Source organism: Theropithecus gelada, chromosome X, assembly GCF_003255815.1.
Source record: "Theropithecus gelada isolate Dixy chromosome X, Tgel_1.0, whole genome shotgun sequence".
Taxonomy (NCBI): Eukaryota; Metazoa; Chordata; class Mammalia; order Primates; family Cercopithecidae; genus Theropithecus; species Theropithecus gelada.
The window spans coordinates 147,144,782-147,215,423 of record NC_037689.1 but is presented as its reverse complement, the minus strand read 5'-3'; the positions used below and the strand labels follow the sequence as shown (position 1 = coordinate 147,215,423).

The 70,642-nt window shown below is 45.9% G+C and overlaps 4 protein-coding genes across 7 annotated transcripts; 3 read left to right on the top strand and 1 right to left on the bottom strand.

Moving 5' to 3' along the window:
• Positions 1-27,763: 27,763 nt before the first annotated feature.
• Positions 27,764-33,256, bottom strand: MAGEA11 (MAGE family member A11). 2 transcript variants are annotated; one of them, XM_025372854.1, is made up of 5 exons: positions 33,172-33,256; positions 32,868-33,005; positions 30,433-31,879; positions 29,335-29,405; positions 27,764-29,259 (listed from the first exon to the last, which is right to left on the bottom strand). In XM_025372854.1, exons 3-5 carry the CDS (start codon positions 30,517-30,519, stop codon positions 28,233-28,235), a joined length of 1,185 nt encoding a protein of 394 aa, XP_025228639.1. In that variant the 5' UTR covers positions 30,520-31,879; positions 32,868-33,005; positions 33,172-33,256; the 3' UTR covers positions 27,764-28,232. The 2 variants fall into 2 exon arrangements, with proteins under 2 accessions (XP_025228639.1, XP_025228638.1); XM_025372853.1 differs by lacking the exon at positions 33,172-33,256 and having other exon boundaries at positions 30,433-30,528; positions 31,767-31,879; positions 32,868-32,970.
• Positions 33,257-34,395: 1,139 nt separating this feature from the next.
• Positions 34,396-42,934, top strand: LOC112615621 (transmembrane protein 185A). The gene is made up of 4 exons (XM_025372432.1): positions 34,396-34,402; positions 39,021-39,221; positions 39,842-39,965; positions 41,239-42,934. The coding sequence occupies exons 2-4, from the start codon at positions 39,072-39,074 to the stop codon at positions 41,481-41,483; spliced, it is 519 nt and encodes a 172-aa protein (XP_025228217.1). The 5' UTR covers positions 34,396-34,402; positions 39,021-39,071; the 3' UTR covers positions 41,484-42,934.
• Positions 42,935-44,229: 1,295 nt separating this feature from the next.
• On the top strand, positions 44,230-46,898 carry LOC112615952 (heat shock transcription factor, X-linked-like). The gene is given in 3 exon segments (XM_025372890.1): positions 44,230-45,356; positions 46,192-46,861; positions 46,864-46,898. Coding segments are annotated over 3 exon segments (1,269 nt in total). The 5' UTR covers positions 44,230-44,792.
• A 5,410-nt stretch (positions 46,899-52,308) lies between these two features.
• On the top strand, positions 52,309-58,131 carry LOC112615731 (melanoma-associated antigen 9). 3 transcript variants are annotated; one of them, XM_025372592.1, is made up of 4 exons: positions 52,309-52,392; positions 56,152-56,238; positions 56,397-56,467; positions 56,543-58,131. In XM_025372592.1, the coding sequence occupies exon 4, from the start codon at positions 56,608-56,610 to the stop codon at positions 57,550-57,552; it is 945 nt and encodes a 314-aa protein (XP_025228377.1). In that variant the 5' UTR covers positions 52,309-52,392; positions 56,152-56,238; positions 56,397-56,467; positions 56,543-56,607; the 3' UTR covers positions 57,553-58,131. The 3 variants fall into 3 exon arrangements, with proteins under 3 accessions (XP_025228377.1, XP_025228379.1, XP_025228378.1); XM_025372593.1 differs by lacking the exon at positions 52,309-52,392 and adding an exon at positions 52,855-52,935; XM_025372594.1 differs by lacking the exon at positions 56,152-56,238 and having other exon boundaries at positions 52,320-52,392.
• Positions 58,132-70,642: the final 12,511 nt, after the last annotated feature.

Below are 70,642 nucleotides of genomic sequence, written 5' to 3'. Positions count from 1 at the left end.
AGACCAAATCTACGTCTGATTGGGGTGCCTGAAAGTGAGGGGGAAAATGGAACCAAGTTGGAAAACACTCTTCAGGATATCATCCAGGAGAACTTCCCCAACCTAGCAGGGCAGGCCAACATTCAAATCCAGGAAATACAGAGAACGCCACAAAGATACTCCTCGAGAAGAGCAACTCCAAGACACATAATTGCCAGATTCACCAAAGTTGAAATGAAGGAAAAAATCTTAAGGGCAGCCAGAGAGAAAGGTCGGGTTACCCACAAAGGGAAGCCCATCAGACTCACAGCAGATCTCTCGGCAGAAACTCTCCAAGCCAGAAGAGAGTGGGGGCCAATATTCAACATTCTTAAAGAAAAGAATTTTAAACCCAGAATTTCATATCCAGCCAAACTAAGTTTCATAAGTGAAGGAGAAATAAAATCCTTTACAGATAAGCAAATGCTTAGAGATTTTGTCACCACTAGGCCTGCCTTACAAGAGACCCTGAAGGAAGCACTCAACATGGAAAGGAACAACCGGTACCAGCCATTGCAAAAACATGCCAAAATGTAAAGACCATCGAGGCTAGGAAGAAACTGCATCAACTAACGAGCAAAATAACCAGTTAATATCATAATGGCAGGATCAAGTTCACACATAACAATCTTAACCTTAAATGTAAATGGACTAAATGCTCCAATTAAAAGACACAGACTGGCAAACTGGATAAAGAGTCAAGACCCATCAGTCTGCTGTATTCAGGAGACCCATCTCACACGCAGAGACATACATAGGCTCAAAATAAAGGGATGGAGGAAGATTTACCAAGCAAATGGAGAACAAAAAAAAGCAGGGGTTGCAATCCTAGTCTCTGATAAAACAGACTTTAAACCATCAAAGATCAAAAGAGACAAAGAAGGCCATTACATAATGGTAAAGGGATCAATTCAACAGGAAGAGCTAACTATCCTAAATATATATGCACCCAATACAGGAGCACCCAGATTCATAAAGCAAGTCCTTAGAGACTTACAAAGAGACTTAGACTCCCATACAATAATAATGGGAGACTTCAACACTCCATTGTCAACATTAGACAGATCAACGAGACAGAAAGTTAACAAGGATATCCAGGAATTGAACTCATCTCTGCAGCAAGCAGACCTAATAGACATCTATAGAACTCTCCACCCCAAATCAACAGAATATACATTCTTCTCAGCACCACATCGTACTTATTCCAAAATTGACCACGTAATTGGAAGTAAAGCACTCCTCAGCAAATGTACAAGAACAGAAATTATAACAAACTGTCTCTCAGACCACAGTGCAATCAAACTAGAACTCAGGACTAAGAAACTCAATCAAAACCGCTCAACTACATGGAAACTGAACAACCTGCTCCTGAATGACTACTGGGTACATAACGAAATGAAGGCAGAAATAAAGATGTTCTTTGAAACCAATGAGAACAAAGATACAACATACCAGAATCTCTGGGACACATTTAAAGCAGTGTGTAGAGGGAAATTTATAGCACTAAATGCCCACAAGAGAAAGCTGAAAAGATCTAAAATTGACACTCTAACATCACAATTAAAAGAACTAGAGAAGCAAGAGCAAACACATTCAAAAGCTAGCAGAAGGCAAGAAATAACTAAGATCAGAGCAGAACTGAAGAAGATAGAGACACAAAAAACCCTCCAAAAAATCCATGAATCCAGGAGTTGGTTTTTTGAAAAGATCAACAAAATTGATAGACCACTAGCAAGACTAATAAAGAAGAAAAGAGAGAAGAATCAAATAGATGCAATAAAAAATGATAAAGGGGATATCACCACCGACCCCACAGAAATACAAACTACCATCAGAGACTACTATAAACACCTCTACGCAAATGAACTAGAAAATCTAGAAGAAATGGATAAATTCCTGGACACTTACACTCTCCCAAGACTAAACCAGGAAGAAGTTGAATCCCTGAATAGACCAATAGCAGGCTCTGAAATTGAGGCAATAATTAATAGCCTACCAACCAAAAAAAGTCCAGGACCAGATGGATTCACAGCTGAATTCTACCAGAGGTACAAGGAGGAGCTGGTACCATTCCTTCTGAAATTATTCCAATTAATAGAAAAAGAGGGAATCCTCCCTAACTCATTTTATAAGGCCAACGTCATCCTGATACCAAAGCCTGGCAGAGACACAACAAAAAAAGAGAATTTTAGATGAATATCCCTGAAGAACATCGATGCAAAAATCCTCAATAAAATACTGGCAAACCAAATCCAGCAGCACATCAAAAAGCTTATCCACCATGATCAAGTGGGCTTCATCCCTGGGATGCAAGATTGGTTCAACATATGCAAATCAATAAACATAATCCAGCATATAAACAGAACCAAAGACAAAAACCACATGATTATCTCAATAGATGCAGAAAAGGCCTTTGACAAAATTCAACAGCCCTTCATGCTAAAAACTCTCAATAAATTCGGTGTTGAGGGAACGTATCTCAAATAATAAGAGCTATTTATGACAAACCCACAGCCAATATCATACAGAATGGGCAAAAACTGGAAACATTCCCTTTGAAAACTGGCACAAGACAGGGATGCCCTCTCTCACCACTCCTATTCAACATAGTGTTGGAAGTTCTGGCTAGGGCAATCAGGCAAGAGAAAGAAATAAAGGGTATTCAGTTAGGAAAAGAAGAAGTTAAATTGTCCCTGTTTGCAGATGACATGATTGTATATTTAGAAAACCCCATCATCTCAGCCCAAAATCTCCTTAAGCTGATAAATAATTTCAGCAAAGTCTCAGGATACAAAATTAATGTGCAAAAATCACAAGCAAAATGTGCAAAAATCTTATACACCAGTAACAGACAAACAGAGAGCCAAATCATGAATGAACTTCCATTCACAATTGCTTCAAAGAGAATAAAATACCTAGGAATCCAACTTACAAGGGATATAAAGGACATCTTCAAGGAGAACTACAAACCACTGCTCAGTGAAATAAAAGAGGACACAAACAAATGGAAGAACATATCATGCTCATAGATACGAAGAATCAATATCGTGAAAATGGCCATACTGCCCAAGGTAATTTGTAGATTCAATGCCATCCCCATCAAGCTACCAATGACTTTCTTCACAGAATTGGAAAAAACTGCTTTAAAGTTCATATGGAACCAAAAAGGAGCCCACATTGCCAAGACAATCCTAAGTCAAAAGAACAAAGGTGGAAGCATCACGCTACCTGACTTCAAACTATACTACAAGGCTACAGTAACCAAAANAGCACTTGGACAGGGTTGCATGAGGGGAGAGAATCATCTTGGGAAGATGAATAAGGCAAGTAACCTTCCAGGAAAGAAGAAATTGATGAGGTGGTTTACATGTCTAGGAAATGTTACTCAATAGCAAGATTGGAATCTCTGGGTAAGAGGAGAGTTACAAAGGACAACAGCAGCTTGGAGGTCTTTTACAGCTGCGGATTTTCTATGGTTAGCAGATAGTGGTGCATTTTTGTGGGGTATGCAAAATAGATAGGTTCCAAATTGTTAAAATATTTTTATCTGGACTATATTGAAAGCAATTGGATGCATAAGAATTTGAGTTTAGCACTAGTGGGCTTTGGGCTAATGACCTTAACTTGCTGTGAAGAACTAAATGCCATGGGGGTTATTTTAGGGCAAAACGCAGGGGCCACCTTTGGCTCATTTATGTAGTAGCCAACAATTACTTAGATGCAATGAAAATGCACAATCTAGTAATAGAAAATGAATAACTGGAATAATCTTGATAAGGTAGGTGTTTTCCTGGGAAGTACAGGAATCCTCCGTTCTTGTCTAAAAACACAACAACATGTGTATACCTATGTAAGAAACCTGCACATTCTGCCCATATATCCCATAACTTAAAGTATAATAAATTAAAAAAAAAGACAACAAAAGTTGCAGGGGTTACACTATTTAATTTTAAGTCTTATTATAATGTCACAATAATCACAAGGGTATAGTATTGTCATAACAATAGAAATGTGTCAATGGAACTAAAGAGAGAGTCTAGAAATATGCTCACACATATATGTGTTTATACAGAATTCATTATTGATTTGAATAGACCGTTCTCAAAAGAAGACATACATATAGCAAACAAGCATGTAACAGGTGCTCTGCCTGTTTGATCATCAGAGAAATGCAAATCAAAGCTACAATGAGATATCATCTCACCCCAGTTAGAATGGCTTAAATCCAAAAGACAGCAACAACAGATGCTTGCAAGGATGTAGAGAACAGAGAACTCCCATACACTGTTGGTGGGAAGTAAATTAGTATAACTACTATGAAGAACAGTTTGAACGGTCTTCCAAAAAGTAAAAATAGAGCTGCCATGTGATGCAGCAATCCCACTGCTGATCATATACTCAAAAGAAAGGAAATCAATATATCAAAGAGATATCTGTATTCCCATGTTTGTTCCAGCACTATTCAAAACAGCCAGATTCGGAAGCAACCTAAATTTCCATCAACAGATGAATGGTTAAATAAAATATGGTACATATACACAGTGGAGTGCTACTCAGCCATCAAAAAGAATGAGATTCTATCATTTGCAACATGTTAAGTGAAATAAGCCAGGCACAGAAAGACAAACATCGCATCTTCTCACTTATATGTGGGATCTTCACATCAAAACAATTGAACGAGTGGACATAGAGAGTTGAAAGGTGGTTCCCAGAGCCTGAGAAGGGTAGTAGGGTTGGGGGTGAGTGGGCGGTGGGGGTGGTTAATGGGTCTCCAGGAAGGAGACAAAAATAGTCAGAAAGTATGTATAAGATCTACTGTTTTATAGCACAACAGGGTGACTATGGTCAATAGTTTTTAGTTATTTTAAAATAACTAAAAGAACATAATTGGATTGTTTGTAACACAAAGAGTAAATGCTTGAGGGGATGGGTACCCCATTTCCCATGATGTGATTATTACACATTTCATGCCTGTATCAAAACATCTCATGTACTTATGAGATGTACATCTACTATGTACCCACAAAAAGTAAGAATTATTTAAAAATGACACATAAAATGCTTTAAAAATGCTATTCCCACAACTGATTTTGCTTGTCAAGTATTAATTGTACCCATTTTAGTCTAAACATCCTTGATAAAAGAAAAAACGTAGGAAGACTCACACTTCCTGATTTCAAAACTTATGACAAAGCAACTGTAGTCAAGAGAGTAGTGGTACAAGGATAGAAGTATAGATCGATGAAATAGAATTGAGAGTGCAGAAATAAACTCATGTCTCTGGGGACAACTGATTTTAGTAAGGGTGCCAAGACAACCCAATGGGGAAAAGAATAATCTTTTCAACAAATGGTGCTGGGGCAGCTGGATAAGCACATACAAAAGAATGAAGTTTGACCTTACCTCACACTATGCAAAAATTAAGTCAAAATGAATAATAGACCTAAATATAAGAGCTATTACTATAAAATTTGCAGAAAACAACATAGGGGTATATCTTCATTACCTTAGATTAGGCAAATAATTCCTAGATAGGACATCAAAAGCATGAACAGAAAAAAAAATAGATAAATTGGACTTCAGAAAAATTTTAAATTTCTGGGCTTCAAAGGACACCATCACGACACTGAAATGCCAACCCAGCTGATGATTATTATTCCCAGATTTCTCAAAACTACTCCTGTACGTTGTCCTATGCTCCCTCCTCCTCTGGCTCCTTTCCCCTGGGTTCCGGGGTCCCTGCCCCCACTGGGCTGAACTCTGGATTCAGAGCTCTGAGTGCCAGCCTGCCTGGGGCTCTGTAGACTTGGTTTTGCATGTGGTCTCACTCATGCACTCTGACAATTGCCCTCCCCTGGATCCACCCAATGCTCCTCACGGGCTGAGCATGTCCTGTCTGCTCTCCTTCCCTGCCTCCTGGTCAGTCTGACTGAATCTTTCCTCCTCAAATGAAAAACATATGTTGACATTTCAAAATTTTAAATCATGCCCAGAGGAATAGTCTTACTTAGAACACGGCATAAATCCAGCTTCATATGGGTAAGAAATTAACTTAGTGTTCTAATTAACCTAACTAGAGAATGCAGAGACACAAATTAAAGTAACATTGAGAAAATATTTTTCACTCATGTTTTTGATCAAAATTTTAAAATTAATATAGTACAATGTTCACAAGAGTATAAAATATTCACATACATTAATTCCAGGTCTGACTGGCAGACCCTGACCAAGCAATGGATGAAAAAATGTACTCAGACACAGGCATCCAGTGAAAGAGAGAGCTAGGGGACCAGACCACTCACAGAAAGAGTTGTAGCAGCCTCCCGCCCCAACAAGCCAGCACTGTGGGTTAATATTCAGTATGGATTTAATGACAAAGGCTTTGAGTCAACACATCTTGTAGGTAATTAACATGGTCGCCCCCCAGAGACAGCAGTCCTGCACACAGATGATTAAAGGCCAGGTTTCCGGCCTAAGTAAACTAACTTATCTAGATCAATTCCTTTACACTTCCTTGTTATCTACCTTTTACTCTCTGGCTTTGGATAAGAGACTTTGGCTGCCTTCAGCCAAATTATGTTTTGAAGCCTTTGCAATACCTCCCGGCTTCCAAGAAGGTTTGTGTTTTTCCTATAATTCCTTCTTATAATTTCTCCCACCACCCTGACTGATCTCTTACATCTCCCCCTTTTCTGTTTTTTGCATCAGGTTTTGTTGATTGAAGAGCATAGATGTGTGCAGCAACAGGTTTGTCTGGCACAATGGTTATAACTCATATTCTGGCTTTGAATCCTAGAATTAGTAAATAACATAAGACAAACATGAGTATAATTATCAACGCTCTTTTCCAATCAAGGAGTGACCCCCAGGAGTGGGGATCTATCCAGGAGAGATGTTCTTGCACACCCTTCTGTGTGGCTATTTGTTGGGCTTGTAGATCTATGGCATTTAGGGATTCTAGAATTTTAGTTTCAAGTTACTTTACGTCTGCTGTTAAATTATCATGAAAGGTTCCCCAGAGGTGTTGTTGCACCTCATTCCAACTATGTATTGATTGATTCCAAGGTAGAGAGGTAACACAGATGTGCCTAAGCTACCAGTCACAGTTTAATTGCTGTTTGAATGCAGGTGCCTCTTGTCGCTCCCCTATATATTCCAATTCAGCCTCAAGGGCTTGTAGATGTGCAAGAATCTTTTGCTCTATACCCTGCTTAAGTACATTAGACGCATTTCTGGCCAAATTATCTACAAAAGTAGCTGTCTGTACTGATTCAGTAATAGATGCTACAGCAACACTAGCAGTTGCTAGGATGAGTATGGCTGAGACCGTAAAGGCTATAAGTGTAACTATAAATCTTTTGCGTCTGACCTGGGACAGGGCACATTCTAAGGTGGCAAGGGCAGAGGAACCTTGCCAATCACGTGTTAAATTGACTGGTAGGAAGGCCTCAGATTGTCTCCTCAATACCATGACACTAGCAATATTTAAATTAGATGCATTATAATTAGTGATACAAGAGACGAACCAAGCCTGTCCCTGCATTCGAGTTACAAACGTGGAGTTTTGGGGTGTAATAGAAATATCGGTTCCCATAAGGAAAACATATGGATGGGTAGTACAAATCAGGCACTGATCAGTGTGATTATGAAAAAAGGTCATAGTATAATTGTGACCGGAATTATGACAGGTCCCATGCCAGGTGTTAAGGGAGTGCTAAGATGTCCCAGGCGCCATAAAGTGTCTTTGGGTGGCATGGACTCTACTTGGGGTCTGGGATATCCCTCCCCCCATCGGCCCAAATTATAGGGGAACAGGATGTGGCTACAAAAATGCCATTGATACCAAGATAGACGTGGACATCAGTACGATCGCCCTGCAAATGGCTGTGGGGGCTCCAGTCTAAGATGTTATAATTGCCTAACTGGAGGCTACAGGCCTGTCCCCAGTGACAGACTTCCTAGCTGAAATGGAATCCATTACTTTCCTGGCTTCGTTCTTTAGCACAGGGAGGAATGTTTGGGAAAATGGCATTGATTGCGTTGCTGCGTTTTAGGCTACCTGCTACTAAGACTGTTAAGGCATTTCCTTTGCCACAATGTGGCTAAAATTGTGTTTGGGCAGGTACACAGTAAGGGTCAGAACTTTTATAACTTACACACAGTGGGAGGATAGTGAAGTGATATGTAGTGTTACCTGGCACCTTAGTCCACTGTGTGCCATTAATGAGGGACCCCACTAGGCGTAAATCTATCTCTCCCAGCCAAGCAGTTATGTTACTAGAGGCTGGGAAGGGGGTGTCTGCCCAGGTGACAGGGCAGAAGAAGAGCAGATCTAAGCAATGAGCCCACTGGAGTGTAGCAGGTACAGATTGCAGACAAAGGGAGAGCATTAAAAGGATCAATGCCCTATGAGAGTTGAAATGTACAACAGAGAGCATAGCAAGGAACAAATTATCTGGAGTGAATGGTGTCTGTGTCCGGAGCAGGATTCGCTCAGCCTCCTGAGTTGTCTTCTTCAGCATCCCCCAGGTAATGTCCCGGGCTTGTGTCATCCGAGGAAGCAGCATTGTCTAGGGCTGCGGGTCCTGCTGGGTCATTTTCTTCATTTCTGGTATTAGGTTGGATCCTAGCCATGCCATGGTTTGCTTTGATGCATCCTGCTGGAATCCAAAGAGGATCTGGGGGGGGGGGTGTGAACACAAGCATATCCTCTCCCCCATGTTAGCAATTCATTTGGACCACACCATGCATTACTGCTTACATCTTTCCATGAAACAGCAGGTTTCATGTCTTGAGAGGTTTGGGCAAAGTGCTTTTCTACAGCTGATTGAAATGTATCATTTAAATTAAAAAAATTAAGAGTAAATAAAGCTTGTGCCAATAGTGTTGCAGGGTCCTTACTCATATTCCCCCCCCCCTTTTTTTAGCATATTTTTAAGGGTGGATGGCCATGTTCTACTATGGCCTGTCCTTGGGGGGTTATACGGGATGCCTGTGAAATGTTGAATGCTCCACATGTGACAAAACTGTTGAAATTGTGAGCTGGCATAAGCCAGACCATTATCAGTTTTATGTTTTGTGGGCCGCCCCATAAATGCAAAAGTTAAAAGAAGACGTTTAATGACACATCGGGTGGACTCTCCAGGAAAGGCATGAGCACTAATTAAGTGAGAATTGGTATCAACAGACACATGTACACATCTTAGATTTCCAAATTCAGGGATGTGTGTAACATCCATTTGCCATAACTGATTAGGTTCTAGTCCTCTAGGGTTAACACCTGTAGAAGAAGGGGACGTGCCTGTGAGCTGGCAATATGGGCATTGCAGGATAATTTGTCTAGCTACTCGCTGGGTCAGTTGAAATTGTTTAGATAAATTTCTCCAATTTTGGTGGAAAAATTGATGCTATTGGGTGGCTTGGTTAAGCAGCGATGTCATAACTTGTAGGTCTGCTCGTTCATTGCCATAAGCCAATGGGCCAGGCAGTGAGCTGTGAGCTTGAATATATGTGATAAAAATAGGATGTGTACGTTCATCTAGCAATTGCTGAAGTCGAGCAAAAAGTGCACACAGCGTGGGCTCCGGAGTGGACTTAATGAGGGTTGTTTCAAGGTTCTGCAGTAAATAAATAGAGTAAGCAGGGTCACTAACAATACTGATGGGCTAAGCGAAAAAATTCTCCAAGGCCAGTATTAAGGCTCTAACTTCAGTTCTCTGAGTGCTAGGAAATCCAGAACGAGTGAGGGAATTATGCAGTCTCCACCAAATAGCCACTTTTTCATGTTCACCAGAGCCATCGGTAAATAGTGCTAAAGTGTTAGGTATGGGCGAGTGGACTATTTTTGTAGGCAAAACCACAGAAGTATGAGGTAAAAACTGAAGTAGTTTATCAGCAGGAAGGGCATGCTCTATATGGCCTGTATAATCAGAGAGTGCTATTTGCAGGTCTAAAGATAAAGGCAATACTGCTTCAAATGGCTTTTTACTCAAAGGAATTCTGATGACATCAGGGTCATAACTTAGCAACTGATTGCCTTGTGTGCACCCTGAATGGACGACTTAACTAACTAGCTGGATATATAGAGAGAGTGTTTTAGTCCTGTTATGTGAGCAAAAAACCCATTCTAGAAAGTGCAGCCCTGGGGCCATCTGGCCTATTAATCCTCTTGGGGAATGTTTAGTGGGAAAAACAAACAACTGAACTGAATATTGTGGACCTATGTGATCTAGTTGCCTGTGAGAAATAGCTTACTCTACTCCCTCAATTTCCCTTTATGCTGCAGGAATTAAGTGCCTAGAAGAGTCTAGGGCAGCATTGCCTCTTAAGATAGAAAACAGGTTTTGTAACTTATTAGTAGTTATGCCTAAGGTGGGGCGAAGCCAGTTAATATGGCCTAGTAATTTCTGATCATTATTTAAGGTGTGTAAGTTGCTAGTATTTAATTTAAACTTTTGAGGTTTTACTGCCCGGGAAGTTAGTATGTACCCAAGATATTTCCAAGGAGAGGACATTTGTACTTTTTCAGGTGCTATGATTAGACCTCTTAACTGCGTGTTCTTTACAACAGAGGCATATAAACTTAAAAGTACTGGCTCTGTTGGGGCTGCCGCTAAAATATTATCCACAAAATGAATAATCTTGCAATTAGGAAATTATTTTCTACTGGCAAGCAAAGCTTGATTTACATGATACTGACACATGGTAGGACTGTTCAGCATTCCTTGAGGAAGCACTTTCCAATAAAATCCGCGAGCTGGCCTTTCATTATTGATAGCTGGTATTGTAAACGCAAATTTTTCTCTGCCTTGTTTTGCAAGGGGAATAGCACAAAAGCACTCTTTTAAATCCGTAACAACTATAGGCCAATCTTGAGGAATCACCGCGGGGGAAGGGAGCCCCTGTTGAAGGGGCCCCATAGGTTGCAAATTAACATTAATACCACATAAGCCATGCAAAAGTCTCCATTTACCAGACTTTTTGGGAATGACAGAAATGGGTGAATTCCAAGGGCTATTTGATGGTTCTATATGGCCGGCTTTTAATTGCTCCTCAACTAATTCACGGGCTTTTTGTAATTTCTCTCCTTTTAAAGGCCACTGTTCTACCCAAATTGGATCTAGAGAGAGCCACATCAGGGGTAGGGGAGGAATTACAACAGTGGCCATTATTAGAAAGGGGTCTGTAGAGTGACCCCCACATTGGGCTAATAGATCCCACCCCCAAAGATTAACAGGGATGGACATGATTAGAGGTTGTATACCTGCTTTCCTTCCCTCCAAATTGCAACATATTAGTGGATGTGTGCTCTGCTTGGCTGTGTGCGCTTCCCCAATGCCGACAATTTTTTGTTTCTGAGTGACCCAAGGACAAGTTTCTGGACAGTTTCATCACTCATGATTGAAATATCTGCCTCTGTGTCCAATAAGCTAGTAACATCTTATTTCCAATTTTTAAGGTAATCATGGGTCTCTGATAAGTGATTAATTGGTTCCAATATACTCCTGTGGCTCCTGTGCTTCCAAAACTTCCCTTTCCCCTTCCTTCTCCCTTGGCATTGGGGACCCAGTATGGTAAGAGTATTAACTGGACTACCTTTGATCTAGGGAGAAGAATATGCAGACCTTTACATTCCATCATAACTAATATCTCACCTTGATAATCACTATCAATTACTCAAGTGAGCACATTAATTCCTTTACTGGATAGGCTTGATTGCCCTAGAACTAATCCCACTGTTCCTGGAGGCAGTGGGCCCCAGATCCTGGTTGCAACCCTTTTAGAGTCTTCTCCTTCTTTTAGCACTAATTCGCTGGGGCAGAGTAAATCCAGTCCTGCACTTCCAGTGGTGGCTGCTCTGAGAGAGAAGACTGTGGGCTTTCCATCTGACTGAAGAAAGCTGCTGGCATTGCCCCTGTTTGGAACAGGGCCTGGGGCTGGCCCCTCATGAAGTTTCCCACCTGGTTACTTAGGGGGTTGCCGTTTTTATCAAATTTGAACTCGCACTTATTTGCCCAATGTTTCCTCTTTTTACATCAGGGGCATATAGAAGGGGGTTCTTTTCCTGAGTTACCTTGGTCTCTATTATTGGGGCATTCCCGCTTCATATGGCCTGGCTCGCCGCATAGAAAACAATTTGGGTTTCTCTCCTTTTTCGCTTTAGGAGGCCTTAATGCCATAGCCAATATTTTTGCTTTGTGTGTTTCAGTCCCCACCAGTTGATATGCTCGTATAAATTCCCCAACTATGGCTGCATTTCCTCTGATTGCCTACATTGCTTGCTGGCAGTTGATGTTAGCATTTTCATAGGCCAATTGCAACAATAAGATATCAGTGGCCTGAGCATGACTAATTTGTCTCTTAATTGCCTGGGTTAACTGATTGATAAATTCAACAAATGGCTCCTGAGGCCCTTGTCAAACATTTATAAAAGATCCCTGTTGAACTCTGCTCTGGGGAATTCAGTCCCAAGCCCTGAGAGTGCACAAAGACACTTGTGCATAGACCTGGGGATCAAAATTTAGTTGTCATTGTACATCAGCATGGGGACCCCTCGCCTGGAGCATAGCAGCTGTTATGTTTTGCCCAGCCAATTGATTCTGACTGGCTTGTTGTTTGCATAACTCATCATAGTCTGCCCTTCAGAGGTATTGGCTGGGCTCCAAAGTTATTTTAGCTAGCACTGACCAGTCCCATGGGGTCATACAGAAGTTGTCTGACATGGCTTCAATTATTCCTTTTGTAATGGGCTAGCGGCTCTGTTTTCTTTAATTCTTTTTCTTATCTCTTTATAAGCATTAAAAGAAATGGGTTCATATACCCGATCGCCTTGTCAATTTTGCATTACCGGGCAGGCCAAGAGCTCCCCTATGAATGCCACTTACCTAAGACAGGGTCCCATAGCTGTAGTGTATCCCTTGTCTTTTTTTCCAATTTATTGGAATTTATTGGAGGAGCAGGCTTTGACAAAACCTCCATTTCCTCTTTGATATATTTGCCCAGAAACAGGGGGCTGAGGGAGATAGATGTGGTGAGGTAGGTGATGGTTCCTCCTCTCTCCCCTTTTTAGGCTCTTCTGTGTATAGCGGGACCAAAGCAACCCTAACTAAAGAACATAACGTTAGAGATATTGTTGGGACCCGCTGCCCTTGTACATGATGTTAAGATTTCTCCCAACTTGTTCCCAGAGCTCTACATGTAGTATACCTTCTCCCAGGAACCATGGGTTATGGGAAGCAACAGTTTGCATTAGGTCCCTTAATTGAGGCTGTGAAACTGAGGCTCTGCTAGTTTTAAGCAGCTGTTTCAATACTTTTATATACTCTTTTATATACTTTTATATACACTGATGCCTGTTGTTTGATGATGAAACCCTAGCCTGAACAATTCCCTCGATCTTGGAAATCCCGAGTGGGCACCTATGACTTACTGACTTACTGACTGCACAGTCTCTTCGCCTTCATTTTTGAGGGTTCCATTGTGATCCGCTGCAGCGTTCCTCACATGGGGCACCACCTGCCAGGTCTGACTGGCAAACCCTGACCAAGCGATGGATGAAAAAATGTACTCACACACAGGTATCTCGTGAAAGAGATGGCTAGGAGACTGTGCTGTTCACAGGAAGAGTTTTAGCAGCCTCAGCCCCAACAACAAGCCAGCGCTGCGGGCAAATATTCAGTACAGATTTAATGACAAAGGCTTTGAGTCAACACGTCTTGTGGGTAACTAATATGGTCGCCCTCCCCCCGCCCCCCCGCCCCCAGAGACAGCAGTCCTGTGCACGGATGATTACAGACCAGGTTCTGGGGCCTAAGTAAACTAACTTATTTAGATCAATTTCTTTACACTTCCTTGTTATCTACCTTTTGCTCTCAGGCTCTGGATAAGAGACTTTGGCTGCCTTCAGCCCAATTATCTTTCAAAGCTTTTGCAGAACCTCCTGGCATTCCAAGAAGGTTTGTGTTTTTCCTATAATTCCTTCTTATAATTTCTCCCACCACCCTGACTGATCTACACATTAATCTGTGAGAACATGAATTGCTACAGATTTTGGATTGAAATGTCTGCAATATTTATAAAACTGTAAACTGTTTCCACCCTTTCCACTTTAACCTAATGTTCACATTGTTATGTATTTCTTAGTAAAAAATATGCACATTTGCACAATAATTCACATTCAATGATGTTGATTTTAGTTCTATTAATCATAACAACAAGTAGAGAACAATTTATTTATCTGTCAGGTATAGAATGGTTTAATTAATTATGACATATTAATGCTTTAAGATTCTAGAGAGTGGTTACAAAATCGAGGGAGATATATACGTACTGTCATGGTAAGATTCTGTATCCATTTTATTAAGTGGCAAAGGCAAGTAGCATATCAATATATACATAATTATCAAAATGACCAATATGCTAGTATTTTCATAGCACATCTGTATATAAGAAGCCTAAAATCAGCTTTAAAATAATACATATCAGATTAGTAATTATGGTGAACTCTGTGATGGGGTTTAAATTGTGCAAGGACTTTGAAAAGGAAGAAATTATAATATATGTGTATATTTAGATTGTTTGCAACAAGAATACATATACACACTGCTATTTTTGTGATGAGACTCTTTAAATAAGAAAAACAGCAAAAATAGTAGCTGTGTATTAGTCAGTAAAAATAACCACTAGTTGATGCAACAGACAAACCCTAAAATTTAAATGGCTTGACACAAGAAAAGTTTCTTTTATGTGCCCATAAGTTCTGATGCAGTTTGGCAGGGGCTCTCTACTCTCACGTGACCCAGGGATCCAGGCTGCTTCCACCTTCTGAATCCATCATCTCAAATGAAGCTGCCGTGCTTACTATTGGATGGAGGAAGAAAACTTGGAAATGGCACACTGGTTCTCAAGTGCCTGGATGTGACACACAACACTTCTGCTCATGTCTCAGTGGTAACAAGTGGTCACATGACCCTTCCAAATTGCAAGTGGGCTGTACTGTTCCCATGTGTCCGAGAAGGAGACAAAGATAAAATGTGAGTGAGTGGTATAGTCTCCTCCATAAACTGTTGTGTAGGAGGTGCTCAAAAAAAGCAATTATGATAATTTGGTATTAAACAACCCTTCTCATTGCTGGGAGTTTCTGAGAAGCCCACATTTGCCTTGAAGTTCTCTAACTTTTTCAAGTGCCTGCTACGTGACTGATGCTTTGAAATGTAGGATCAAAACTGTCCAAGAACCTTGAAAGTCTCAGCAGGAAGGCTCATCAGGGAATCTTCCCTTTATAATACCCATTAAACAATTAGTAGGCTTAGAACTTTTCCTCCATTGGATTCCTGGTCAAAATTTTAACCTGTGAGTTTCTGCCACCCTCCACATGCCTAAACACCTGTCAGGTGCCTTTAGACACAATGAAAGCCCATATTTTCCTGTGGGGCAAGTACTAGACAAGAGAAAGTAGAAACTTGGTTAATTATTCTACTAAAATTTGAGCTAGTACTCCCACCAAGGCAGCATTTTTCACCTCCTGGGAGACTCTGGGGTTTTAGGACTTCAGCCTTAGTAGATGTTGACTCCACAGTGATTCCCATGTTCTCCAGCTTATGCGGGAGACTTTAGATTTTCACCACCAAGGTAACGTCATTCATCCTTGTATGTGTTCAGTGACCAGTTTCAAATAAAACACCCCATTAAATTCCTATTACAAATAACAAGGTGGTTTAAAAAAACTCTCTCTGTATAACTTCATATCTCAAGAATAGTATTATCATGTGCTAATCACATTCCACTCACCATCTATTTAGAAAAGTTTGAGAGTGTATTTAGACACACAGTTGGGGTGACAGGATGTGTAAAGGGGAGGGCAGGTGATTTCACTTAGCCTTCACAGCAAGCAGCAGGGAGGAGCAGGCAGCAGGCCAGATTCCAATTGGAAGAGAGGGCACATAGGGGAGACCAAGACAAGGCCTCTATGATGAGGGAAAGTGTTAGGGCTGGACAGAAATTCCTGCACCTGGGTAGAGTCAGCTCTCAGGAACCCTAGGGCTCAGGCAGGAGGACCCTAGGTTAATAAAGCCCACAGACTATCCCCAGATTATGTTTCATTCTCATTGTCACCTTCCTTTCGTAGGCCTGCTTTCAGTACCATCTCCACAGGGTCCTTCTTTTGGCCACTTAAGAGACATTATGCAGTACTGAGAAAACAAAGGAATTAAAGGACAGAGGTATACTTCAGGCTGGAAAGAGTGAGAATAGAATGGGCTATAGATGAATTCAGACCAACCTTGTGGTTTACCAGTGATAAGATCTTGGGAAAGTTACTGAGCACCATGAGACTCAGGTTCATCCAGAAAATGGGTTTGATAGACCATTTTTTAGGACTGTTATAATGTAGCAAATGTATTAAAACACCGGGGACAATGCCTGGAATATATTGAATATTTAATGATTGACAGCCATTTCTAGTATTACTTTGACCCCAGGTGCTACCACTCTCTACTTTGGAATATTTCTTATTGTCCAGGACATCTCAGAGAATCTGCAACTCAATAAGAAACTGCATTTCCTTCGTGAATATGTATGTGGTGGTGGTGGGGGGGGGGTGTACGTGTGTGTGTGTGTCTGTTTGTGTGTGTACTTTCATAGAACAACAGATGAACATGGATAAGAATTAATGACCTTCTCCTTTTATTTCTGTTTCACAACACCAGTTCAACTTTATTGCTAAGTTCTTACATTCTCCAAGAAAATACCTATTGCAAATCACAGCAAGATGGAAGATTTCCCAAAATGTTTTACAAAATGGCAAACTCTTGCACTTGAAATGGATAAGCAAAACTACATGTGTGGTCAGCATCATCCACATACATAGATGTTGAAGCTAACTAAAACTTTTATTAAAGGAACACTATTTGAAAATTACCAAAAGGACACAAAAAGAAATCTCCAAGTCACCGTATGGAAGAGAAACCTAAAAGCGGTATACAATGTGTTCCCTTCCATTCACTGTGCCTTCTACTACTGATAACACTGACTTCTCCATAAAACACAGAGGGAAGAATGGGACTGATTTCACACAGGGCAGGGAAACTGCTGGGTGTGTCCCTGAAGCATGCATTGGCCCGTTTCCCTGCCCACTGGCCCTGGTTGCATCTCATGCTCAGACTCCCTCTTCCTCCTCTCTCAAAGCATCTTCATACAGGGATGAGTAAGNGGCAATGTTGTTGCGGTAGCCACACACCTCCCATCACTGCCACCTCATGGGACTTAGAGTCAGAGACTTTGTCTGAGGGGAGCAGAGAATGGGGGTCCAGGCTCTGTCAGGCATCAAGGTCAGGACCCTGGGGGATGCCTGAGAGTCCTCCATCCCCATTCCCAAACCCACCACCACCAAGACCTAAGCCCCCCCGGTGTCCCACCCCAATCCCTCCCCCTACCACCCCCAATTCCTCCCCCAAACCCCCGCACCCCACATCTTAACAACCGCCCCCACCCAAATCCAGGCAGAACCCACTTCCGCCCATGCTGTCAACCCAGGGAAGCCCCAGGTTGGGGCTTCTAAGGTTATTCTTCACCTTAGAAGAAAGTCTTGACAGGCCCCACACCATTGGACCCCTAGAAATTTTACTGAGATAGAAGGTCCCTGAATTTGAGTCAGATTTATTTCCCATCCTCTGGCACGCAAATGTCTCACCAGTAAGTCCAGTATGTTTTCTACTTCTTGCTCACTGGATCCAATTAGCATAATGTCACCAATGTAATGGACTAGTGTGATATCTTGCAGAAGCAAAAAGTCATCAAGTTCTCTCTGAATAAGATTATGACACAAACCTGGAGAGTTGATATACCCCTGAGATAGGACAGTAAAGGTATATTGCTGGCCTTGCCAGCTGAAGGCAAATTGCTTCTAGTGGGCCTTATGGACAGGAACAGGGAAAAAGGCATTTAGCAAGTCAACGGCTGCATAGCAGGTACCAGGAGATGTGTTAATTTCTCGAGCAATGAAACCACATGTGGTACAGCAGCTGCAATTAGAGTCACCACTTGGTTAAGCTTATGATAATCCGCTGTCATTCTCCAAGATCCATCTGTCTTCTGCACAGGCCAAATGGGAGAGTTGAATGGGGATGTGGTGGGAATCACCACCCCTGCATGTTTCAAGTCCTTGATGGTGGCACTAATATCCACAAGCCCTCCAGGTTTGCAATATTGTTTTTGATTTACTATTTTTCTAGGTAGAGACAGCTCTAATGTCTTCCATTTGGTCTGTCCCACCATAAGAGCCCTCACCCTACCAGTCAGGGAGCCAATGTGGGGGTTCTGCCAGCTGCTAAATATGTCTATGCCAATTATGCATTCTGGCACTGGTAAAGTGTCCACAGGATGAGTCTGGGTACCCACTGGGCCCACTGTAGGTCAGACCTGAGCTAAAACTTCATTAATTGCCTGACCTCCATAAGCCCCTACTTTAACTGGAGGATCACAATGATATTTTGGGTTCAATTTTAGCAGTTCTCCCAGAGTTGTCCAGGCCCTTGAGGCTATCTAGCAAAAGCAACAGGATATTGCTGTCCTTAAGGTTGTCAACCTTAAGGTTTCTTACACAAACTGGTTGTCAACCTTAAGGTTTCTTACTACTGAGTAAAAATTTCCAGACAGACAAGGAGAGGAGGCTATAATGATCTCTGTGATAGTGGATTTGAGTTAGAGATATTAGGAAGAACTCACTGTTGACTTAATATTCATGCAAATCATTGCATCTAGAGATGTTTATAGATATATTAATATAAACAGGTTACTATACACACATATAATTTCTTGCTCTGTCAGCAGACACCACAGACACCCCAGTAGGAATGAGCAAACCTAATATACAGATCTAGATTTCTAATACCATTCTCCAATTTTAAAAAATGGGCTCAGTGGAGAAATTGCTGATGGTTGAAGCGGATCAGGAAATATGCAGGCTAATCCTGGAACATCTTATTGTGCGTGACAGTAAAGAAATGCTAAAAATAATTTTAAACACATTGACAAATGTACAAGAAAGACATTGTACAAAGAGAACTAAGAGAAAGTGCTCCCAATGGCCAAACATGGAGCAATTTTAACAGCAAAACGTATAAAATTGTATTGGATTTTAAACAAAGTGTAAAATTAGTATCTGTAAGTCCACACTGAGATAAATAAATTATTACTTAAATGCAAAAATGAGGGTGAACTAACAAATTTCTCATGGGAAAAAGTTCCAAACAATTTATGCAGATACTCTCACTCTCACAAGAAAGCAGAATGTGATTCCCCACTGCTCATAGTGTGGGCTACACAGAGTAACTTTCTTCCAAAGATGACACTGTGAAATAGGGGAATAAAAGAGAAACTTTACAGTAACCATACTTAGCGAGCACTACTTCAGCCAGGTGTTCAAGGTAAACATCATTAGTAATAAGTCATGCTGATAGTATGTAGCCTTGATGTGAAGTGATGAGAATGGCATTTCTCCTCTATTGTCTTCTTCCCCAAAACCCATAACCCCAGCCTAATCATGAGACAAGTACCAGACAAACCACAACTGAGGGTCATTCTACAAAATACCTGACAAGTTAGGTCCGCTTGGTGCAGAGGTGAGTTAAATAACTGGATATCCTTGTGGAGTTTCTGTCTCGTTGATCTGTCTAATGTTGACAGTGGGGTGTTAAAGTCTCCCATTATTATTGTATGTGAGTCTAAGTCTCTTTGTAAGTCTCTAAGGACTTGTTTTATGAATCTGGGTGCTCCTGCATTGGGTGCATATATATTTAGGATAGTTAACTCTTCCTGATGAATTGATCACTTTACCATTATGTAATGGCCTTCTTTGTCTCTTTTGCTCTTTGAAGGGTTAAAGTCTGTTTTATCAGAGACTAGGATTGCAACCCCTGCTCTTTTTTGTTTACCATTTGCTTGGTAGATCTTCCTCCATCCCTTTATTTTGAGCCTATGTGTGTCTCTGCATGTGAGATGGGTCTCCTGAATACAGCAAACTGATGGGTCTTCCTCTTTATACAATTACCAGTCTGTGTCTTTTAATTGGACCATTTAGTCCATTTACATTTAAGGTTAATATTGTTATGTGTGACATCTACAGAACTCTGCACCCCAAATCAACAGAATATACATTCTTCTCAGCACCACATCGCACTTATTCCAAAATTGACCACATAGTTGGAAGTAAAGCAGTCCTCAGCAAATGTAAAAGAACAGAAATTATAACAAACTCTCTCTCAGACCACAGTGCAATCAAACTAGAACTCAGGACTAAGAAACTCAATCAAAACTGCTCAACTACATGGAAACTGAGCAACCTGCTCCTGAATAACTACTGGGTACATAATGAAAGGAAGGCAGAAATAAAGATGTTCTTTGAAACCAATGAGAACAAAAATACAACATACCAGAATCTCTGGGACACATTTAAAGCAGTGTGTAGAGGGAAAGTTATAGCACTAAATGCCCACAAGAGAAAGCAGGAAATACCTAAAATTGACACCCTAGCATCACAATTAAAAGAACTAGAGAAGCAAGAGCAAACACATTCAAAAGCTAGTAGAAGGCAAAAAATAACTAAGATAAGAGCAGAACTGAAGGAGATAGAGACACAAAAAACCCTCCAAAAAATCAATGAATCCAGGAGCTGGTTTTTTGAAAAGATCAACAAAATTGATAGACCACTAGCAAGACTAATAAAGAAGAAAAGAGAGAAGAATCAAATAGACGCAATAAGAAATGATAAAGGGGATATCACCACCGACCCCACAGAAATACAAACTACCATCAGAGAATACTATAAACACCTCTATGCAAATAAACTAGAAAACCTAGAAGAAATGGATAATTTCCTGGACACTTACACTCTCCCAAGACTTAACCAGGAAGAAGTTGAATCCCTGAATAGACCAATAACAGGCTCTGAAATTCAGGCAATAATTAATAGCCTACCAACCAAAAAAAGGCCAGGACCAGACGGATTCACAGCTGAATTCTACCAGAGGTACAAGGAGGATCTGGTACCATTCCTTCTGAAACTATTCCAATCAATAGAAAAAGAAGGAATCCTCCCTAAATCATTTTATGAGGCCAACATCATCCTGATACCAAAGCCTGGCAGAGACACAACAGAAAAAGGGAATTTTAGACCAACCAATATCCCTGATGAACATCAATGCAAATATCCTCAATAAAATACTGGCAAACCGGATTCAGCAGCACATCAAAAAGCTTATCCACCATGATTAAGTGGACTTCATCCCTGGGATACAAGGCTGGTTCAACATACGCAAATCAATAAATGTAATCCAGCATATAAACAGAAGCAAAGACAAAAACCACATGATAATCTCAATAGATGCAGAAAAGACTTTTGACAAAATTCAACAGCCCTTCATGCTAAAAACTCTCAATAAATTCGGTACTGAGGGAACGTATCCTAAAATAATAAGAGCTATTTATGACAAACCCACAGCCAATATCATACTGAATGGGAAAAAACTGGAAGCATTCCCTTTGAAAACTGGCACAAGACAGGGATGCCCTCTCTCACCACTCCTATTCAACATAGTGTTGGAAGTTCTGGCTAGGGCAATCAGGCAAGAGAAAGGAATAAAGGGTATTCAGTTAGGAAAAGAAGAAGTCAAATTGTCCCTGTTTGCAGATGACATGACTGTATATTTAGAAAACCCCATTGTCTCAGCCCAAAATCTCCTTAAGCTGATAAGCAACTTCAGCAAAGTCTCAGGACACAAAATCAATGTGCAAAAATCACAAGCATTCTCATACACCAGTAACAGACAAACAGAGAGCCAAATCATGAATGAACTCCCATTCACAATAGCTTCAAAGAGAATAAAATACCTAGGAATCCAACTTACAAGGGATGTAAAGGACCTCTTCAAGGAGAACTACAAACCACTGCTCAGTGAAATAAAAGAGGACACAACCAAATGGAAGAACATACCATGCTCATGGATATGAAGAATCAATATTGTGAAAACGGCCATACTGCCCAAGGTAATTTATGGATTCAATGCCATCACCATTAAGCTACCAATGACTTGCTTCACAGAATTGGAAAAAACTGCTTTAAAGTTCATATGGAACCAAAAAAGACCCCACATTGCAAAGACAATCTTAAGCCAAAAGAACAAAGCTGGAGGCATCACGGTACCTGACTTCAAACTATACTACAAGGCTACAGTAATCAAAACAGCATGGTACTGGTACCAAAACAGAGATATAGACCAATGGAACAGAACAGAGTCCTCAGAAATAATACCACACATCTACAGCCATCTGATCTTTGAGAAAAGCAAGAAATGGGGAAAGGATTCCCTATTTAATAAATGGTGCTGAGAAATTTGGCTAGCCATAAGTAGAAAGCTGAAATTGGATCCTTTCCTTACTCCTTATATGAAAATTAATTCAAGATGGATTAGAAACTTAAATGTTAGACCTAAAGCCATAAAAAACCCTAGAAGAAAACCTAGGTAATACCATTCGGGACATAGGCATGGGCAAGGACTTCATGTCTAAAACACCAAAAGCAATGGCAACAAAAGCCAAAACTGACAAATGGGATCTAATTAAACTAAAGAGCTTCTGCACAGCAAAAGAGACTACCATCAGAGTGAACAGGCAACCTACAGAGTGGGAGAAAATTTTTGCAATCTACTCATCTGACAAAGGGCTAATATCCAGAACCTATAAAGAACTCAATCAAATTTACAAGAAAAAAGCAAACAACCCCATCAAAAAGTGGGCAAAGGATATGAACAGACACTTCTCAAAAGAAGACATTCATACAGCCAACGGACACATGAAAAGATGCTCATCATCACTGGCCATCAGAGAAATGCAAATCAAAACCACAATGAGATACCATCTCACACCAGTTAGAATGGCAATCATTAAAAAATCAGGAAACAACAGGTGCTGGAGAGGATGTGGATAAATAGAAACACTTTTACACGTTGGTGGGACTGTAAACTAGTTCAACCATTGTGGAAAACAGTGTGGCGATTCCTCAAGGATCTAGAACTAGAAATACCGTTTGACCCAGCCATCCCATTACTGGGGATATACCCAAAGGGTTATAGGTCATGCTGCTATAAAGACACATGCACACATATGTTTATTGCAGCATGATTCACAATAGCAAAGACTTGGAATCAACCCAAATGTCCATCAGTGACAGACTGGATTAAGAAAATGTGGCACATATACACCATGGAATACTATGCAGCCATAAAAAAGGATGAGTTCATGTCCTTTGTAAGGACATGGATGCAGCTGGAAACCATCATTCTCAGCAAACTATTGCAAGAACAGAAAACCAAATACAGCATGTTCTCACTCAGAGGTGGGAATTGAACAAGGAGATCACTTGGACTCTGGAAGGGGAACATCACACACTGGGTCCTATTGTGGGGAAGAGGTAGCGGGGAGGGATAGCATTAGGAGATATACTTAATGTAAATGATGAGTTAATGGGTGCAGCACACCAACATGGCACATGTATACATATGTAAGAAACCTGCACGTTGTGCACATGTACCCTAGAAGTTAAAGTATAATAATAAAAAAGAAAAAAAGAAAAAAAAATACCTGACTCAAATACTCAAATACTCCTCAAAACTATCAAGATCATCCAAAACAAGGAAAGTATCACACCCAACAGGAATCTAAAGGGACCTTATGACTAAATATAATGTGGCATCCTGGATGGGATCATGGAAGACCAAAAGAACACTAGGTAAAAATGAAATAAATCTCAATAAAGAATGAGTTAGTAAGACATAATGCAACATTGTAGCAAATGTACCACACTCATGTAGGATGTTAACAATAGGGGAACCTGAAACTGAAGGAGGGGGCATATGGAAACTCTGTACTATCTTTGAAAATTGTTTTCAAGTATAAAATACCTCAAAATAAATAAAGTCTATGAAATTTTAAAAATGGATATAACAAAAGGAAACTTTGCAGAGTGATGAATTTAATTTTTTTAAAAAAGAAACCATACACAAGCACAGAGAACTAGGAAGTGTGAAACCAATCATTTCTGAGTTGTCATCAGACCTTTCCTCCCCTGCAGCCTCTAAGATGGACTCGCCCACAAGCCCAGCCTCTTCCCCCTGTGCGATATCTCGGAAATCCATCCCTCATCTCCAGCCTTTCAACCACTGCCCTAATTTGGCCTCATAGTTCCTCTCACTTGGACTGTGGCAGGAGCCCCCTAATAAGGCTAGATGCTCTGGGACTCCATACTTGCTCAAGAAGGGCTGCAGAACACTTACCAGGGGTAATTGTCACAGAGAAGGGCTGGCAAGATCCAGGAGGGAGATCAGCCCCTTGTCAAGGAGGCTGGAGTTCAGAGTAGGGGGTTTAGCCATGGCTGGTGGAACAGGGAGGTTTCTCAGGGAAGTGAGACCATGACTGAGAGTCCTCTCACCAGCCCCTCAGGGGGCAGGCTTGAGGCACCTGGAAACCCTCTAGACCTATCCACGGATGGGCACAGGGACGCTCCCATCTGCTCTGCTCTGCCATGTTCAGAATTGTCCCAGTGCTGTGTGATGTGTGTCCATATAGAAGGCTGCTGTGGAGGATGCTGGACCCTGAAATGCCTGCAGGAGAGGATGTGGGGTGCGTGGAACGTCCTAGCTGCTGCAGCCCTGCAGTCATTAGGAAACACAGGTGAGCATTCTCCATAATCCTTTGCTCTGTCCAATAAGCGACATGTGGTGTTGCTGTTTCCACCAATGTCCTTGCTTCCGTCCTGGAGTGCCACACAAGAGTCTGCCCCTGGCCATTCCCAGGAGCACCCAGCTCATGACGTAGTCCAGGGTTCCAGCTCACCTCAGCCTCCTTCTGCTCCCATGTCCCTCTCCCCACAGCCAGCCCAGGGCAGGACAGCTGGATCTGGCAGGCACTCTTCCTCACACTTGTCCTGGGGTGGCTGGTCTTCAGCACAGCCTAATACCTCAGGACCCCAAAGCTCTCTCACACCCAGCTTTTTCCAAATCCTAATGTGGATTTGGGGGCATTCCAGAGACTGTGGAGTGTCCTGATGCTCACTGTCCCCATCATCTGCTAGAGCCTTTAGTTTTAACTGCCTGTCTCAGGGATACCACGACCCTAGCTGTCTCTGCTAGGACACCCCAGTCCCACCTCTCTGGATCAACCTTAGAAAGCAAAACCTCATAGTCACCCCATTAAGGTGATCCATTAACCAAAAGCCAGGCATTACATGGGGAACTATTTGAATAGTATCCCCTAATCATAGCGATTTGTCACTCATCACATCACAGTGGTTATTACTTACCAACCACTAGGAGACTTGCCAAAAGGCTTCATCATCTCCTCCCATTTTACCCAAATCACAACTATCTTGGAAGGAAATTCCTAACTGGGGAATTTCAAACAGAGATATTTGTGGTTAAATTCATTACCAGTTCCTAACTTAGGCTGCGCGGTTGTGTGAGTAGAGACAGCAAGGATAAAACCCCAAGCTGGACTGACTCAGGAAAGGTACAAGAGAGTGTTGACGAGGTGCTAAACAACAAGGCTGATGGGGAATCCATGTCACAGTTCTCAGCAAATTGATGGGTGTGCCTCAAGGGCACGAAGGCTGCAGATAGCAAGAAGGAATTCCTGTAGTTGGTATCCTGTGTTTGAGCACCTCTTTTGAAGATATCCACTGCTTCTCAGGGCACAAAGCACAAAATATGGTTTTTCAAATCTGAGGAAACAAAGGTGTGTATAACTTAAGTCCTTGAGTGTAGAAATGGAGTGGTCAGTGTTCTGTATAGCCATGGCTTGAGAAGCAATCCATAGCTCCTGAGGCATTTTCTATAGAAATGGCTGACAATAATATGTCTGCTCATGTTTCAGTGGGAAAGTGACGTCACATGGCCCTTCCTAATGACTAGGGGGCTGGCAATGTATTGTCCCCCTTTGATCAAGATGGAGAAAAGGACAAGATGTGGATGAGGAGTTGCAGTCTCTCCCGTAAGCCATTACATAGTAGATGCTCTACTAAAAGCAAATATATTTATTAGAACAAGAGTCCTCCTCCTCGTCTGTTGGAGGAGTTTCTGAACAAAGCCTAATTTGCGTGGAAATTGTCCACCTTTTTCAAGTGCCTCCTGTGTGACAGGTGCTTTCAAATGCAGGATGACACTTAATTTTCAAAGGGTATTGTAAACCTCAGCAGAAAGGGTCCCTTTTCTTCACTCAATATCACTTTTCTGCACTGCACTTTGAAATAACCTCTAAAATCTTTATAGGTGTAAAATTTTTCCTCCATTGGATTCCTGGTCAAAATCTTAACCTGTGAGTTTCTGCTACCCTCCACACACCTGAACACCTGTCGATGTCTTTAGGCACACTGAAAGCCCATATTTTCCTGTGGGGCAAGCACTAGACAAGAAAAAGTAGAAGCTTGTTTAATTGTTCTTTATAAATTCAAACTAGTGTGCCCACCAAGGAAGCATTTTTCACCTCCTGGGAAACTCTGGGGTTTTAGGAGTTCAGCCTTAGTAGATGTTGACTCCACAGTGATTTCCATGTTCTTTCCTCATCTCCAGCTTATGAGGGAGACCTTGGTTTTTGACCACCAAGATAAGCTCATTCATCTTTGTATGTATTCAGTGACCAGTTTCAAATAAAATATCCCATTAAATTCCCATTGCAAATATCAAGGTAGTTTCAAAAAGTCTCTCTCTAACTTTATATCTAAGAATAGTAGATCATGTGCTAGATCACATTCCACTCACCCCCTATTTAGAAAAGTTTGAGAGTGCATTTAGACACACAGACCGGATGACGGCAAGTGTAAATGGGAGAGAAGGTGTTTCTGCTCAGCCTCCACAGCAAGCAGGGAGGAGCAGGCAGCAGTTCATATTCCAATCGGAAGGGAAAGCACATGGGGGTGAACAAGGGAAGGCCCCTATGATGTGCGAAAGTGCAAGGGCTGGACAGAAATTCCTGAACCTGGGTGGAGTCAGCTCTCAGGAACCCTAGGGCTCAGGCAGGAGGACTCTAGGTTAATAAAGCCCACAGACTATCCCCAGATTGTGTTTCATTCTCATTGTCACCTTCCTTTTATAGGCCTGCTTTCAGTACCATGTCCACAGGGTCCTTCTTTTGGCCACTTGAGAGATATTATGCAGTACTGAGAAGACAAATGAATTAAGGGACAGAGGTGTACTTCAGGCTGGGAAGAGTGAGAATAGAATGGGAGCTAGATGGACCCAGACCAACCTTATGATTTTTCAGCCATATGATCTTGGGAAAGGTACCAAGCACTATGAGACTCAGGTTCTTCATTTGGAAAATGGGTTCGATAGACCATTATTTGTAGGACTGTTATAATGTAGGAAAAGTATTAAAACACCGGGGACAATGCCTGGAATATATTGAATATTTAATGATTGACAGCCATTTCTAGTATTATTCTGACCCCAGGTGCTACCATTCTCTCCTTTGGAATATTTCTTATTGTCCAGGACATCTCAGAGAATCTGCAACTCAATAGGAAACTGCATTTGCTTGAGATATATATATATATATATATATGTATGTGTGTGTGTATATATATGTATATATGTGTATATATATATATGTATACACGTGTGTGTGTGTGCGTGTGTGATAAAATTTCATAGAACAACAGATGAACATGGATAAGACAAGAATTAATGACCTTCTCCTTTTATTTCTGTTTCACAACACCAGTTCAACTTTATTGCTAAGTTCTTACATTCTCCAAGAAAATACCTATTGCAAATCACAGCAAGATGGAAGATTTCCCAAAATGTTTTACAAAATGGCAAACTCTTGCACTTGAAATGGATAAGCAAAACTACATGTGTGGTCAGCATCATCCACATACATAGATGTTGAAGCTAACTAAAACTTTTATTAAAGGAACACTATTTGAAAATTACCAAAAGGACACAAAAAGAAATCTCCAAGTCACCGTATGGAAGAGAAACCTAAAAGCGGTATACAATGTGTTCCCTTCCATTCACTGTGCCTTCTACTACTGATAACACTGACTTCTCCATAAAACACAGAGGGAAGAATGGGACTGATTTCACACAGGGCAGGGAAACTGCTGGGTGTGTCCCTGAAGCATGCATTGGCCCGTTTCCCTGCCCACTGGCCCTGGTTGCATCTCATGCTCAGACTCCCTCTTCCTCCTCTCTCAAAGCATCTTCATACAGGGATGAGTAAGAACTGGGATCCCTCCCATTGGCATTGGCTATGTACTCAAGAACTTTCATCTTGCTGGTCTCAGCGTGGGCCCTTGGACCCCACAGGAACTCATAACATGCAGGATCAGTGCCGGGCACCTGCCGGTACACCAGGTACTTTTCCTGCACCCAATCATGGGTGAGGAGCTTCTTGGGCTCCCCAAAGAGGAAGTGCTCCCTTCCAGCATACACCCCCATAATGCTCAGGACTTCCCACATAACCTCTTCAGGGACGCAGTTCCGCTCCATGAAGATCACACCCAGGACTATTATCAGGAGGCCAGACTTGGGCATGCTCTGCTCATCACCCTGTATGCCATCATAAGAGAGGCTGAGGGAGGTGACAAGGACATAGGAGTGGCTAGTGGGGTCCACTTCCTTCACGTCAATGCCAAAGAGCAGTTGCATGCATTCAGAGGCTTCCCTAAATATCTCAGGAAAGTAGTCCTCATAATTTTTGATGACACTCCCCAGCATTTCTGCCTTTGTGATCAGCCCCTTGACTCGATACTTGCGGAGCAATAAATGAACCAAATCAATTATCTTGTCATGTAGTATATCTTGGGAAAAGGACTCAGGGTCTATCAGGTCGGGCGAAGTACTTGGCCCCTCCTCTTCTTGGCTGCTGGAGCCCTCATCAGACAGGCTCCCAAAGATGGAGTCCATGGCAGTGGGAGAGGAGGACTCCCCCTGAGGACTCTGGGGAGGACTTGGTGACTCAGTAGCAGGCACCTCCTCTAGAGTGCCCACATTCAGAGTAGAGGAGAAGGAGGCAGCCTCCTGCTCCTCAGCTTGGAGAGCCTGTGCGCCACCCACCAAGCCCGGGTTGTCTTCTTGGGCCTGAAGGCCTTCCTCAGGCTTGCAGTGCTGACTCCTTTGCTCAAGAGGCATGATGACTCCGGTTAGGTCAGCAGGCCAAACTGTGGGAAAGATCTGGGTGATGGGGCCCCACAGCCTGGGGAGAGAGGGAGTGTGAGAGCAGACTCAGATGAGGTATGAACCATGGAGAATCTCACAGAGGCCTACTTACACTTCTCCTCTGGTGATCCTCTGGGTCCTCCTGGGGCTCCTGTCCTCTTGGTTGGCCTGTTCTCTAAAAACCTGAAAAAGGAAATGAGAAGGCTGCTCAAGATGCAGCTGGACATCAGAGCAGGAGGCTCCAGGACTGAGGTAGGGCAGGTGAGACTGCAAGCGGGGGGTCCCTCACTGTACTGGGGCAGGTGGGGCCATTTGCAGGTTGAGGGTGAACATCTCATCTAGACTGCTGGCACTGCCTGGGCTTCCTGTGTTCTGAGACCTGAAGACATTGCCTGAGACCAAGGCCTCACTGCTCGGTTTTTGGAGCTTCTGGAAGAGGAATCATGGGGCCCTCAGGCTGCACACTGCAAGCACCTATCCTGGCACGCCAGCACAGTCAGAAAGGCGGGCCAAACTCTGTGAGTTTCTCACTTTTTTGGAGTGGATGGTCCCCTCTGTGTTCAGGGCCCTCAACTTTCTCCTGCCAGGGCCTGGAAGACACACCTCTCCTGACCTGAGAAACTCTCAGATCCATAGCTCTTTCCTAATATGAAAGAGGACATGTGGGGATACACATCTGCCCACATGTACACAAGGCTACCCAGGAAGGACAGCAAGAGATGGTGACAGTCAGCTGGGTCCATGTGTCCTGGGGTAAGGAGCCTGCTTGGTCCCCATCTTGATGCCTATCTTGGCCTGGGACCCTCCCTCTGTTGACCTGAGGCCATCTCCTTAAACCCAACTCTACCTCCAGGAGATACCAGAAGAGGAAATCAGGGAAACAGAAACACCCATGATCCCAGCGACTTCCCATGGCAAACAGAAGGGGCAGGAAAGGGCTGGGTCCCATGTTTTTGGTAAGTGCGGTCCCGTCAGCTCCCACCTTGATTCTGGTCATGCCTGGGACCCTCCCGCTGCTGACCTAACTGCAGCCCTCTCAGACCAATGCCTCTGCTCCCTGAGACCAATGATCCCAGTATAAGAGAGGGGTCTCAGCAGATAGTTCTGCCCATGCTCTCTGGGGAGACAGCAGGGGCAGAGCAGATTTCTATGTGGCCCTCCTCTGTGTTCTGGCCAGGGGCAATCTTCAATCCTCCCTCAGGTTTCTCACCTGGACTCTTGGCAGATCCTGGGACCACTGTATTTGAGGACCAGATGGGGCTCCTTCTGTTGACTGGAAGTCGTCCTCTGAGAACATAGTGCTCACCTGCCCGAGATTCCAAAACAGAAGTAAGGGGCCCCACGTCCCATCACCTCGTCATGTGGTTGTCCAGAGCTGACAGCAGAAGCTGGCTCCTTCGGTTCTGGGGTGGGGATTCCAAAGTCCTCCTGTGGGTTTTTCAACTTTACTTCTGCCGGGGCCTGTCCTTCCTTGACTCCCAACCCCTGAGATGAGCAGACATATCCCTTTACACCAACACCTCATCTCCCTGAATGTTTCCCAACTTTCTGCCTGTGGTACAAGTGAGCTTGCCACTTGGGGCCACCCATGATCAGGTCCCCATACAGCCAACCACAGGGGATAGAGAGACTCTGTGGGATCCCTTCATCATGGGATGGAGATACCCCCAGTCCTCACAAAGGGGACACACACACCTTGAGTCCTAAAGATCCTGGGACTCCTCCCTCTGCTGACCAGGTGTGGCTCCACCTGCTGACCTGTCATCACCCCCTTGAAACAAGGTGCTCACCTCCATGAGCAAGGTGCCACCCCCAACCTGGTGGCAGAATTGTGAGCACGGCACATGCCTCCCCTACCTGGGGCCTCCCAGGGATGAAAACAGGGGAAGCTGGGATTTGTGAGGTCCTTTTTTCTTTGGCACGCGGGAGGGTACATTCTTACCTTCAGTCTTCATCAATTTTCCTCTCCTTGACTACTGGTAGATCCTGGACTCCACCCTGTGCTGACCAGGTGTGTATCCCTCTGCTGACCTGAGGACCCGCCTCAGGCCAAGGGCCCCACCTCTCTGAGATGTGGGAGGCAGAAAGTGAAGGGGCACTACACGGACACCCCTGCATGGGATGCCAAAGGGTGACAGATGGAGCAGATTCAGGGGTGCCTCCTCTCTCTGGGTGTCCTCCAGGTATTCAGATTTACTCCTGACAAGGCCTATCCATGTCTCTCCTGCTGAACTGTGGATGAATTTTGCAGGCCAAGACCACCATCTCCCAGAGAACTCCAACTAGGAAGTGGGGAGCTGCCTCTCTTTCCTAGAGTCCTGCCTGGGGCCTCCAACGACTGATGGCAGGGGCAGGTTTTCTACCTCAGGGATAATTGGTTGCCTGAGTCCTCCCTCAGTGCTCTGGGACTCCCCACTGGGTTCACCTGAGGCCCCACTCCTCAGACCACAACCCACTCCTCTCTGACACCACAAAGGCAGAGTGAGGATGCACCACTTGTGGCCACTGTGCCTTAGAACTCCAAGGGCCAAGGTCCCTACTGACCTGGAGTCCAAGGTGTCCTGAGTCCTCCTTCTTCTTCTTCCTCTTGATGCTGGCAGGGCTGCACCCGAGACCCTCTCTGCGGATCTGAGTCTCCATTCCTCAGATTCTCAAGGCTGAATGAAGAGGCACCTCAGTCTGAGACGGCGGGGTGGCGGAGGGGGAGCCGTCCTGGGGTGCTGGGTCCCTTCAGTTGTCCCTCAGGCCTCCCTCGCCTCCCAGCAGGGACTGGGCCCTGTCTGTGCTCCCTCTAGGTCGTTCTCATGATACCAAGCTCCTTCCCTCTGTCAGCCCAGGATGCGGAAATCAGAAACCATATGCCTAGCGGCCATGCCAGGAACTTCCCAGGGCTGACAGCAGAGAGGGAGCCTCGCTCTGTGGGGCCTCAGCCTTCCCTCAGGGTCCTGACCTTGATGCCTGGCAGAACCTGGGCCCTGCCCTCTCCTAACCAGCACTGCCCTGGTCACACCAAGCTCTGACCCCAAAGTCCCCTGAGGCTTAAGCGGCGGGGGACAGAAGCCGAGGGGGGTGGCGGGAGGGGACGGCCCAGACTGAGAAGTCCGTCCCCGTGGGGTGATCCAGGCCTGGCAGCAGAGGCGGTGTTGGATTATTTGGGGTCCTCTATCTGGGGAGGGGGTGTCCTCAGTCCTCCCTCAGCATCTCATCTTGCCTCCTCACAGAGCCTGGGCCTGCTGCCCTCAGCGGATCACAAGCCACCCCTCAGAACCTGGCTGTCACTTCTCTCTGACCCCCTAATGTGCAAGTCCACAGCACCAAGCCGGGAGGTCCTTTGCGTTAACTGCAGGGACAAGGATGGACTCTGGGGCCCCTCTATCAGCATGGGGTGGAACCTCTCCATAATTTCTCAGAGTCCTGATGTTGATGTCTGGAAAGGCCGGGGCCCCACCCTTTATGGAACTGTCTCTGCCCGGGTCACACCATAGATTCGACTCCCAGAGTCTCCTTGGGCACTGAGGTGGGGGATTGTCTCAGCCTGACAATTTGGTCGCCCCTTGTCTCAGGGCTGGCTCCAGGGTTGGCTATGGATTATCTGGGGCCGTCTATCTGGGGAGGAGGCCTCCTCAGTCCTCCTTCAGCTCTCACCTTGCCTCCTCACAGAGCCTGGGCCCGCTGCCCTCTGCCACTCTCAAGACACCCCTCAGAAAGACGCGTTCGCTTCTCTCAGATCCCAGAGGCGGAAGCCAATGGAGGTCACATCTGGCCCGCACGCCTGGAGCTTCCCTGGATTGACAGCAGTGGCGGTACTGGATTCTACTGAGGTCGGGGCAGGGGGAAGAGTACTCGATTCTGCCTGTGTGGGGGCGGGGCGGGGAGAAGAGTAGTGGCCAGGGGTGTAGATGTGGTCGAGGGTCATGGAGGTGCCTGAATCCTCCCTCAGGTTTCTGACCTTGATTCCTTGCAGAGCCTGGAGCTCTGTCCTCTGCCAATGGTGTCTCCTCTCCTCAGACCAAGTCTCTGACTCTGAGTTCCCTGAGGTGGCAGTGAGGGTGAGGTGTGAGGTCGGGGGACAACATTGCCAAGGTCTTTCAGGGCTGACAGGAGGGACCGAGCTGGATTCTGTGGCCCCTCTATGTGGAGAGAGTGAACCTTCACTTCTCGCTCAGGGGACTCCTCCTCCTGGCTCCCAGCTCTTTGATGAAGTGATGGGTAGGAGATGCTCTGTTTCAGTCACCTCTGAGCATTTGCCAACTGCACTCCTTGCAGAGAATGGCTGCGGGCCCCAGGCTAGGTGCTTCCTGGGGGTCTCTGGCACCTGTGATTGTAGTGACCTCTGGGAGAAGACCCACACCTTCCTACAGGGGCTCTTCCCCAACCACAGCTAGAGGCTGGCCCTGTCGCTTCTGGGACGGGGATTCCAAAGTCCTCCTGTGGGTTATTTATCTTTACTCCTGCTGGGGCCTGCCATTCCTCAATTCCCAATCCCTGAGATGAGCAGACCTCTGCCCTTTACACCAAGACCTCATCTCTCTGGGGGTTCCCTAACTTCCTGCCTGTGGTACAAGTGAGCTTGCCACTTAGAGCCACCCGTGATGAGGTCCCCGTAGAGCCAAGAACAGGGGACAACAAGACTCTGTTTGCTAGATCATTTTTTTGTAAGACTGTTGTAATGTAAGAAATGTATTAAATCACCTGACACTGACACAGTGCCTGGTGTATACTGAATATTTAATAAATGGTAGTTTTCAAATATTGTTTTTAGACCATATCTTACTATAATCTCCTTTGGGAATTACTTCTGTTGTTATCTAAAATATCTCAGAGAATATGCAGCTCAATAGAACATGTAATACCAAATTAGTCAAAATTGAAGCTTTGTGAATAAAAGTTAGTAAAATTTCCCTCCAAGATGGCCTATTATTTAATTTGGGTGTGCGAGAATCTTCCCCATCTGGATGCAGCTCAAAGATCTTGAAATTTGAGTGAAAGACCAACTCATTCTCTTCCCTCCCAGCTGTTTTTCTATTCAAACCACTGTTTTACACTCATTTGACTCCTATCCCAAACCTAGCCCTTGATTATCCGAGTTCTGCATTTCAGACCACGGCCTTACCTCCCTGAAGCCCCACTCTCATCCCACTGCAGAAGTGAGAGCGTGCCACATCCAGCCTCTTGCCAGGGTTGTCCTAGGACTGACAATCGGCAACAGCCAGAATCCTGGAGGGCCCTTCTTTTCTGGAGTGTTGAGTTCCTTCTAACTTTATTCTTACAGGTTCTACTCACTTCCACAGTTACTTATGCCAGCACCTTTTCTCTTGATATTCATTAAAGAGGTTGTTTCATATGTTTGTAATATAGTTATTCTGTTTCGTCATATTGTCCATTCTTTCCTGCGATATTCAGACCTTCTAAATTTTTTTTTTATATTTGCATCCATTAGGGGTCACAATTATTGTGAGCATTTTGACAAATCCATAGTGTTATATTCACCATTACAGTATCATATGGGATAGCTTCACCACCCTAATAAATCCCCTGTGCTTACCCTATTCAATCCTTCCCCCTCACCCACCCAACCCCTGGAAGCAACTGATCTTTTTACTGTCTCTATAGTTTTGCCTTTTCCAGAATACCAAATAAATTGTATCATCATACACTATTTAAACTTTTCAGGCTGGTTTCTTTCACTTAGGGATAGGCATTTAATATTTATCCATGTCTTTGTATGGCTTGTGATATGGTTTGGCTGTATCACCACCCAAATCTCAACTTGAATTGTGTCTCCCAAAATTCCCATGTATTGTGGGAGGGGCCCAGGGGGAGGTAATTAAATCATGGGTGCTGGTCTTTCCCATGCTATTCTCGTGATAGTGAATAAGTCTCATGAGATCTGATGGGTTTATTAGGGGTTTCCACTTTTGCTTCTTCCTCATTTTTTTTCTCTTACCACTGCCATGTAAGATGTGCCTTTTGCCTCCTGCCATGATTCTGAGGCCTCCCCAGCCATCTGGAACTGTAAATCCAATAAAAGCTCTTTTTCTTCCCAGGCTCAGGTATGTCTTTATCAGCCGCATGAAAACAGACTAATAAAGCTTGATAGCTCATTTCTTTTTATTGATTAATAGTATTCTATTAAGTGGTTGTACCACAGTTTGTTTGTCCATTCACCTACTGAAAAACAACTTAGTTTATTCCATTATTGACAGTCATAAAATCAGCTATGATAAAATTTATGTGCAAGATTTTGTGTAGAAATAAAATTTCAAATTACTTGGGTTAATACCTAGGGGTGTGTTCTCTGAATCACATGGTAATACTATGTTCAACTTTTTAAGAAACTCACAAACTGTCTTCCAGAGTGACTGTACTATTTGCATTCCCACCAGCAATGAGTGATTCTCTTTGCTCAGCATCCTTGCCAGCAATTGATATTGTCTGTTTTTTTTTAACTTTAGACACTCTAAATATGAAATTAATGTAGCTATTCCAGCTTTCTTTTGTTGGTGTTAGAATACCTTTTTCAACCTCCTTACATTGAACTTATGTGAGTCCTTATAATTTAAAATGGGTTTCTTATAAACAACATGTTCCTCAGTATTATTTTTTGTTAATTCTGACAATCTGTCTTTTATTGGTGTATTTAGACCATTCAAACTTAAAGTGATTATTAATATAATTGCATTAATATCTACCATGTATGTAACTGTTTTCTAAGTATTTAATTTTTCTTTATTCCTCTTCTTTTTCTGTCTTCTTTCACTTTATAGAGCATTCAGTACACGTAAAATACACATCTTTTTTAAGAAATTAGTCTTTGTCTTAGAGTTTATAATATATATTTTAATAACATGCCATAAAATAACACTATACTGCTTCATATGTAGTATAGATACCTTATAAAAGAGTATACTCAATTCCTTCGTTGCATTGCTTGAAACATTACCATTACAATCATTTATTTCGTTTATCCATATACACTAATTGTCTGATACATTGTTACTATTATTAATTTAATTAAATAGTTACATTTTAGGTCAGTTAAGAATAAGAAAGCATTTTATTTTACTTTTATTTATTTCTTCTCTGGTATTCTTTCTTTATGTAGACCTAAATTTAGGACCTATATAAGATTCCTATAATTGTTAGAAAAAAACAGAAAATCACTAAGAACAAAGAAGATCTAATGACCATTAAATTCAGAGAATCATTTGAAAATTTCAACACATTTCATTTTTTAAAATTCTCAGCAAATTAAAAATATATATGAGCATTATCAATTCATTAAAGGAAATCTGCAAAAAAGAAAACCTAGAGCTAAGAATATGCTTAATGATGAAACACTGAATGCTTTCCATCTAAGGTCAGAATCAAGGCAAAAATAACAAATATCATACTTCTCCTCAACTTTTTCTATTAGAGGTTCAAACTATTGCAATGCAGCAAGAGAAAGGAACGAAAAACATGATTTAAAAGGAAGAAATACAATGGTCTTTACGACAAACAACATGATGGTCAGTCTGAAAAATCCTAAGGATTCTACAAAGAAAAAAGCAAAACTGCATTTAATAAGTGAATATACCACGGTTATACACTTTTAATATACAGAAATTAATACTATATCTCTATACTGACAGCAAACACATGAAAATGACAAAAAGCACGTGCTTTATGAATAGCAAAATATAAAGTACTTTGGAATGCATTTAGTTAAAAATTTGTAAGACCTGTATACTGAAAACTACAAAATATGACAGAAAAATTTGAAAACATCTAAATAAATGAAGAGATAATCCATGCTTATACCTGAGAAAAATCTAAATTGTTATTTTATTCTATTGCTTATAATTCGATGCTATCATTACTTATATTGTTGCTCAAATTTTCCAGCTTTTGGGAGCCCTTTTAGTCTTTGGAAGTTCCTATGCCCTTTTTATATACCGCATCATTTCTTAAGCACTTCTTTATTTTCTGGCACCACAAAATGCTAATCTCACCTTGTATTTCCTAGGCCCCAGTCCTAGAACCAAATAAATAAATAAATTTGGACTTTCTCAAAATAAAAATAAAATAAAACAAAGACAGTCCACAGACTGGGAGAAAATGTTTGCAAAGCACACATCAAAACATTGACTTGCACCCACAACATACAGAGAACCCTTAAAAACTCAAAACTGCAAAAAGAAACACCTAAAAATTGGCAAAAGAGTTGACAATTTGTGAAGGGGATATACGCATGGTGAAAAAGCTTAGGAAAAGATGCTCAACACCATTACAGGTTAGGGAAGACAAACTACAACCAGGATGAGGGCCCGACACACGTGGCTTCAGAATGCGAAACTCAACAACACCAACAAGGCCACGTGCCTGGGAGAATGCAGAGGAACTGGGACACTCCAACATTACTGGAGGGAAGGCAGATGGTACAGGCAATGTAGAAAATGGTTTGACAGTCTCTGATGCAGTTAAAAGCGCACTTACCATGCGACTTCGCTGCCCCACTCCTGGGTATAAGATTTACCCTACAGAAGTGAAAGCACGCAGCCTTGTAGAAACCCACACACCAGTGTTTGTAGCAGTCTTGATTCCATTTTGGATGGCGGATCCTTGTTTGGTTTTCACAAGCCACCCTCAGCAGACAGTCAGATAAACAAACTGTAGGCATTCATACAATGGTATACCACTCAGCAATGAGAGGGAATGACCTGTGGATACAGGGAGGGAACAACTTGGATGAATCTCATTACAGATATTATGTTGATGGCGGGAAGCTACTCTCAACAGGTTACTTGTCTTGCGATGCCATCTACATAAAGTTCCAGCAGAGACAAAAGTACAGTGACAGAGAACAGATCAGTGTTTGCCGGGCTAATGGTGGGACAGTGTGATAGTGGAGGGACAGCACGAGAGAGTTTTGCAGGGTGACAGACTTCTTCCGCATCCTGTCTATGGCTGTGCGAATCTACACTTGTGTGAATACTCAGGGAACGCACACTAAAGGAAGACAGTCACTTTTCCTACTGTATGATAGATAATTAATAAAAAGGGAGAACAGAGAAGTGTCGTCCCAGAGGGCAGGGCAGGAGGGTGACGACGTGTCACAGGGGAGCCTTGGCCAAGTGGCGCCCCCAGAACTCATCCTCTGGGCTTGTGTGTGGATGAGACAAGGTCTACCTGGTACGACAGCAACATACTTGGAATGCACCCTTGCCGTGGAGGCAGGGACCCGGCAGCCCTATGTATCCAGCATCAACCTGTATCCAGCATCAACCTGTCAAGCTCACTAACTTGGTAGGGGTGAGGTTAGGGATCCTTAGGAGCCCAGGCAGCCACACTTTCCGGGGAGCCCTTTCCCATTTGTGTTGCCAAAGTACCCTCAGTAGGCTGTGGGAATGTTGGCTGTGAAGAGAGTCTGTTGGGGTGAGATCTTGTGTGTGTGCACAGGGTGACAGCTGTGTCCCGTTTCCTGGGAAGCTGTGATGGCAGCAGAGCCTGGGGGAGCCTGAGCGAGTGTGAGAGGGTGGGCCTCTGGAAGAGTAGAGGCTGCGGAGCCAGATGCAGGGCTGTCTGTCACCCAAAAGAAGAGGGACTGAGGACTCACTGAGCGTTTGTGTCATAAACGGTGGCAGCAGGCCCCATAGTGAACATACCATACCTTTTCCGTCCTGAGCGATCCTCGCAGCAGTCCTGGGAGGTAGAACGTCCTTATTCAGCTCGCGGGAGGGACCGCCTTAACTGGAGAGACACAGCAAGGTGCTAAAGGTGCCTTCCATCAGAGGCCGGGTGGGAAGCTCTAAAGAGACTTCTTCTCTCCCCCACTCCCAGGTTGTGTGTGTCCCGCTGTGGATTCTCATGTCTTTTCTGTGCCTGGTGGTCCTCTACTACATCGTGTGGTCCGTCTTGTTCTTGCGCTCTATGGATGTGATTGCCGAGCAGCGCAGGACACACATAACCATGGCCCTGAGCTGGATGACCATCGTCGTGCCCCTTCTTACGTTTGAGGTAAGCGTTCCACGGGAAGCCTCTTCAGCCCCTGAAGCTTGCGCTTCCCCTGACAGGATTCTGCACCCCTGGAAAGGCAGCCTCTGTCCGTCAAGCTCACAGTGAGCCCACTCCAGGAGAGGGGAGAGAACACGGCCATCTCTGGGAGGGAGATTTGGAGAAAGGAAAGCACCCTTCCTTTCTCTTGGGGGCAGTGTGTGGGCCTGGCAGGGAGAAGAGTGCACCGTTTTTAGCCATGGTGCCTCTGTATGGCTCCAGTTTCCACTTTGGAAAAGCAGAGTTGGATGCCGGATTTATGTATTGGAGTCGCATGGAGAATTCTAGAATGGGAGCTGTTGACTCCTTAGAACAAACACTGGGAAGAGTTTGCCATAAAACTGTTGGCATTGGGAACTTTTCAAGTGGAGAGGCTACTGCTGAGCTCTGAGGAGGGACATAAAAGCTCATTTGGAGTTTTCCCCATGGATGGGTGGTTTCCTGCCTTTTCCTGCGGTGCTGATGTTCCTTCTTCTGGGAGCCCATGTGGGGGTGGGGTGGTGGGGAGGAGCTGCCTAATGAGGTCTGGCTTCCGCCTCTATCCATTTTCGATGTTGGCATCAACAGGGACTATGTCTCTTTAGATTCTGCTGGTTCACAAACTGGATGGCCACAATGCCTTCTCCTGCATCCCGATTTTTGTCCCCCTTTGGCTCTCGTTGATCACGCTGATGGCAACCACATTTGGACAGAAGGGAGGAAACCACTGTATGTACTCAGCATTTGAGAAGTCCTTGGTGTGTGTGTGGGGTGGGACCATGGGGTGGGGGATGGATAGAAGTCTAGGAAGGGATGAATCTCCGAGGGCCCCAATTTAGAAGCTTGTGTGGGAAAGCGAGGGCTGAGGAAATTCTGGGACCCTCTAAGGGAAGGGCATGCCATAACTCCGGTGTTCCGCTGGCCTGCACTGGGACTTTTCTCGCAGTGCACGCTGCCATTTGAGGTAGAACCAGACAAGGCAGGCAACTTCTCAGAGATCCCGTTCCCTCCTCTGCAAAATGGGGATCAAGATAGATTTTTCCCAGGCCTGTGAGGGTTTGATGGAAAATCCACGTCTCCCACCCAAACCCTGGGATTCATCCTAGGTCCCTGTTGGCCCCTCTGCCTCCCCCATATCCTTGCTGCCATCACCTGAGCCTTGCCTGTCTTGCCTTGCTAGCACTCTATTCCCCTCCATCTGCTTGCTGAGGCAGACACTGCCAAAATGATCTCTGCAGAGGGTGCCTTCCTGGCGAGGCTGTGAGCTCCATGGCATGGAAGCCCAGAGCACTGCCCTTCGGAAAGCCAGTGGGTTTGGGGGCCGGGCCTCACTGCAGCCCAGCAGCCCAGGCTATGCTTGCTGTTTGTGCCTCTGCCCTGCCGGGAGCAGGGAGGGCCTGCACCGAGCTGACACTCCAGTAGCACTGGGACTGGGAAAGTGGCTTTAAGGTGGCTCCATGAGTTCAGGCCCCCTCCTGGCCAGGACCCATGCATGACTACTGCCCTCGCAGATTCTAGAGGGTAATGGAAATCGTGTTTTTGGGTGGCACTGTCATCCATGAGTTTATCCTGGCTGGAGAAGATTAGCGGAAGACACCATAGTCTACGCACCACAGATATTTTGAGACTCCCTGGAGCAGTAGTTCTCAAACTTGGGCACCCAGCAGAATCGCAAAAGGGCCAGAAAAAGGGGACCGCTGGAGTCCACCCTAGCCCGACTCAGTTTCTGGAAGTCTGGACTGGGGCCCGAGAACGGCATCCCTAAATAGACCCCGGGGACGCTGTCCCTGCCAGTCCGGGAACCTCACTCAGACAACCACAGAGCTAGCATTTGTACTTCTCCCCCATTTTGGGTACTCAAGCCCTGTTCAGGCTTTGTGACTCAGGAGTCTGGATAAAGTATATTATGACGTTGTAGGAGTGAAACTTCTTGTTATGGAAAGAAAGTTAACAGGAAGGTCAGTTGAGCTCGTGTGTGAAACAAAAAATTCTTATTTTTCAGGGTGGTTTGGTATCCGCAAAGATTTCTGTCAGTTTCTGCTTGAAATCTTCCCATTTCTACGAGAATATGGAAATATTTCCTATGATCTCCATCACGAAGATAATGAAGAAACCGAAGAGACCCCAGTTCCGGAGCCTCCTAAAATCGCACCCATGTTTCGAAAGAAGGCCAGGGTGGTCATTACCCAGAGCCCTGGGAAGTATGTGCTCCCACCTCCCAAATTAAATATCGAAATGCCAGATTAGATGCCACTTCCGGGGACAGAGCTAAAGTGGACTGCGACGCGCTCTCTCCACCTTCCTCTGCCCCCTCGTTCACCCCACAAACCAGAACCAGTACTGGAGCTGGGTCTCCAGGTACGTCCGTCTCATGCCTTGTTTGCATCCTGCGCCTATCAGCCACTCACCACGACGGGACGTGGAAGTGGCAGGTGACAGGGGTGTGTGCCAGCAGATGTGGATGCCAGGAAGAGTGTGAGAACAGGGGCGGGATTTCCATCTGTCTGGGAGGGGCTCCAGGTACCCCTCTTCCTCGTCAGACCCACCGGGGGATGGCTGCTTACCAGGTCCCCAAAAGGAACATCTGTCTACACGGTGCTGAAATCCCAATCAAAAGTGTTGTTTAGAAATGTTTCTCTACGGGGCTGATCTCCTGCAGCTCGCTCAGCACTCCCAGGTCCTTAGCACTCCCAGGTCGTAGCTGGCGCAGTCAGTAGGAACTGTAACTATGTCTCTGATGCACCACGTGTTTAGACACAGCACAGTCCTTTTTTCTGTTCCTACCGTGGAAGTAGTTTCTCTTTGGGCATGCCGACAGCACTTTTTCATAGCCTCACCGATGAGCCCTTTCTGCGGGAGTGACTCCATGCCTGTATACAGAGTATTTATACAAATGTTTTAGCATCTTCATATGCGGTGTTAACCCCTAGTTCTGTACAGCATTTTCTGTTCAAGTATTTTTTTACAAGCTTGTGCTGTAGGCACATGCCTTCTGCTGCAGAAGTGGACACCCGTGGCACACCCACCCCGCCCCAGTGGGGTGCCATGCCTTCCTGGGACATTGCCACTTCTGCCCTGGAACTCATGCAGGTACGTAGTAGCTGCTATTGCCAGAACAGCAAAGCCAAGCAAGAGATGGTCCATGCTTTTCTGACGTTCTCAGAATAGTGGCTAGCCTAAAACCTGACAAGCGCTGCTTGAAGCCGGAACACTGGAGAATGTTGCTGAGAGCAGAAATGGCCACGCGGGTCACGATTATGCTTGGGAAAGTCTCAGGCTTCCCTCCTGCCAGCAACAAGAACGCTTTGGGGTAGGCACGATGTTTTCACGTGTGCGTGCCGTTTCTCCAAGCACTGCAGGTTCCGCCGTGTGCTGGAGGCTACAAGTTTAACATCCTCCTTCCCGAAAACAAATAGGTCCTATGCTGAAAAAAGGGTAAAAAATGAGTATTGTTCTTCTCAGCCAGGAGAAGAGTGTGGCGTTTTAACACGACCAACTGCTCGCCGGCATACTTGGGGTTAATTCAACTCTGCTGCGAACATGACTCCGCCCCTGGCACTGGCCTCCAGCAAGCCTGCTCTTTTTGGGGTACGGGGGAGCAGGATGGTTTAGCCTTTCCTGCTCAGTGTGTAAAAAAATGTAGCGAAAGCCACTATTTTTGCTCTCTTAAGCTGTTCAATAAACTGGTTCCTCGTTTTCCATGTGCACGATGTGTATCTTATTTGCTGGATGGCCCAGGAAACTGGAATGGCCCTCTCAGCCAGCCTCAGAGGAAAGAAATCTCTAGCTGGCACAGGCAGCCGAGTGAGGCTGGCGGCTGCTGGGACACAGCCTTTAGAATGAGTCCTTGAGTGCACAGCTCCCAGGGATATATGGGGTAGCGGGAAGGAGGGGACGCTGCGCAGATGCCACTGTTGGCTGGGCTACACCGTGCCACACTTGTTACTGCTTAGGAGGCTTTCTGGAGTGTTCCTCGGGTGCTAAGACAGTCTGCAGCAGACACTGTCCTTTTACTGCTGCTGGTCCTCGTTTGCTCCCCAGTCATGTCAACAGCTGAGGACTGCTCATGCTGCAACAAAAGGCTCTGCAATTGCTGTCTAGCTAGCCCTGGCTGTCTCTAGAGTTCTGCCTGAACTGAAACTCAAGTGGGGTTGAGCTCATGACTTGCGGCAATTGACGAGGAAATCCACCAGTTGCTGTGGCTGGAAGGATTTTCAGTCCTGTGGGTTGTAACCAGAGGCCACAGGTGGATTCTGCCTTAGGCTCATGAGATTTCCGACTTGCTGTTCAAGAAAATGCCTTGTGAAGTGACAACAGTAGCTATGACCCAACTGCCAGGTGCCTTGCTAGTTCCTGTTCGTCCCACTGGATCCTCACAGCCCTGGGAAGCAGGTGCTACTACTCTTATCCCCAGGAGGAGACAGAGGCTGAGAGAGGTTAAGTGACGTGCCCAAGTCACACAGCTTGGCAGCGGCCGGGTCGAGACACCAGCATCAGCAGTCTGTTTGCAGACCCCTCACTGTCACCCCCTGAGCCAGTGCGTCTTGGGCCCTGGGGTCAGGATGTCTCAAGCGTGGAGGCATCACTGGTTTGTGGAAGTCTCTGGAAGGTCCCTGAGCTCTTTGCCCAGAAATGAGTCAGGGGAATCTGTAGAGAGGTGGCCCTGTGTGTGGGGACAGTGTGTGACACAGACACTGCTTTGGAGGGACGCCGCTCCCGTGACCTCCTAGCATCACATCCCAAAGGAACAACTGTTGCAGAGATGGACCTCTGGGCACAAACCCACGTGCGTTTCTCTGGAGACACTGGCCAAGGAAAACAAGACATGCTCGAAGGCCAACAGCTGCATGCCCCACCACGATGTGACCGCAGAGACCCGGGGTGTAGAAGAGTGTCTCTGCTTGGTGGGGGGACACATGCAGGCCAAGGAGAGGCGGGAAGAAGGCAGCCTCCGACTCGCCACTGGACTGCATGGCGACGCTGGTGCGGCAGTCAGCTAAGCCATTTGCGTAAGTGGCCTTCGGGCATCTGCGTGCTGGGGACCGACAGTGGGGGTGTGTCAGGTGGATCTGTATGGAGCACATTGCTGCCGCTGGCTAGGACAGGGTAGAAAGGGGGACGTGGCTACAGCCTGACCCGTGGGCACCGTCCTACCCTTTATTCTGTGCTTCAAAGTGTCAGTCGTGCTGCTGTCTGTGGGCTCATGACTCAGACGGTGAGCTCTGACCTTCCTGAGCCAGGGCTTTGCTGTGGTTCTGCCTGGCTCAGGAGCTCTGGGACAAGGGAACCGCTCCAGGTCTGCACCTAAGGTGTGGCAGGGCCCCTCGACACTCCTGTGTACTAGTGTCGTCTTTCCCATTGAAATGACTGTGAGGACTAGAATGTGCACGTGCAGATGGGCAGCTACTTGTCTGCCTTGGCCCTTTATTACATAACTTGCTGGGTTTGTGGAGATGTCATCCCCCCAGCAGTCAGAGCCCGTTTGTGATGTCGTGGGGCTGGTTACATGACTGCCAAGGGGTGCTGCTGGCCACACTGCACTAGCAAGTTTGCCAGATGGAGGACAAGCCATCACTGAGTGTGGCTCTCTGTGAAGAAAGAAATTCGAGAGGACAGGGTCATGGCTTGGACAGGGTGCCTTTTCCTCCCCAGTTGCACTCAGAGACCTACCTTCACCCAGCAGATCCTTCCCCTGCCTGGGATGACCCAGTGTCCACTGGGAGCCCTAACTTCAGGCTGCTGACAGAAGAAATCGCTTTCCAAGCTCTGGCCCAGGAGGCTTCGTTCAGAAGGCCGCGCCCTGATGGTGACATCCCGCCCCAGGGAGAAGACAATCTCCTCTCCCTCCCTTTTCCGCAGAAACTGTGGAGACTGGTCAGCAGCAATCAGTTTTCATCCATCTGGTGGGATGAAGGAGGGGCTTCTATAGTGATCAATCAAAAACTCTTTGAAAAGGAGATTCTCGAAAGGGATGTCGCACACAAAGTGTTTGCCACGGATTCAATAAAGAGCTTCTTCCGCCAGCTAAACTTGTATGGCTTCCGAAAACGGCGTCAATGCTCTTTCAGGACCCTCACCCACGTTTTCCCCGCACAAAGGCCGGTCTCCATCTTGAATAAGGTAATGAACGACAAGCCTCTGGAGGGGTTAAGTCTGTGGGCTCTGGGTCCCGGTCGGGTGGAAGTCCCAGGACTGCCTCCTGGGAAGTGGGCGACCTCAGGCAGGGTGTGGGGCCATCACTGTGGGCCTATGTCCCCCTCTGGGTGGAGGTGACATGAACTAAGAGTGAATGTGGGGAGAGGGCTGAGGATGGTGCCGGCCCCTCTGGAGTGTGTAAAATATCACAGGTGCTAAGTAGCCGTATCTGCATGTCCTCCTACCCGGGACCAGCCATGTCCTCTGGTGGTTGCTGTGTCCCCCTGACTCCATAGCGCTTTGCCCTGTGAGGTGAGCAGGCCAGGGGAGTCTGGTATTTGTACCACTATCACCCTAGCTGGTGTCGGAGAAGTGCTCAAGTTGAAGCGCTGAGGGGCGCCTGGCACAGGAGGTGCAGACGCTCCTGCTGCCCGTGGTAGGTGGGGCCCCTGCTGTGGAAGAGCCAGTGCCCAGGACCTCCAGCCCAGCCGGGGTGCATTCTGTTGCCAGCTGACACTGTGGGGGAGGCCCAGAATCATCTTCCCTCCTGGTCTGCAACTTCAAAGACCCTTTCCGCCGGCCGTGGCCACCCTAATCTGCCATTTTGAGGCTTTTTCCAAGACGGAAAGGCCCGCCACAAATTGGTAAACCTTGATGATGTGAACGCGAGTCCCCAGCTTCCTTTGGGGACTGGGACCTTTTCCAGAAAGTCCTCCTGGGCCAGTAGAGTTCTCTTGCACAGGGGCGTAGATGGTTGGGAGTTGCAGTTCATCCTTGTGACTTGCAGTTTCCTTTTCTTTATTTAAACTTTGACTCATAGTTAGAGTTCTACTGCCATCCCTACTTTCAAAGAGACTCCCCTCACCTCCTCGTGAGGATGAAGAGAAGAGTGGGCGTCAAGTCTGCACCAGGACATCAGGAGGGGGACAAGCCAGAAGCTGCTGGATCCTGTCTGGCACCAGCAGACACTGAGCAACAAGATCACACATCTCCGAATGAGAATGATCAGGTCACACCGCAACACCAGGAAGCGGTGGGTCCCAACACCCAAATCAGAAGTGTCTCTGCTCTACCAGCAAGTCCTGTGATGGTGCCCGATCCCGCCATGGCAAGTGACAACACTCCAGTGACCCAGCCGGCCGGCGAGTGGTCAGAGGGCAGCCAGGCTCACGTCACTCCGGTGGCCGCTGTCCCTGGGCCTGCAGCGCAGCCCTTCCTCTCTGTCCCCGGATCTCCCACCCAGATGAATTCTTACAGGCCTGTGGTGGCCCTTCCCACAGCGTCCCCCAGTACCCTTGCCATGGAGACCACAGGACTTCCTGCGCCTGGCATGCTGCCCTTTTGCCATCTCTGGGTGCCGGTGACCCTAGTGGCTGCTGGGGCTGCACAGCCTGTTGTCTCCATGGCCATGTTCCCCCATCCCCTAGCTCTGCACCACCATTGCCCCCACAGCCACCGCACATCACAGTACATGCCAGCTAGCGATGGCCCCAGGCATACCCAGACTACGCAGACCAGCGCACATAGAGGCGAGCATTTGGGCAGAATATGTGCCGGTCAATAAATGTGTCACAAAATGAGTAATTTTCTGACTGCACAAAAGAGTCTTCATGGTCTCCGTCCTTTTTGTTTCTTTGCAGTCGAGTACCCCCTCCGACATCTTTGGCTTGCATGATAAAGACTTCAGCCTAACACACCTCCCTGGAAAAATGCCCAGGAGATACTCGAGCAGGTGCTGGGTTTTAGGAAGCCCCGCAGACATCCTGCCTCTGCTCATTAAAAATTACCTGGAGCTGGCCAGGTGCGGTGGCTCACGCCTGTAATCCCAGCACTTTGGGAGGCCGAGGCGGGCAGATCACAGGTCAGGAGATCGAGACCATCCTGGCTAACACGGTGAAACCCTGTCTCTACTAAAAATACGAAAACTTAGCCGGGCGTGGTGGCAGGTGCAGGTAGTCCCAGCTACTCAGGAGGCTGAGGCAGGAGAATGGCGTGAACCCGGGAGGCGGAGCTTGTAGCGAGACGAGATTGCGCCACTGCACTCCAGCCTGGGCGACAGAGGGAGATTCCGTCTCAAAAAAAAAAAAAAAAAAAAAAAATTACCTGGAGCTGCTCGCTGAGTGCCAATTGTGGCGCTAGCATTGATGGCCGAGGGTTCACAATGTCACTGTGTTGCTGGCCATACCTTGTCGTGGCGGTGCCTTTATATAACAGGATCTTCACTTTACACACAGATGAGATCACGTCTGGCTTTGTCATTGGGTTAAAAAGTGCCCTTGTTACTTGTGGAGGTCACAAATACTACCAAGGAGTCCTACGGGTTTACGGTTTAGAGGGTGCTCATTAGTGTCTGGTGGACAGGATTTACGTTTGGCTTTTATGTCTGTACTGGAGCCGGTGGGGTTTTTTACTTCCTTCCTTGATTCCCCCACTACGCCCTCACTTTTTCTTTCTTGTTTTTTTTCCTTCCTTCCTCCCTTCCTTCCTTCCTTCCTTCCCGTCTCTCTCTCTCTCTCTCTGTCTCTTTCGCTCCCTCCATTCCTTCCTTCTCTGTCTTTCTTTTTGAGTCAAAAATTAATTTAAAAGATGTCATGTTTTAACTAAGGAAGCAGCCTTTTCTGGTGACTTGGAGTGTTCAACTTAGAACACATGCTATCATCAATGAGCCTCTGACTGAATGATCTGAGGAAATAGGTTCAAGTTCTTACTGTAGACACAACTGGGCACAGACATCAAAACAGCTCTGAAATCAGGGCGTGCAGACAGCCCTAACACCGACACATATCCCTGTCTGTGATTTTTAATTTGACAGTAGGTGGCAGAGTCCTGGGAGAAGTGGGAAGAGGCCATAAGAGAATGCAGACATGGGAATGGATTCACAGTCCAGCCATGGTCTGCAGGTGGATCTCCCTGTCTCGACCTGCTCACTTACAAATGGGTGCTCATTTACAAATTGGTGTGAATCACATTTCATCATTTGTGAGCTCCTTAGCTTCCAAGAAGTACAATTTTCACATGTATTTCTTGGACTTTATACATATGCCTCCAGAGTTTGAATCATGCAAAGATGCTGCCACTTAAAAACCTCTTTCCTGGCCGGGCGCGGTGGCTCATGCCTGTAATCCCAGCACTTTGGGAGGCTGAGGTGGGTGGATCGTGAGGTCAGGAGATCGAGACCATCCTGGCTAACATGGTGAAACCCCGTCTCTACTAAAAATACAAAAAAAAAAAAAAAAAATTAGCCAGGCGTTGTGGCAGGCGCCTGCAGTCCCAGCTACTCGGGAGGCTGAGGCAGGAGAATGGTGTAAACTTGGGAGGTGGAGTTTGCAGTGAGCTGAGATCACGCCACTGCACTCCAGCCTGGGCGATAGAGTGAGACTCCGTCTCAAAAAACAAAACAAAACAAAACAAAAACTCTTCCCTACAAACTTATACCGCTCCAATCCTGGTTTTCCTGTAAATCTCAGCTTGACGCAGTGGCTCACGCCTGTCATCCCAGCACTATGGGAGACTGAGGCAGGTGGATCACGAGGTCAGGAGTTCAAGACCAACCTGGCCAAGATGGTGAAACCCTGTCTCTACTAAAAATACAAAAATTAGCCAGGCACATTGGCAGGCACCTGTAATCCCAGCTACTCAGAAGGCTGAGGCAGGACAATCGCTTGAACTCGGGGGGCAGAGGTTGCAGTGAGTCAAGACCACGCCACTGCACTCCAGCCTGGGCGACAGAGTGAGACTCTGTCTCAAAAAAAGAAAAAAAAGGAAAAAAAGATACTGTTAGAAGAAAGGGACAAAAATATATAGATGGAGAGAAAATATTAGTAATCTGATGTCTGATAACTCATATGCTAAATAAATACCAAACTTCTAACATTCAACCATTTGGAAACAAAGAATCCAATTAAAGATGGAAATCATTTGAAGACATTCACCAATGAAGATACACAGAAGTACATATACATTCACCAGTGAAGATACACATATGAAAAGATGATCACCATTAATTATTCACTAATAATGCAAATGTCAACAGCACTAAGATTCCTCTACCCACCTTTTACAATGGATAGAATTCAAATACCTCAGAATTCCAAATTCTGGAGAGGATGTGGAATTCTCATTCATAGCTGGTAGACAAGAAAAATGTTACATTCACTCTAGAAGGCCTTTTGGCCCTTTCTTAGGTAGTAAAACAGACTTACCATTAGACCCATCAGTCGTACTCCTAGGTTTTACCTAAGTGAATTGGAAACTTGGGTTCTCACATGGAAAATCGTGTACACGAATGTATATAGTAGTTTATTCATAATCACCAACCAGGATGTCCTTGAAGAGGTGAATGGATAAAACCAATGGGACATCCACAAACTGAAAGTGTATTCAAAGTTCAGTCTACCCTCAAATATTCCAGGACAGGAAATTTTGGAGGCCAGTTCAGCCAAGTGGCAAGGGAAAATGAATCACCATCTTATCTCAACTCTTCCAATGCATCCAAAACAAGGGCAATTGTTCAACTCATTCTCCCAGGCTCGCTCTCCTGGATTCAAAAACAGACGAAGGCACCCAAGCACTCATGAAAAGAATTTGTGAGGCAAGTGTTCACCCATATCGCAGCACATCTCATAAGCAGATAATCACATATCCAACACAACAGTGGATTAACCGAAGAAGCCACCTGTATGCGTGGAATAAGAATACGATTAAATGTTAGCAAAAAATTCAATTCTAATTCCCTGCATACAAGATAGACTAGAAGAAAAAAAACAGTCATGACAATGGGTACAGGAAAAGGCTCTGAAAGAAATTCTATGTAAGTACAAATTAACAACGTTTAGCAAACTAACATTAAAAGGAACTTCCATTTCCTAAAATCAGCAGCAAGCATATATAAATGTGAAATGTCAGAAGCTCTGCCATTCACGGCAGTGACCAGTCATTGACATATGCTGTCACCATTACCATCCACATCTGCAGGGAATATCAAAATGAAAAAGAGCCAGAGCTATGGATGACAAAATGAAAATGAGATACCAAGACTGCAAAGAAACAGATAGTATGTGTTAACTATATGATTGTCTGCATAGAAAATTCAAAAGAATAGACACATTGATTATTCAAATGAGTAAAAGACTTCAGAAAACATCATATAGAAGATCATTACAGCAAAGTCAAGAGCCTTGCCACACAAAAGCAACTTAGTGCATAAAATAGAAAATAGAAAATATACCATTCACAACAGCATTAAAATCCACAATGTGAATAAGAAGAGCCTAACAAGACCTTTATGGAAGCAACTGTGTGAAGTTGCTGATAGACTCAGGGAATAATCTCAAGTAAATGGATCTGTATACCATATTCCTTGATGGGGAGCAGAATATGGCAAAGATGTAAATGCCACTTAAATACAGAGTGAGTGCCTTAACTGTCATTGCCAAAGTGACAACCAAGCTCAGGTTGCTGTGCTCTGCTCCCCAAATCAACCCCAGAAAAATATAGAAGGGAAAAGACAAAAAAAAAATACATATATATATATGTGTGTGTGTGTGTGTGTGTGTGTGTGTGTGTGTGTGTATACACACACATCAACATCAAAACAGAGAAAGCCCTGGGGATGACTTAAGACTGTGCTCAACTAGTACTTGTGTTTGGGTCCAGGGAGCAGCAGGGAAATCGAGGAGGTCTGTACCCTGCATAGATGGCAGATTACAGGATAGGTAGGAGAACGTGTTTAACATTCCACCCCATATCATCGCAAAGCCTGAGGCAACACCACAAAATCTGGTGGCAGTAGCCCTGGGGTAATATCAGGACACCAGGAAATTTGAGTTGATTTAGACACTATGGCTCCAGAGTTCTGCTAACAACCACCTGAAACAAACTTAGTAGGGGAAGACCCACCTTCCAAAAACTTATTATTTTAATGGAATATAAAGAATGAACTAGGAATAGAATAGTAAGTATGTGTGAAACCCACATACTATGAGTAGATATTAATAAAATATGTGTGCATATATATAGTATAAAGTCTACAAATACAAACGAATATGTATCTAAAGATATATGAGTACAGATAATTATACATATATGATACAAAGATATAGATGCATGTATATATACATATAAGCATAAATGTATATGATGTCTAAAACATGTATATAAACAAAATGTACATATAACATATATAATGTACATACACAATGTAAAATTTATTACCATATGAATGAGGATTAAAATATGAAAATCACTGATCTGGACTCTGATATGTCGGATACCTTCAAAACACATGGCTTCTCCAAATCTCTTGCTGCTGCTCAGCCTCTTCCCTGTAAAAATAAATCTTTTAGGACAAAAGGTTTGCAAAGTCTAGCTCTGGCTGGGGAGGAGCCCCCATGGGAAGGTGTGCATCTTCGCTCAGAGGTCCTACAATCACAGGTGCTGCAGCCCCCCAGGGAGCATCTAGCCTTGGACCCACAGCCATTCTCTGCAATGCGTGCAGCTGAGCAGATGCTCAAAGGTGACATAAACAGATCATCTCCCACCCATCACTTCACCAAAGAGCAGGAGCCAGGAGAACCCTCCTGAGTGGGGACTGAAGGTTCACCCTCCCCACATAGAGGGGCCACAGAATCCAGCTCAGCCCATCCTGTCAGCCCTGGACGACCTTGGCAATGTTGTCACCCCGACCACACCCCTCCCCTCACTGCCACCTCATGTGACTGGGAGTCAGAGACTTGGTCCCAGAGGAGCAGACCCAATCGGCAGAGGATGGGGATCCAGACCCAGGAATCAAGGTCAGGACCCCCTGAGGGATGACTGAGGGCCCCTATCCCCATCCCCACCCCTACTCCGCCAGAACCCGGTTCAGCCCCTGCTGTCGACCCAGGGAAGGCCCAGGCTTGGAGGCCGGATGTGACGTCACTGACGCGCGCACTGGGGGGCAGAGAGAAGGGACACGCCTCCTTCTGAGGGGCGGCTTGATACCGGTGGAGGGAAGCGGGCCCAGGCTCTGTGAGGAGGCAAGGTGAGGTGCTGAGGAAAGACTGAGGACGTCCCCACCCCAGATAGAGGACTCGAAAGAACCAAGTGCCGTCTCTGCTCCCAGCCCTGGACCACCCGGGGACCGATCTGGGGCTGACTTGTGAGGTTGGACCCGCTCCCTCCCTCCGCGGCTCAAGCTGCTGGGCACTCTGGAGTGAGAGCTTGGTGTGACCAGCGCAGGGCTGGTTAGGAGAGGGCAGGGCCCAGGCTCTGCGGGGCATCAAGGTCGGGACCCTGAGGGAGGGCTGGGCCCCCCCACCCCACCATGACCTACGGCCCCAGGTTCCCCAGCCCCATCCTCAGCCCCACTCTCCACTCCACCCCACCGCAGGCTCCACCCCACCCCCAACTCCCCCCGCGCCAGAATCTCGTTCCGCCCCTGCTGTCAACCCAGGGAAGCCCCAGGTGCCCAGATGTAAGACCAGTGACTTGCACTTGAGGGATCAGAGAGTAGCGGGGGCCTCGCTCTGAGGGGTGGGTTGATATCGGCGGAGGGAAGCGGGCCCAGGCTCTGTGAGGAGGTAAGGCGAGACCCTCAAGGAGGACTCAAGACACCCCCACCCCAGATACGGGACCCCAAATAATACAGCGCCGCCCCTGCGCCAGCCCTGGATCACCCCGCAGGGTCGGGCTTATCAAGCTGGGCCCAGGCTCTGACTGGAATCAAGGTCAGAACCCTGAGGGAGGGCCGAAGGCCTCCACACCCCTAACCCAGCCACCACTACCGTGACCTACAGCCTCAGGTTCCCCACCTCCATCCTCACCCCCCCCCACACTCCACCCCACCGCACCCCACCCCCCAAGTTTCCCGCGGCAGAATCCGGTTCGGCCCTTGCTGTCAACCCAGAGCAGCTCCAGGTGCCCGGATGTAAGACTTGCGCACTGGGAGTCAGAGAGTAGCAAGGGCTTGGTTCTGAGTGGTGGCTGAAGATCGGTAGAGGGAAGCGGGCCCAGGCTCTGTGAGGAGGCGAAGTGAGACGCTGAGGGAGGACTGAGGACGCCCCCACCCCAGATAGAGGGTCCCAAATAATCCAGCACCACCTCTGCTGCCAGCCCTGGACCAGCCGGGGGCGGACTTCTCAGGCTGGGCCCCCTTCGCCACCCCACCGCTTAAGCCCCAGGGGACTCTGGGTCAGAGCTTGGTGTGACCATGGCAGGACTGGTTAGGAGAGGGCAGGGGCCAGGCTCTGCCAGGCATCAGGGTCAGGACCCTGAGGGAGGGCTGAGGCCCCATAGAGGGAGTGCCCTTGCAGTGAACCCTGGGAAGTTCCAGGCATGGCGGGCAAGCGGATCCTGATGTCTGCATCCTGGGCTGACCAAGGGAAGGGGCTTGGTATCGTTAGCATGGCCGCGGGAGAACAGAGGGAGGGCCCAGGTCCTGCTGGGAGACAAGGGAAGCCTGAAGGGACGCAGCACCCCAGGACAAGGGGCCCACCCCACCCCCATCTGAGACCGAGGCGCCTCCTCATTCAGCCTTGGGAATCTGACAGATAGAGACTCAGGTCCACAGAGGGGTGGGGCCCAGCCCCCTAGGAGACCAGGGAAGGAACAAGATGGAGGACACAGGGGACCCCAGGGTCCAGCTCAGTGGGGATCGTGACCTGGGCTATCCCGGGCACGGTGGCCACATGTGGTGCATTGTGGCTTCTGAGATCGGGTGTCAATGGGGACAGGGCTGTGCTATGAGGAGTGGGGCCTCAGGTGAGCAGAAGGAGGAGTCCCAGAGCCCTGAGGAAGGATTCACCAGACCTCTCATCCCAGACCTAGGGAACCTGCCCCTGCTGTCAGTCTTGGGAGGCCCCGGGCAGGACTGTGAGGAAGGGAAGTGCCCCACCCCACCCCCAAAACACACTTTCTCAAAGAGGGTCTAAGGGAGAAGTTGTCCTTGGTCTGCAAGACTCATCTCTGGTTCAGCAAAATGGAAGGGGCCAGATTCTGTCCGAAGTAAATACGAATACCTAGAGGGCACCCAGACTGACGAGGCCCCCTGACACCTGCTCTTTTGGTCAGCCTTGGGTATCTCATGTATGAGTGACCATGAGGTACCCCCTCACTTCTGCCTCCCGGGTCTCAGGGAAGTGGGGGCCTTGGTCCAAGGGGCGTCCTCAGCTCAGCAGAGGGAGCCACACCTGGTCAGCACAGGGTGGAATCCAGGGTCTTGCAGGAGTGAGGGGGAGGAAGTTTGGTGAGGACCGAAGATAAGAAGGTACCTCCATGCTCCCAAAGAACAAAGGACCTCACAGACACTGGTGTCACCTATTCTCAGCCCCAGGTGGCCCCAAGCAGGAATGACATGTGGCATGCTCTCATTTCTCCCACGTGATTGGGGATGAGAAGTCTCAGGGAGGTGAATACCTTGATCCCAGGGGCACTGAGAGATTCAACAGAGGGATCCACACCTGGTCAGCAGAAGGAGGACTCCCAGAATCAGCATGACCCAAGGTGTACCCCCTTCATGAGGAATGGAGGTACTCCCAGCCCAGAAAGAAGCCACCCCACAGAGTCTAGGTGAACTCTGTTCTTAGATCTGGGGGAGAGGGGGAAGCCTGATCAAGGATGGCGCTAAGTGGCAAGCTCACTTGTACCACGGCAGGAAGTTGAGGAACCCTCAGGGGGATGAGGCGTTGGTGTAAAGGGAGATGTCTGCTCATCTCAAGGGTTTGGGGGTCGAGGAAATATAAGTCCCAGCAGGAGTAAAGATGAATAACCCACAGGAGGACTTTGGAACACCCACCTCATACCCGAAAGGGTCAGCTGGTGGGGTCGGCCCTGGACACTCCACGCAGGGGTGACAGATGTGGGGCCTCCTCACCTCTGTTTCTGGATCTCAGGGAGGTGAGGACTTTGTTCTCAGAGGGTGTGTGGACAAAACAGGGACCCCCTTTCTTCGACAGACACAGTGTCCCAGGATTGGCCAGCAGTCCAGGTGAGGAACCTAAGGGAGGATTGAGGGTACCACCAGGCCAGAGAAACTCTCAAATCAAGAGAGTTTGCCCTGCCCCTACTGTCACCCCAGAGAACCTGGGCAGGGCTGTCTGCTGAGGTCCCTCGTCCATCCTGGTGTCAGGGAGGGCTGGCCTTGGTCTGAGGGGGCTGCACACATCAGCAGAGGGAGGGTCCCAGGCCCTGCCAGGAGTCAAGGTACAGACTGAGGGGACCCCACTCACCAAACACAGAGGACCCCACTCACCAAACACAGAGGACCCTACTCACCAAACACAGAGGACCCTACTCACCAAACACAGAGGACCTAGCCCGACCCTGCCCCTTCTGTCAGCTGAGGGAAGCCACTGGGTGGACGGACTCCCCTCACTTCCTCTTCAGGTGTCTCATGGAGATAGGGCCTCAGGTCAACAGAGGGAGGGTTCCAGACCCTGCAGGCATCAAGATGAGGACCAGGCAGTATCCTCATCCCAGGACACATGAACCCCATTGAATTTGGACATCTCTTACTGTACTTCCGGGGAAACCCTGGGCAGGTGTGTCCAGATGTTGGTTGGGACATGTCCTTCTGTTCCATGTCAGGGATGTGAGCTCTTGATCTGAGAGATTCCCAGGCACGTAGAGGAGTGGAGTCCAGTCCCTGCCAGGAGAAAGGTGAAGGCCCTGAATGAGCGCAGAGGGGACCATCCACCCCAGAAGTGTAGAACTTAGAGTATCCAGCCCGCCCTCTTGACGGCACTGAGGGACCGGGGCTCTGCCTGCAGTCTGCTGCCTAAGGGCCCCTCGATTCCTCTTCCAGGAGTTCCAGGAAGCAGGCAGGCCTTGGTCTGAGACAGTGTCCTCAGGTCACAGAGCAGTAGAGGCCCAGGCAGTGTCAGCAGTGAAGGTGAAGTGTTCGCCCTGAATGTGCACCAAGGGCCCCACCTGCCCCAGCACACATGTGAACCCAGAGCACCTGACCCCATCCACCCTACTGTCACTCATAGAGCCTTGATCTCTGCAGGCCAGCTGCACGCTGAGTAGCCCTCTCACTTCCTCCTTCAGGTTCTCAGAGGACAGGCTGACCAGGAAGACAGGAGCCCCAAGAGGCCCCCGAGCAGCACTGAAGAAGACCTGTAAGTCAGCCTTTGTTAGAACCTCCAAGGTTTGGTTCTCAGCTGAAGTTTCTCACACACTCCCTCTCTCCCCAGGCCTGTGGGTCTCCATCACCCAGCTCCTGCCCACGCTCCCGACTGCTGCCCTGACCAGAGTCATCATGTCTCTTGAGCAGAGGAGTCCGCACTGCAAGCCTGATGAAGACCCTGAAGCCCAAAGAGAGGACTTGGGCCTGATGGGTGCACAGGATCCCACAGGCGAGGAGCAGGAGGCTACCTCCTCCTCAGATGAGGAGGAGGAGGTGTCTGCTGCTGGGTCATCAAGTCCTCCCCAGAGTCCTCAGGGAGGCTCTTCCTCCTCCACTTCCGTCTACTACACTTTATGGAGCCAATTCGATGAGGGCTCCAGCAGTCAAGAAGATGAAGGGCCAAGCACCTCGGTCGACCTAGCTCACCTGGAGTTCATGTTCCAAGAAGCACTGAAATTGAAGGTGGCTGAGTTGGTTCGTTTCCTGCTCCACAAATATCGAGTCAAGAAGCCGGTCACAAAGGCAGAAATGCTGGAGAGTGTCATCAAAAATTACAAGCACTACTTCCCTGTAATCTTCGGCAAAGCCTCCGAGTTCATGCAGCTGATCTTTGGCACTGAGGTGAAGGAGGTGGACCCCGCCGGCCCCTCCTACATCCTTGTCACTGCTCTTGGCCTCTCATGCGATAGCATGCTAGGTAATGATCATAGTATGCCCAAGGCTGCCCTCCTGATCATTATCCTGGGTGTGATCTTAACCAAAGACAACTGCGCCCCCGAAGAGGTTATCTGGGAAGCGTTGAGTGTGATGGGGGTGCATGTTGGGATGGAGCACGTTTTCTATGGGGAGCCCAGGAAGCTGCTCACCCAAGATTGGGTGCAGGAAAACTACCTGGAGTACCGGCAGGTGCCCGGCAGTGATCCTGCGCACTATGAGTTCCTGTGGGGTTCAAAGGCCCATGCTGAAACCAACTATGAGAAGGTCATAAATTATTTGGTCATGGTCAATGCAAGAGAGCCCATTTGCTACCCATCCCTTTATGAAGAGGCTTTTGGCGGGGAACAAGAGGGAGTCTGAGCACCAGCTGCAGCCAGGGCCAATGTTTGTGGGGTCAGGGCCCCATCCAGCAGCTGCCCTGCCCCATGCGACATGAGGCCCATTCTTCACTCTGTGTTTGAAGAGAGCAATCAGCGTTCTCAGTGGCAGTGGGTGGAAGTGAACACACTGTATGTTTTCTCTGGGTTCCTTATCTATTCGGTGATTTGGAGATTTATCTTTGCTCCCTTTGGAATTGTTCAAATGTTCTTTTAATGGTCAGTTTAATGAACTTCACCATCGAGGTTAATGAATGACAGTAGTCACACTTATTGCTGTTTATGTTATTTGGGAGTAAGACTCTTGCTTTTGATCCACATGGGGAAATCCCTGTTATTTTGTGAATTGGGGCAAGATAACGTAGCAGAGGATTTAATAATTTTTTTAGAAACTTGAACTTAGGAGCAAAATAGAGCTCATAAAGAAATAATGAAATGAAAATGTAGTTAATTCTTCCCTTATACCTCTTTCTCTCCCCTGTAAAATTAATATATATACATGTATACCTGGATTTGCTTGGCTTCTTTGAGAATGTAAGAGAAATAAAAATTGAAAGAATAATCTTTCCTATTCACTGGCTCATTTTTTCTTCAAACATGCACTGAGCATCTGTTGTTCGGAAAACCCTGGGTTAGTAGTAGAGAGGCTAGGTAAGCCAGACCCACCCCTTCCCCATAGGGTGGTGAAGTCTAGGAGCCACAATCCTAAAATTAAGATGGTGCCATGTCCTCTAAGAACTAGAGGAAAATAAAACATGGGTGAGGGTTTGGGGCTCTAGGTGACAGCAGTCGAGTGTATATGCCCTGAGCCAGGGTCTTTCGGGCTTTCGGAAACTGCAATTCCTTCTGGGGGAGGTAATTCTATTGAAGCTGGATGGTGCCAGAGCTAGATTCTCAGAGGATGAGAGAAAGGTCTGGAATGGAGAACTGCTCAGCAGTTCCTTTTGGATAGTGGATGAACAGAGAAGAGTCTCCACCTGGGACAGGAATAGAAGGAAATTGTCCAGCGCTCTCGTCTCGGTGCGGTTGAACACAGTGCAGGGGCTAGGTGATGGATACCTATCATCTGCAAGGGTTTCCCACAAGATGAGGGTGAATCTCCCGGGAAGGGAAGCCCAGAAGTCACTGGCCAGGTGCTTTTCTGCCTGTCTGGGAAAGCCAGAGTTGATTGTATTTAAAAGGCATTCTAATCAAGTTATCTCAGGTGGGATTTGACCAATTGTAAGCAAAGGTTAGATTTTGAGTGTTAACAAAATAAGTGAAAACAGTGTCTTGGATCAAAAAGCAGGTGGCAGAGAGGAAAGGAGTTGATTCTGGATTCAGATTCTAGGAGCTCTGAGCTGCATTCAGCTGCGCAAGACTCCAGAACACCCAAATTTTGAAGTACATTCGCAAAGAGGAAATACTTAATTTCATTGACGAAACTTCCTGTTTGGGCTGATTATCCCATGTCCTGTTGAGCTGTATATTCTCTGGTAAGTCTTGGAGAACAACAACATTTACGAAATCCCAGAGTTCTAGAGTCTAGGGTCAAATGGTATTACATACTCGGGTGGCTGAGGCAGGAAAATCCCTTGAACCCAGGAGGCAGAGGCTGTAGTAAGATGAGATCTCACTACTGTACTCCAGCCTGGGCAACAGAGCCAGACTCTGTCTTAAGAAAAAAAAAAAAAGTTTATTTTATGACCCAAGAGACAATCTGCCTGGTGAGTCTTCCAGGTGTGCTTGAAAAAAGACATATTCGGATGTTGGTGGTGCTGTGATATTTGCATCCATAGTATTTCTGAGTCATCCTGAATAATGGCTGAGAACTGGGTGATGATCTACCACTAGTTCATTTCTCCAGTCCTTAGTAACTATGAAGATTTCTGCATGAGCACCTTAGGTTGGGCCCAGGAACTTCTGCTCAATTTAATGTGTTCTCTTGCTTACACTTGCTATTCTCAGTGGTTTTTCCCAAGTTCACTGGGTCCCTGGGGACTTCCTCTGATCCTCTAGCTAGAAGGTAAGTCTTTGGTGTCCTCACATTGCTGTGCATTTCCCTTTCAGGAGTCAGGCTAGGCGGCCAAGTGTTGGGAGGATAAACAGAGAAACGTAATATGGATTTCTTTCACACTTGTTTTTCCTCCAGCTTCTCTCAAGACTTTTTTCTCTTTGATTTTCTGCAGTTTGAATATGATATACATAGATGTATACTTCTTAGTATTTATCCTGTTTCCTGTTCCATGAGCTTCCTGAATCTGCAGTTTCATGTCTGTCATTAATTGGGGGAATTCTCAGCCATTACCACTTCAAATATTTCCTTTGTTTCTTTCTCACCTTCTGAGCATGGTATTTCAGTTATGCACAGTGGTGCCTTTTGTAACTGTCTCACACTTCTTGAACATTCTGTTCTGTTTTTTCCTTCCTTTTTTCTCTCTTTGCATTTCAGGTTTGGATTTTCGATTGACATTTCTTCAGGCTTGGTGCTTGTAACCTCAGCCATGTCCTGCCTATTCGTGAATTAATCAAAGACATCCTTCATTTCTGTTACAGTGGGGGTTGTTTTATTTTTCCTAATAAATTATTTTTATCATGATACAACACATATCAAATAAACCTTCCTAACCATGGGAAGTGCACAGTTCAGGGGTCTTAATACATTCATACCCTTATTCAACCATCGCCATGTCTCATCTGAAGAACTCTTTTCCTCTGACAAAAATGAAACACTATACCCGTTAAAAATAACTCCCCATTTTTCCTGCCTCTCATCTGGTAAGTAGCTTTCTATTTCCTGTCTCTATGAATTTGACCACTCTATGTATCGTGTGTAAATGATATCCTATGGTATTGTCTTTTCATGCCTGACTTATTTCACTTAGCATAATGTCCTCAGGTTCAGTCACGCTGTACCTTATGCCAGAATTTCCTTCCTTTTGAATGCTGAATAATTTTCCATTGCATGTATATTGCATTTTCCGAATCCAATTATGTGTCAAGGGACACTTAGGCTGCTTTCACAGTTTAGCTATGGTGAACATTGCTGCTATATGTATATGGATCTACAACCATCTGTTTGAGACTCTGCTTTTAATTATTCCGGGTATACATTTATAAGGGGAATCGCTAGATGATATGGTAACTCTATTTGGAATTTTGTGAGGAATCACATACTGCTACCCACAGCAATTTTGTAACATTTTACATTCCAACCAACACAGAGATTCCAATAACACCACATCCTTGCCAACTTGTTATTTCCTGGTTCCTTGTTGCTTTATTTGTTTTAACAGTAGCCATCCTAGTGAGTGGGAGGAGGTGGCTCATTGTGCCTTTGATTCCTATTTCCCTAATGATTAGTGGTGTTGGGTATCTTTTCTGGTGCCCATCAGTCACTTGCATATATTTTTAGGAGAAATGTCTATTCAAATATTTTACCCATTTTTGATTTTGTTGTTGTTGTTGTTGTTTTGTCGTGTTTCAGGAGTTCTCTATACATCCTGGGTATATATCCCTTATCAGATATATGATTTACAGATATTTTCTCACAGTCTTTGACTTGCATTTTGACTCTGTTCTTAGTGCTTTTTGATGCACAAAAGTTCTTAATTTTCATGAAATCTAATTTGTCTGTTTTCTTTTATTGCCTATTTACAGTGTTTTAGATTTTTAGTGTTTTCTTGTGATTCTTCTTAAAGAGTTTCCATCTCCCTACTTATATTACCCACCTGTTCTTGCATGTTGTTCACTTTTTCCGTTAGAGCCCTTAGCCTATTCATCATAGTGGTATGAATTCTCAATCCGGCAATTCCAACATTTCTGCCATACCTGCGTCTGTACCTGATATTTACTCTTCAACCTGTGATTTTTTTTTCCCCCTTCACTATGCCTTGTAACATTTTTTGATGAAAGCCAGTAGTAATGTCCTGGGTAAACGGAATGGAAGAGAAAGGGCCTTTCAGGTGAGAGTTTATTTTTATCTAACTATGCAGTAGACTGTTTACTGTTTGCTGGAGCTATAGGTGTCAGAGGTTAAACTTTACTCAGGTGTCCTTGTTTTGTTCTTACCTCCTGTCTTGGATTTCCCTAGAGACTTTTTCTTCTTCTATTTTGTTTGTTTCTTTTAGACACAGTGTCGCTCTGTGTTGCCTCGGCTGGTCTCAAACTCCTGGCCTCAAGTCACCCTCCCGCCTTGTCAACCAAAAATGCTGTGATTACAGGTGGGAGCCATTGTGCCTGGCATGGGACTCTTCTTAAATGAAGTTTGCGATGTACACTTGTTTCAGTACTGTTCCCCTGCTATTACACAGGAGCCTACTGACATCGTGGAAAGGTATGGGGGAGAGGAAGCGTTCTACACACCTATGAGTAGGCTTGACTTTTCACTGGCCTCTGCCACTGTGCCATGACCTGCACAAGTGCTTTTCATTTCTTACCCCCCAACTCTCCCCATACTTTTTGGTTGAAATTTCTTGTCAGAGAGCAGGAATCATCTATTCAAGGGTTTTAGATGCCTGCCCGGCTGTGGTTGATGCTGCCACCACAGGTTACAGATTCAGGATTGGGGCTGGTGTAGAGGCAGGTTTTTTCCCCTCATTACCCATGTCTTCTACGGGCCTGCCTTCCTAGCTCTTGGATGGTACAGAGAGACCTTCATACATACAGATTTTCCTATCCTTGTGTAATTCTCAAATTTAGGCTGCCTTTGAGTCCATGCTTGGAGACACAACAGGGAAAAATAGCACAGGCATTTCTCCACCATACTGACCTTACTACAACTTCTGGTTTCTTTGCCCAGTGCTCCTTTTCTGAACCATGCACCCTTCTGGACAAGGCGTCTTTACAGGAAATTATCAGTACACAGCGGGGAGAAACTGAGCTGCATATTGATGTCACTTATGCCGTTAGGGGTCCTGGACTGAACCAGTTAACACAAACCCCACTAACCACAGAGGTGCATCTTAGACAGCCATGTAGTTTCCCTCTTAAATTTCAGTATTAACATTTTCTTTATATTTGGCCAATTCAATCAATTGGGGCATCAATTCAGGCAGGACACAGCTCTGGACTATTGTGACCTGACCTGAAAGTCATCCAGGGCTGAGGCCCTGTCACAAAGGCAGGGCACACATGGGACTTACAACCCCAAGGGCACATGTGGTCCCCCTGCAAACACACACTGTACCATAATTTGGACACCCCAAGATGGCCGAACTCAGTCAGGAAGCACAGAATATCGAGGCCTCACTGTGACATCCCACCATGGCACCTCCTGCCAGCTACAAGGGTATCCAGTACACAGGATACATAATCCAGTTCAGCCCCTGGTTTTGCTTGCAGATAATTTGGCTTTTCCATGACTGGTAGGGAGGGCATCTGGAGGTACTCCGCGGGCAACATAGAGGAGCCGGGGCCTCTCCCTCTGTCCCCTAGTCAGCAAGGTCAGATGTTGTCATGGGTGCAGCCGTGAGTTTGGAGTCACAGAAATTGCAGCTGCTTGCAAAGGCAGCATGGCGAGTTTTCCTTCAGCAAGAGAAGAAAGCTTCCGGGAACAGTTCTGCAACACCAAGATCACAATGCCCTCCTCACACCTCCCCAGATGTTGTGTTTTTCCTCCATCCTTACTAAGTCAGCATGGCCCACTCAATAATAAAAGCTTTACATTGCTTCAATCATCCCCTACCCTGCCCGAGGCCTTCTCACCTGGCAGGGCTATGTGGCATGGGGACAAAAACATTTTCACAGAAGAACACTGTCATAAAACAAGATGTGAATAGAAAGACTCGTCATGTTTAGGAAGCAGCCAGGAAAAAGTCCTGTGTTTCCAGAAGATTCCAAAATGAGTTTGCATAACTCTTTTCATCCTGCTCATTTATGCAGTAAACAGTGTAGAACAATAACGATAAAAAGAAAAAAAAATCCATCACTTCCTGGGCTCAGCTGCATTTGATAATCCTACTGCCTGGCGTGTGGACCAGGAGGAAGGAGAGGAAGCAGAGTTAGGCTGTCTGTCCACTACCTAAAATTGCAACTGACGTGGGTCCTGGGACACAAGTGACTGGCAGTGGACATGCTAGAGAGAAGATCTCAGACTGATCTGTCACGAGTGGGTGGAGAAATCACAGTGGGTGGGGGGTGCCATCCCACAACATGCAGCTTTCAGCAGACATCTCACCAGTTAGAAGTGCAACCTGTCTGCATCAGAAATACAGTGCCCATGAGCAGCTTCACTCCAGTTGGCCCCACCGGAGAACAGGCCCTTCATCATGGGCATCTGCAAGAGATGTGCGAGGTCCAGGGCTGCATCTGTGTTGTGTGGTGACAGTTTTGAACCTCACTAACAGGTGTTTAAAGCCTACCAGGGTTCCAGAGTCAAAGATGCCTTTGTTGCGGTGAGCTATGCCTGCTTTCTGCTTGGCACAGCCTGTGGTGAGTCTGAAACAGCCCAGAGCAGATCCTTTGGTTTTAGCTTAGAGTCAAGGCCAGCCTATTGAGATTTGTGAATTTGCAATTCCAAAACAGTCGGTAGTAGGGGGAAGGGATTCTGTAGCAGCAGGATAGCCAGCATGCTGCAAGGCCAGACAACAGTGAGGCAGGGAGACACCTGCATGGTATGCTTTCCTACGGCCTTTAGGCCTTGCCAGTCTTACAGTCCAAACGTGCACCTCAAATCATGCACCTTAGCTCCAACAGTCATCGGCTTATACGTGGCTGACGTCCCAGTTCAGAAGAGCTCATTTCACACTGTTTGGGACTGGGGGTTGATCAAGGAAAATGATAGGATCACCAGAGGCAATACCACACAGGCAGCTTTATTGGGTGGTGCTTGGACAGGGAATGCAGGGAGGGGACAGACTGTCCAGGGTCTGTGTTTCCAGGGTCACCATCAGAACGGGAGGAAGGCAGGAGAACTGATGGTGCAGATGGGAATTGGAGAAGGACCTTATGGGTATAGGTGATATTGCTCAGCAGCTGGGCAAAGTGGCTTGGGAGTCTCGTAACCATAAGATTCTATCTTATCTATGGTTAGCAGATGTTAGGTGAGGACTGGCAGGGTATGGAAGCCAGCAAGGCTCTGAATGCCTAACGATCTGCTTGGCAGTGCCACGTTTCAAATAATCAAATGTGTGAAAAATTCAGTTTTGTGCTGATGGGTTTCTGAGCCAACAGGTCTCAGTCTTGTGAAGGAAAACATAGAGAAACATGAGCAATGCTGCACGACAGCTGAGATGCTGCTGCAAGGCCCTTTGCCAGCCACATCCCACGTCTAAACAATAAGCAAGGCCTTCCTCCAGCCTAGGGGCTACACACACAGGTCATCTTTGGTTCATTTCTAGAACACAAGCTGAAAGCTGTTTTTAAAGTCTCTGAAGATGTATCTCCACCTGGAGACCGTCTCTCTTTTTCCATGTGGACTTCCTTCCTCCAGGGATCCCAGGAGGCAAGAATTATCACCTTCAGAAACGCTTTCTGTTACCCATACTTGAAAAACTTAACGCAAACACACACGCAGAGTTAGAGAGAAAAAGCGTGAAAGCAAATCCAAGCACTAGATATAGATTGATTGCGAATAATGTTAATACTATAATTCCTCACAGACAAAGTTTCCTACAAAAGGCTTTTAAGATTCTGTAGAAAAGAAAACCAGTGGAAATCACAAGCATCCAAGTATCCCTGTCTAGAGCAAGGGAGGAAAGCTCAGTGTTAAGCAAAGCCAGCACCGTCTCCTTTAGAAAGGCTGATTAACTGACGGGCCTGTGTGAAACACCATTCAGGGGAGGCCACTGCTGTGGACTAGCCTCCTGCCCTAAGCCCCAGCTGATCACACCCGACCAGAATGGGGTCACTTGTGCTGAGTGCCACATAATCATCCTGAACTTTCCAATGGGCCAATTAAAAAGAAAAGAAAAGAAAAGAAAAAACAAAACTTAGAATCTTCCAATTAACCTGAGCCAGCGAAATAAGGAAGACCCTTCTGCTCTAATCTTAGAAGGAAAGGAACTTTGAAATGCTGAATCTGTTTTCTTTTTCTTTCCTTTTCTTTCTTTCTTTTTTTCTTTCTTTCTTTTTTTTTTTTTTTTTTTTGGTTTCTGCTTTCTTTAGCACTGTTCTGCCTACAAAGCCAACCTCGTCTGCTTGGTTCATTGTAACACTCATTTTATTTTACAGAATGTAGTGTTGCTCAATTCTAGCATCGCCAATAAAAGCCAGTTTGATCTTTAAATCATATTTGCTGTTATTATTTTCTTGGCAGATTCTGGTGGTTTTGGGGGACCCAAAAGACACAGCTGATGTCCCTGGAGACCCCTTGACAAATGCAGGGGAGATGCCGCTGACAGCTTCGGAGGCCCCTCTTACCCTCACAGAGGCACAAGGGTTGTCAGTTCCTCTCGGGTCACATTTTTGCATTGATTCCCCTGATCCTTTTGGCTCTTGATTCCAGGATTCATTTGTCCTGTGAGAGAGAACATGACCTGGGGGTTTGTGGGGGCTGACAAGTCACTGACAAGACGTGTAGTTTTAAAGGTAACTGATGGAGGGAGCAGATGATCACAGGCAGTGTGTGACTCTGGTTTTTGGAAATTTGCAGGGATCTGGGTTCTCCAGTTTCTTTTGCTTGTATGCTTCGGTAGGAGAGATTCACTGGTTACGTTAGTCAAGAGAAGCTCAGAGTCATAGCCAGGACTGACTGGTGGCTCCAGTTTGGGCACTCAGGAGCGATTGGAGCACTCGCCACCTAAAAATAAGATATCTGTATTAGGATCAGCTGGTCATGAAACAAGTTAAATACCATGTCACCGCCAGCCTCAAGACAGCATCCATGCAGCAACAGGGAGGACTCTGTGCAGCTGCTGACACTTTCTGTTGTATGTGGATGAATAAGACAAACAGGCTGGTTAGTTAGAATGGGTAGATTCCTCATCTGGCTCATTCTTTGGTCTGTTCAATTTCAGTTGGTTTAGCTCATGGGAAGACTGCCTAAGGGGCTGTTTTCAGAGCCCCCAGCCAACCTGAGATTCTAGTACCAGAGTATCTGGAAAGGCTGACCTAACTGGAAATGGAGGGGAGCTGATGGCAAGTTTTTCCAGCACGCCTTCCATAGGGTAATTCTTGTGCCTGGCAGACAGCCTAATATCCAGTTGTCCAACCGACCGGTGATCACGTGGCCCCTCATATGGGAAACTTGTTTACTCTGGCAGATGTCCTTGTGCTTCTTGTCTGATCTGTGTCCAGCTTATGCCTGCCTGTGACCACCATTCGGGCGCTTGGAGTTTGAAATTCTCTCCATCCCCCAGCATCCCAGATAAAGTCTGACCTTGGTTGCCATTTGATGTTCAGGTGAAAGGCACAACTTCAGATCACCTCCACAACACAAAATAAATTCAAAGACTTGTTACTTACTGATCCTGGGAAGAGAGAGTTCAAAGAGTTGGGAGGACAGTTCTCCATTCCCTGATCATGTGAGGCAGGAACGAAGAGCCAAATAATCAGGCAGGTAGAGAGAGAGAGAGGAGAGAGAGAGAGAGAACATATAAATATACAGGAATAGGGAATGGGTCAGGTAGGTTCACAGTCAAAAGTCTGAATGGTCCTTTCAAAGAAAAGGATTTTGAAGGAAAAGCGGGGAGAGATGCCTCTAAAGTTTTAACTCTGCCCACAGGCTTGAGCCAGTTGAGTGTACTGTTCTACTTCAACTTCCTAGGCAGCAACCTCCGCTCTGCCATTCCCATTACAAGGGCATACTCCAAACTATGGGTATTATCCTCCTGACAGTCATAAGAGTAGTCTCCCTGGTTCACTGCATCCTCTCAAAAAGGCTTATTAATCTCCATGCAGCCATCTGCTGAATGCTATATGGTCTGTCTGCAGCTGGAATGATGAAAGCTCCAAGAAACACATGGTAACAAGGACACTGTAACATATGAATGGCATGTTAACTCCATAAACCCAAAACTGATGGTGACTAACTGTAGCATTCATGTCCTACGATTTGGTCATGACCCAAAGGAAAGGAGACTGTGAAACAAAATTAATGGGAGGTCATTGTGCCAGGCTAGCTTCCTGAACTAGGCCCCAGAAGATTATAAAACCAGAATGGGGTCACTCATGCTAAGTGTCATGAAATGAAACTGAACTTTCACGGGGGCCAGTTAAAAAATTTCAGAAGATGCCAATCAATATGACTCAGCATAATCAAGAGATGCGCTCTGCTTGAACCCTAAATGGAAAGGAACTTGGAAATGAGCAATCTGCTCTTTGCTTGCTGTTTCTGCTTTCTTCAGCACTTTTCTGTGTAGAAAGGCAAACTCCTCTGCACAGATCATTAGAATACCCATTCTAAATGAGTGAGGTTGCAGGTCCGAGGGTCTGACCTTGTGGGCCTATTTCTGGTCCTCTGCTTCCTCACTGTGGAACCAGGGTCATGGCTCAATCCCACCATTGCAAAGGTTAGCTCATTACAGAGATGGGCTCATTCCTACCAACCACCCAAGGGAGGCTTGCACACAGAAAATGACACAGACCAGCAGAGCACTTAGCACAGCAGCTGCCTGGCACCCAGTAAACCCTGAACCAAGCAGGGTGAAGGGCACCTGGTGTGGCAGATGCCTGAGTGTGTGAAAAAGAGGAGTGCAGTGGCTGACAAAGAAGAAAGGAAGGCCTGAGACATCTGAGGAGTTGATGTCCATGCAATCAACAAGTTCTGAGCCATGATTCAGCATATACTCATGTCCTGGGGACATAATTCCTCTTCTGGCTGCTTTCTGGAAGGTAATGCAGAAAAGAAAATGGGAACGATCATAGGTTCAAGAGAGATTTGCAGCTACTAAATAGGTAACTGCAGGCTGTTTCAAACCGTGAAAACAACTGTGTGGGCAAGACTGTGTTTCAAATAGCCATGTAGAGGGCTGCCCTGCATGTCTAAGCTGTGGCAGAAGAATTTGCAATGTGGCTTCAGCCCTCCTTAGAAACATGCACCTGAAAGGTTGAGGACAAGCAAAGTGGGGGCATCCACAGTGTCCAGGCGGAGGACTCTCCTCTCAGAGCTCTGAGTTGTGGGGATGGATACAGGCAGGGTGAGCCTGGAGAATGTCTTGGAAGACTCCCCCAGGGCCGACTCCCACAGACACATGTATTGATCCTGGGTCTGGTTCAATAGCCCTGGCTGTCGTCCCAGGCAGGACTAGAACAAGTTCCACCATGCCTGCACAGGTCTGAGATGTGAGATGATTTACCCGTGATGGCAGATTTTCAGGAGAAAAAGAAAATAAATGCATTAACCAATGTGCATGTGGATCATAAGACATATATAGGTTTAGAAATGTTAAAATACGGGGGGAAGTTAAAACTTAGACACACAGTAAACAAAGCTACTTCCTATTCACCACATCATTTGGGCCAGGCATTTTACATGCGGGTGACCTCAGGTATAAACTCACAACAATGCTCTTACTTTGTACTATTACATGTCCATTTTACAAATGAAGAATCGAGGCACACAGAAGGCGCATGATTGACTCAGCTTATAACCAGCAGCAGTCACATTTCACAGAGCCCTGCCCTCGCCCTGGCCTCGCTGTGTTCCCCATGACCAGGGGAGGGCTGCTCTCATCAACAGTTACCCAATGCCCGATGCCCCATGCCACATGGCTGAGACCTGCAAGGAAGCCAGTGAGAGACTGTCACTGGATCTGGCCCACCTGGCCTCTCCTCAACCCCATTAGGACACCACCCTTTCTGAAATTCAGATGAGGGCTCTGCTGGAGACGTTGGGTTTAGAACAGAGTGAGCGATGGAGAAGCTTCCACTTGTACACGGATGATGCAGGTCCCTTCCGCCCTCCAGAGGCTGCACTCCTGTCCCGGCGTGGGGCCTGCACCCCCATAAACTTGCCCTGACTCCTCCCCATCTCTCCCTGCTGACTGAGTGGCCCAATGATCTCCTGTGGACCAACTCCAATAGGTCAAAAAGGAAAATATATGAACAAATATTACTAAGGTTAGTAATTGTGTGCAGCCTTCTTCATAACTGCAGTCATATGAAATACTGTGACCAGAAGCTAAGTCATCCTAAGACATCTATGAAAAACCTTGACAGATCACACTGCATATAGTTTCACCCAAGGAGCCAAGATCATGAGAAATTTTTTCTTTCACAAATGAGGATTTTAAAAAGGACATCTCTTCATTTATTGAGCAAGTGTCAATGTTTATACATGCGTGCACAGTGCTTGCACACAGAGTTAACAATGGGATAATGTACGTTTGTGGAGTCAAATCTGAAAAATGCATAAAACAAATTAGAACTCTCTCAAAGTCTCCACACAATTTATACCTCCAGTATTGGAAATAATGCAAAGAAAGGAATAGCATAGTGAGTGGTTAAAAATAATGCTGACACTTCAACATCATGAAAATACACAAACAGGAAAAAGAAGCTAGAAAATTCTGAGAAAAGAGGCACTACAGGTGAAGATATAGGCAATTGCATGGAGATAGTCCTTAAGAGCTGGCTGAATTTCACAGTTGCTAACTATATGTTGAAGTTTTGCGTCACATGTACCTGCTGTTTTTTCTTTTAGAACATGTGTATCCTCAAAGGATATCTCACATTCATTTTCTATTTGGCACTGATCTTTTAGAAATTCTATGATACACGAAATGAGCATTCCTTATTAACCCTCCCTATTTTCTGCTTAGGGGTATTGATCATTTCGAAATTAGATGTCAGAGATATTGACATTATGGGCTTTCAGCATTTGGCATTATGGCCTACGGAGTCGGGTCTTTTGGGATTCTGATCCAAACCCACTAGGTTTATGCACTGCTTTTGTTCGTGTCTCTTAATCCTCTCTCCCTCTGCTTAATGAGTGCACAGATCATAAATGTAGAGCTCTTTAATTTTCACCCATGAACATCCTTGGAGAGCCCATCACTCACCACACAAAAAACATCTGCCATGAGAATTTCCCCTCATTTCCCTCCCAGTCTCTGTCTCCCAAGGTAGCCACTATCCTGACTTCAGTGCCGTAGAGTAGTATTGCCTCTTTTGATCTCCACCTAAATGGAATTATGGAACTGATATTCTCTGCA

What these genes read in the sequence shown, in the direction of transcription:
- MAGEA11 (XM_025372853.1), bottom strand. Translation starts at nt 31,862, where the DNA reads ATGGAGACTCAGATCCGCAGAGAGGGTCTCGGGTGCAGCCCTGCCAGC. An exon ending in AGGATCTGCCAAGAGTCCAG is followed by an intron (nt 29,406 to 30,432) that starts GTGAGAAACCTG and finishes TTCCTTTTTCAG; the next exon opens with GTTTTTAGAGAACAGGCCAA. An exon ending in AGGATCACCAGAGGAGAAGT is followed by an intron (nt 29,260 to 29,334) that starts GTAAGTAGGCCT and finishes CTCTCTCCCCAG; the next exon opens with GCTGTGGGGCCCCATCACCC.
- LOC112615621 (XM_025372432.1), top strand. Translation starts at nt 39,072, where the DNA reads ATGTCTTTTCTGTGCCTGGTGGTCCTCTACTACATCGTGTGGTCCGTC. An exon ending in TGCCCCTTCTTACGTTTGAG is followed by an intron (nt 39,222 to 39,841) that starts GTAAGCGTTCCA and finishes ATGTCTCTTTAG; the next exon opens with ATTCTGCTGGTTCACAAACT. An exon ending in ACAGAAGGGAGGAAACCACT is followed by an intron (nt 39,966 to 41,238) that starts GTATGTACTCAG and finishes CTTATTTTTCAG; the next exon opens with GGTGGTTTGGTATCCGCAAA.
- LOC112615731 (XM_025372592.1), top strand. Translation starts at nt 56,608, where the DNA reads ATGTCTCTTGAGCAGAGGAGTCCGCACTGCAAGCCTGATGAAGACCCT.